Below are 60,948 nucleotides of genomic sequence, written 5' to 3'. Positions count from 1 at the left end.
TGAAACTTTTAGGAGGAATGTATGGTGCCTAAGGATATGGAACAGTAACCCACACGACAGCAGACTACTAAAGATAAGACTTGGGCCTGAGTTTAGAGACGCTGGCCTGGGCTTCAGGACGCTGAGCTTCCCCAGCGAAGCCCAAGGAGCCACGAATGGAATCTGGACTGGTATTTATTTGTATGTAGGGGTTGGAAGCAGGCAGATACTCTAAGCAGTGCTCTCCAGTACATTTACCCTTGGCCCTGTGCAGCCGTTTAAGTTTACATTCATTAAAATAACTCAGTTGCCCAGCCACCTGGTCATGTTCCCAGCACTAATGACTAACTGTGGTTAGTGGGTGCTGTAAGGAACAGACAAGCATTTTCACTGCCCAAGATTTATTTTTTAAATTGGACAGTGTAGCAAAAATGGAGACAATTCACTTGAGAGAAGACCAGATGAAGTTTAGGGAGGAGAGTGTTTCAGGGCTGAATGTTGAAACTTGTCAGGAAGGCAAGTTCTGAAGACTGACCCTGCATAAGGAAGAAACAGACCAACCACTGAGGTACCTGCACCATTTTGTGGAGGATTTATACTCTGGGTTAATGTGGAGTGAACACAGCGTCTCAATAGACAAGAATGTGACTGCTGAGATAACAAGCTGGCCTCTCTTTTCCTCTCAATTTGAGACAGTCTCTTGCCTCAACCTGCCAAGTCCTGGGATGACACGAATGTACTACTAAGTCTGACCTACATGGAGAATTTTTTTTAAAGCCATGAAACTTGTTCATGGACAGAGGTCTGTGAACCTGGCAGACTCCCGAGTCTGTGCACTACCCCCTCGTTTTAGCCATGCATCCAAATCTTTCCACCCATGAGCCTTGGGTGACCTCTGGCACCCAGAGCCTTGTACCTTAACTGTCTCTCAGCTGCTCACAGTCTCCCAGTCAGTCCAGCTCTCCAGTGGCTCAGCTGGAGCGCTTAGTCACATGGAGTCACCGACTCCTCCTGGTCAGTCCGGACGTGCTCCTTTCTCCATCTCTACAGGGACTCATTCATTTAAAAGGTTAAAACTTGATTATACAGTATTCTAGATAACAAAATATGAAGTATGGTGATACACTCGTTCAGCCTAACCAAAATTTGGACATGTATGCAAAACACCTAGGAAACCCATTTAAATCTCATTTTCCTCATTTGTGTATTTACTTATTTATGGTATTGGTGCTTTATGCTACAGCACGTGTCATGGTAAGGGGACAACTTGAGGGGACAGTCTCTCCATCATGTAGATTCCTGTGACTGAAGTGTTGTCAGGTTTGGCTACAAGCCCTCCCAATCTGCTAAGCCCATCTGGCTGGTCCTCAATTTCCTCCTTAACTGTTAAACCCTTAGCATCTTGAAGACTTACAGTGAATTTCTGTATTAGTATCACTTCTGGTTGCTGTGATACAATACCCTGACAAAGAGCAACTTATAGGAGAAATGTTATTTCAGTCCTTTCTAGGAGGGAACCCAGGGACACAGGGATGCCAGTCATATCGGACTTCAGATCGCATTGAATCCATACACAGAATTGAATTCTTGCATGTTTATAGCTCAGCCTATTGTCTCTGCTCTTCTATGGTCCAGGAGCCAAGTAACTGAAGGACACAGTGCTGCCCGCAGTGGGCTATGTCTTTCCACATCAATTAACTTTATAAAGACAGTCCCTCATAGACACAGGTCAGCCTGATCAAGACAATCCCTCACAAAGACTGTCTTCTCAGGCAATTCTAGATTGTGTTAAACTGACAATTAAAACTAACCCTACGCCGGGCGGTGGTGGCACACACCTGTAATCCCAGCACTCTGGGAGGCAGAGGCAGGCGGATTTCTGAGTTCGAGGCCAGTCTGGTCTACAGAGTGAGTTCCAGGACAGCCAGGGCTACACAGAGAAACCCTGTCTCAAAAAAACCAAAACAAAAAAATAAACAACCCCCCCCCCCCAAAACCCTAACCCTAACAGTTATTTAATTCCATATTCACAACCTAGTATGTTTTAAAACATCCTTCTGTAACTAATTTCTTCACTCCAAATTTTCAAAAGCAAAGTTCTACATATTTTGAACCAACTTATTAGTGTAGATGAAGAAAATTCAGAGCCCAAACACCCAACTGCCTGGACAGTACCTACATCTCAGTTTGATATGGTAAGACTAATCGGTGACCATGATTCCATATAAAGTGTCTTGCTACTCAGTGAGGTAGCTTGATTTCCTTTCCTTGGAGTTGTAGCTGATGTTATTACCAACGTTGTCCTAGTCTACTGGGGAATAGGGTGATCTGGTTTTGTTTCTTGGCCAGGAATAGCTTGTGAAAATCTTGAGAGAAAACAAGAAACTGGGCCAAGTCATGGGGACAAGGGAAAACAGATCTTACTGTTGTTTTGATTTATTCAAATTTGATACTTTTAATAACTGTGCCAAAACATATTAATCCACTGTGAATTATACTGTATTAGTTACTACATGTATTTATCTAAATACTGGCTTTAGCTTTGCATATGCTTTGAGTGTATCTGCATTAGTTAAGAAAATAGTAGTTTTTCAAGAGAGCCTTTTGCTTTTGGTCATCTTAAGATAGGCTTTAACAGTGACTCAACTATGATTGGAGAAGTCTACTGAATCTCACCTTAGTGCTGAGTGATACTTTTGCTGATACGCATTCTTTAAGAGCTTTGCCTCAAAATAGCTAGTTTGAGTTATCTAGGTTTTGGCCCAAATTGATTGTTCCTAGGTTTTGGCCCAAATTGATTGTTCTTGCTTGCATGCCACAAGAGAAAGAGAACATGTGTAACTGTATTAAAAATGATCAGGAAATAGCTGGTGGAGGTGGCCCACACCTTGAATTCCAGCACTCCGGAGGCAGAGGCAAGTGGGTTTCTGTGAGTTCCAGGCTAGCCTGGTCTACAAAGCCAGTTTCAGGACAGTCAAGGCTACACATGAAACCTTGTCTTGAAAAACAAAAGAAAAATACAACCGACCAGAAAAAGTCCAAAAAATCTTCTCAAGCTGAGATGTATTAGTGCATACAACGTTAAATGTTTCGACTTATACAAAACATAAGTACAATAATTGGGATGTTTATTCTTGCTTGAGTTGGATTTTTAATAAAAGTATCAGTGTTTTCTACTCTTAAATTCAACTTTTTAAAAGCAAAATTATCTAGAACAGGCAATTTTGTTTGTTGTTGTTTGCAGAACAGTTTTTTTCTCCTGAATGACTGCAAGGCATTAAGGATGTCAAAGGAAGGAGTGTTAACCAAAACCACTAAGTAAAAAAAAAAATTGTACCTAAATGCTCCCAAGGCGAAGGATACTTGAGATTTACTGTCTTAACAAATGTTGGCATTGTTGACTGACTTATTTAGGTTTAGAAGCAGGGAGTTTGTGTGTGCAGCAAACTAATTTTAAAGGGTGACTGTATCTCATTGAATAAAACATAACCAAGCCTGCTTTGATATCGCTGGCCAGAATTGAAACTCTTTCCTTAAGAAGGGACTTGAGATAGCTTTTTGCTGTAAGTGCCTGCCTCCAGGGTCCCTAAAAGTGGATGGCTGGTGACCAAGAGCTAAGATCGGGGAGATGGGAAGGTGATGGATCCGACTTGTTACCAAGAGCTGAATGTGTGTGAAAAAGTCCTCCTCCAGCCTCGGAGGGGGTGTCTCCCCCAATACCAGCTCCCTCCCCCAGGGCTCATGGGGCGGGTCCGGTTTGCTCAGTAGCAGCAGCAGCCCTGGGGCTGAGCGGTGGTGGCCTCCTGGCAGCGCTGGCAAGAGGCAGCTCCGAGAGCCCGGGCCCTGGGGAGATCCAGTCCAGGCGGCTGCCAGGATGGAGGAAACGTCGAGTGGAGCCGGAGCCACCGGGGACGGACTTCCTCCCCAGCTCAGCTCCCCGACAGCTTGGCGAGGCCTGCACCAAGGGCCAACGAGTGGAAGAGGCTTGCGCCTCGGGCCTGGCAGCCGCAGCCGAAGAACGAGGCTGGCACAGCGGGGTAACGCGCGAGCCGGGGCCGTTCTCAGGAACCTACGGCGCCACGGCCGCTCATTGTCTCTCCCCTTCAACCCGGGGGCAAACAGGAAGCCCGCTGCCTGCCGAGCGACGGACAGGCGTCCGGACCAATGAACACCGCTGACGGAGAGCCTAGCGGCAAATGAGCGCCGGGAAGAGGGGCGGAACTTCCGGGCGGGCTGTCACCCTCTTCCCCCCTTTTGGGCTGGAGGCTCCACCTTTTGTGTTTCCCGCACAGTCAATCAAAATAGGAAAAAAAAAAATCCCCGGACCGCTCCGGCCGTGTCCGCCGCCGCTTCCCGCATCCTCTCCCGCCGCCGCCGCCTTCGCTTCTCACCATGTGTAAGGCGGCGGGGAGCCCCGCCTGAGGTGTCCTAAACACACTATGACCGGTACGTAAAGCCGAGAGAGAGCAACCCTTGCTGCCTCCGCCGCTGCCACTGCCGCCCACAGCCAGCCCGGGGCCGCCACCGCCGGCTCCCGGCCCCGAGTGTGCGACCGAGTGTCTGTGGAGGCAGAAAGCCGCACTCCCCTCCGCCTCCCTTCCCTCCCCGCCAGCCAGCGTCCAGCCCTCCAGCCCCAGCGCCGAGTGCCCGCCGGGCTCGGGGCGGGCGGCCCAGTCCGCCGGGAGCGCATCCCCCTGTGTGCGGGCGCGGGCGGCGGGCGGGCGTGTGTGAGTGACTGACGGTGCGAGAGGAGCGAGCGCTGCGGAGGGAAAGGGGAGGAGAGGAGAGGAGAGGAGAGGGGGCAGGGGCAGCGCGGGGAGGAGGAGGAGGGAACGAGGAGGAGGAGGGTTACAGCCGCGGCGGGCGGGGGCAGCGGGAGGGGAGGAGGGAGCGCGCCGCCGCGGCCGCAACCGGGGGGAGGGGAAGGGCCGGGGCCGGCTGGCGCTAATGTGGCCGCGGCCCGCGGGCCCCCTCCCTCCCCGCACCCGCCTTCCTCCCCGCCCCACCCCCCCCGCGCTGTGCCTGCAGCTCCTGAAAAGCCCGTGAAACAAGAGGAAATGGCTGCCTTGGACGTGGACAGCGGCGGCGGCGGCGGCCACGGCGAGTATCTGCAGCAACAGCAGCAGCAGCACGGAAACGGCGCGGCGGCGGCGGCGGCCCAGGTGAGGAGCGGCTGAGCGCGGCCCGGCTCCCCGCGCGCCGCTTTCTCCTCCCCTTCGCCCTCCCTCCTTCCCTTCCTCCCTCCCTCCCGCGCGCGCTCGCCCGCCCCTCCCCCGCCCCGGGAGCTGCCCGCCCGAGGCGCCAACGCTCCGACCCCGCCCGCGCGCCCCCGCCCGCCGCCTTTTTTTTTTTTTTTTCCTCCCCGTGCGTGTGTGAGTGTGCAATTGTGCGCGCCCTCCGGGGTGGGATCCGGGCGGAGGGAAAGGCCCGGCGCGCAGCCGTCCGTCGCGGGCCGCCGAGCGGGCCGAGCGCAGGGAGAGGCGCCGCAGACCCGGAGGAGGAGGAGGAGAGCGCGGGCCCGGCCGGCGGGCCCAGGCGCGGAGCGAGCCGTACTTCCTGTGCGAGCGGGCCCGGCCCTAACCGCCACCCCCTCCCTGTCTCCCTCTCTGAACCCGCCCATCGCGGGTAGGACACTCAGCCGTCACCGCTCGCTCTGCTGGCCGCTACCTGCAGCAAGATAGGGCCGCCATCGCCGGGCGACGACGACGAGGAGGCGGCCGCCGCCGCCGCCGGGGTCCCTGCCGCCGCCGCTGGAGCGGTAAGTCCCGCGCGCGCGGCCCGCCCCTGCCGAGGCCCCGCGCCCGCCATCCCGGGCCTGCGGCGCCCGCCTGCCCGTCAGCCCGCCCGCCAGCCCAAGGCCTCCCGCCGCTGCCGCGCGGCCGCCACGCGCGGCCCGTCCGGCCCCGCCGCGCTTTCTGCTCGCTCGGGTCCTAGGTGGGAGCCCGGGCCGGCCCGCGCTTTTTGGAGATTGTCACTGCGGCACCGCGCGCAAAATCCCTCACAAAATGAAGTCTGAGACGGTGGAGGTGGGGGGTGGGCACAGCACTCCAAAATGGATGTTTTAAGTAATTCGTATCAGGACTTGAAAACTCCTTCGCTCTTTGCACTACATTTGCAAGCACAGCCTATCGGCCATAGATAGTATCACCTACTGAGGCAATGGCTCTAGTTTCTAGAGTTTTTGAATCTGGAGCAAGTTTCCAGATCTTGGGTATTTTAGGTAGAAGATCATTTCAGGAACGTGTTCTTATACGCAGGGACCAGGAACATTTTTATTACTGTTTGTTTTTTTGTTTTTTTAACCTAATCATTCAGAATTGTTGGCTTTTTTGGAGACTACATCAACTTTGCACTAGTTTTTTTCTGAGTAGCGTTAAGTGAAACAGGCTATTGAAATTTAGAAGTTAGTAATAACTTCTAGTTTTGTAGACTATCAGTCTTAAAAAGTAGATGAAAGTCATATTGTTTACATGCTTGTTATTACACTCCATACTTAGAGTTGAAATTGGTTGGCACAATTTCATTTTTATTAAAACTAGTCTGTGTTGGGATTCTTTTGTAAATTTGAGAACATCTAGAATGTGGAGAGGAGCTGAAGAGCTATGTGAAGACTCAATGTAAAATTAGGTGCTGTAGGCAATGTGAATTTTACAACTGTGTGGACCATTGCTGCTTTCTTAGCTTACTGTGAAAAGGTGTGTTCACCTGTTAAGATAGTTAAAAATCATTTCTCAAGACTTAAGTTTTTAAGAGGTTTATAGCAATCAATTTATGTAATGGCAGTTTGTCTCTGTACAAAAGTTAGCTGTTAGTATACTAGATATTCAACGTTAATTGTTACACTATTATTAGTAAATTGATAATTTTAGTCTGAAATTATAATATGGGCAATGTCTTGTATTTTTTGAGCAGATTAAAATATCAAAAGCTGTTTGGGAAAACTTATATTTAAACAAACATGAGTAGATCAGTAAGCTTTTAAAGTAATATTTTTTAGCCTAGTCCCAAAGTACCTAAGTTTATTGTTTACTGCCTCAGAAGTAACATTGAAAAATGATCTTTAAATACAGTAAAATTTTTCATGTAACTATCAAAGTTTGGGAATGTGCTCACATGGGAGGAGAGTGACACAAGGAGCTTAAGGATGGAGCATATGCCTACACTCATTTGGATGACTACACTGACTCCAACGATGTGCTTGTGTAAGGTTCTGATGCCTCCAGATTCTCTGACCTACCACATCATTACTAAGAGCACCATTTCCTGCCAGATGAACACAGACACTCTGAACTTATTAGTAAAAGTAATAACATGAAAAGACAGTTTGCTAGAGAAGCCCCTAAACTTGGAATTTTTTTGATGAGTGTTGGTGCTCGATAAATCTGAGTTCTTCCAAATTTCTGACTTTGAGCAAAGTTGAAATAAAATGAACTGAAAGTTAAATAAGGTAAAAAAACATGAGAGCTGTCTTTTTTTGTCTGAACATTAATGAGAAATTGACTTCTAGTTTAAAATATAAGTTTGGGAAAACTTCTATTTGTAGTTTAAAAGTGATTTAAAGCTTTTTTCAGAATGTTTAAAAATGAGCTCAGATGAATTCATTGGAATATTTTCAATATTTAAAACTATGCTAAAATATATTTTAAGTACTCATTACTGGAGATCACTGGAGGACCTTAGTGTCTTGAGTAGTAGTGGAATGTTACAATGCTAGTTACACCCTTTCCCAGTTTGCCCAATGCTGTGGTCATTGTGGAGCAGTTTTCAAATCTGTGTATCACTAATATAAGTAGCTACAGATTTTGAGTTTTGCCAATTTTCCCATTAATTTCATTTTCTGATCTAGGTTCTAGTTTGGGATATCTAATGTCTAAAGTCAAGTGCAGATGTTCAACCTAATGGCAATTTAGCTTGGTATTTCAAGATAAGTACCTTGAGAAGTTAGTGTTCATTGGAGACTTGCTTTACCATTTGAGTTTGGAATTTGTTAAAAAGAGGATCCTGGCCAAGAGTGTGCAGAGCTAAAGATTAGACAGCAGTTTCATCTGTAATGACCTGTAATATGGGCATCCAGAGATGATACAGCAAAGTTCCTTTGTATTTTATTATTAATAATTAGGAAATGAGATCTCTTCATATATTGTCCAAATTACAGGCATGACCTTGTGGATAATTTGTTTATTTGTGCTTTTGTGAAATAAATTATACAGACAAGTTTTGTAAGAAAAAGTAAAAGTGGTTTAATTTATAAATTCAATATTTATTAGTTTTGCAGATAAATGTTGGCACATTAGAAAAGTGAATACAGATTTCATTTCCAGAGTAGGGAGCTTTACCATGCCGATCTCACAGACCTACGGTGTAGCTTAGTGACAGTGCCTAGTCTTTGCAAGGCCTTGCCTTCCATTTCACCCCACAGACTGAGTTGGGGTCGGGAAGACCTTACAGTGGTGCCCTTGAAGTCTGAGTTGTAATTGACATTTTACTTAAGTATCTGCTCAAGAATATTATGCTTGACTCCACCTTAGTTTCACACTTGTTCTGGTTTTCAGATATATTCTTCTGGCTTTTATAAAGTCATTAATGGGGCTAAGAAGTTAATCATTCTTTCAAAATGCACTGAGAATTTCTTTTCCCTTTCCACTGGTACAGTCTAAGAAGACAGATCATGTTCTTTTCCTTCAATCTCTATCTATCATTTTTATGCCTAGTTGCATTGGAGAATACCCTTGTCATGAATTCTATAGCAACATCATTGGGTGCCCCCTCCCCCAAGGCCTCTGAAGCTTTTGGTCCTTTTCACCTTGTCAGGTGTATACATTGAGGAAGAATGAACAGCACCTCCTCACAGGTTGAACAACGGCACTTTGATGTTAGATGATGTTTTCCTTTTTAGTTTTCTAATAATATTATAGTGACTGAGACTTAGTTTTATTTGGAAACTTGCATAGGGTTATCAGGCACCTAAGCCAGTCAAAGGTGTTACTGGGTTGTATTAGTGTTTCCCTTTGTTTCTGTAGTATTTCCAGTTACTGCCTTTGGGATGACTTTCTAATTTATCACTCTCCATTTGGTATTTAGTGTATTTGATCTTTTCCTTGGTGTGTTGATGGAACTTCTTTTATGAAGGAAAGGGCTTCAAACTAGAGGCTTTGTAGTGTTTGGACTATCTGGAACTTGCTCATTGAGGAATTATATTCGTAGGTTAAAAATTGCTTTACAGTTCCTTAGGTGCTAATATCTAAAAAGTCAGTTTTACTGATGATTTCTTTCATTCTCTATATATTTTCTTTTCTTTTTGGGTTTTTTGGATTTGGCTTTTTCGAGACAGGGTTTCTCTGTATATTCCTGGCTGTCCTGGAACTTACTCTGTAGACCAGGCTGGCCTCGAACTTAGAAATCTGCCTGCCTCTGCCTCCCAGAGTGCTGGGATTACAGGGGTGCGCCATCAAAGCCCGGTTTATATTTTCTGTAAATTGTTTTTGGAAACTAGTATACATTTATTCATAAAGTATATTGCTGTTTGTTCCAGGTATCTAATGGGTGTTTTAAAAACCTGATATCATAGTTTTAGTAATTAATGATAACTTGGAATTACATGTTTTGCGTATAGGTGTACATCTGTATGCATATATATATGTGTGTGTGTATATAGTTTACTTTCCTTTTTCCCTTTTTTTTCAGAGAGGGACTTTATTTATATATTTACATGTATGCATGTATCTCCTAGGTTGGTCAAATTTGAGGTCTACCAAATATTTGATTTTTTTTTTTCCAAGACAGGGTTTCTCTGTGTAGCCCTGGCTGTCCTGGAACTCACTCTATAGACCAGGCTGGCCTCGAACTCAGAAATCCCACCTGCCTCTGCCTCCCAAGTGCTGAGATTAAAGGTGTGCGCTACCACTGCCCGGCCTACCAAATATTTGAAATTAGAGGTATAAACAGTTGTCTATGGCCTTAAATATACTTTTTTAAAAATATGCTTTTTATTTGAGGATATTCACAAAAGCTTTAATATATTATTTTGCCTCAGATATGCAGATTTCCCCTTCATTTAACTGCTTATATACTATGGGAAGTTGGTACCGTAACTTACTTAGCTCTGAAGGGGTGACTTGAACAGTATTTATGCAGACTTGTACTTGAGTACCTGTGTAGAGAGTCAAGGAATTTGTTGACTAGAAAGCTATTCACTCATGGTTAGTATCTACTTTATTATTACTTTAGTAAACATTTTGTCTATATATCTTTAGGTATCATACACTTGTCATTTTTAAAAGAAAATGGACAAAAATACAGTTCTGTAAAATTAGCTTATGTATGACAAAGTACTATATTCCTCTAAATAACCCAAGAATGCCTGTGAACTTAGTGCATGCTAAAAATGTGACTGTTGAGTCTCAATTGAACAGTAACTTATGATGAATGGGTTTTGTTCATTTTTATGCAGATTTTTAATACAAAATAGACTAAATATCAATTTACTTAAAATGCCAAAAGACTGAAATAAAACAAATTGTTTGGAAAGATTACTTCTGGTTATGATTTCAGTTCTAAATTAGAATTGAACCAAAAGTTCTTGAGAACCAGGGCGGTAGTGGCGCACACCTTTAATCCCAGGCCAGCCTGGTCTACAGAGTAAGTTCCAGGACAGCCAGGGCTATAGAGAAACCCTGTCTTGAAAAAAACTGGGGAAAAAAAAAGGAAAAAAAAATTAAGTTTTGAAGTGTATTTGAGTTCAGGCCCGGAGATTTGCAGTGGGTTCAGTTTCTTCATCTTTATTTTCTTCTGTAGTTATTTCAGTCTCCTTCATTGAGCCTTTCGTTTATCTTTATAAATAAATACAAATGTGATTGCACCAATCACTTGCTTATAAACCTTGTATAATTTTCATTTACTGCCTACGGAATAAGTCTGAACAATTTAGCATGGTCTGCAAAGCTATTTACAAGTTGATAGAAGTGTCCCCATTGCTTTTGTCTGAATATAAGCCTGTTCTGGATCCCTGGACTCTTTAAGTTTGTTAGTATCTTTTTGTCTTGTGGATTTTATCATCTCTATACCTTTATTAATGCCTTTAATTGACCAAAGTGAAAGATTACATTCCAATATGACTTCAGAGTTAATGTGGACAGTCCTCACCCCCCTCCTCTGTTCACACACTGAGCTGTATGTGGCTAGTGTGTATCCCTTTCACATTGTGTGCATATGTTTGTCTTATGTTTGCTGCATAGAAATGTGACCCTTTGTGGACAAAGATTTTTATTGTTTTGCTTGTACATGCTTATATCATCTTCACAAATGTGCTCAAATGTTTGCACTAAGTCAGAAATGAGCTGTGGTGTGGTTCATTCTTTGAAATATATACTTTTCACCTGCATGAAGATTGAGTAGTGAATTTCTTAGTGTTACACACATTCTCAAAGGAGATCTGTGACCATTTAAAAAAAACAGATAAGTACTGTTGTAAAAAAACTTTCCACAGAAGTTAGTGTAAGTTGTAAACTATACTGACATGCCCCAAATAGTACTTCATAAGAAATGGATATACTGTTTTGGATCATACAAAGATTCCTTGATGCTCAGTCACTTATCATCTTTGACATTGCTGGACGAGCTGTGTTTGTATTTTTCATTGTCAAGTGACATACAGAGTTATTGAAACTTACAATCTGGAATAAAGTGAGGTCGTAATGGCTTTATTTTGATGGTAAATAATATATGATCTTTCTAGTGTCTTTATTTTATAATTGGTTTTAGTATCTCCCCCCCCCCCCAAGACAGGGTTTCTCTATGTAGCCCTGGCTACCCTGGAACTCACCCTGTAGACCAGGCTGGCCTCAAACTCAGAAATCTACCTGCCTCTGACTCCCAAGTGCTGGGACCAAAGGCGGGTGCCAACACTGCCTGGCTGGTCTTAGTATCCTTTACTCCTGGTCATCAGAGAGGGGGCAGCATAACAGTAGTTGAGGGCTTAGTATTACGTACTGTCTGCTGTTTGGTAACTATGTGGCTTGTCTCTTACTTCTTTCTCATCTATGAAGTGTAGATGTTAATAATAGTGCCCATCACAGGATTGCTTTAAAAGTGTGTTACTGTGATATTTGGCATATAAAAAAAAAAGCCCAAATGTCAGATATTGCTATTTTTATTCCCTTAAAAGAATCTATTTGTTGACCTTGTCATGTAGGTTTTTTTTTTTTTGCATCCTATTTGCCTACATTGGCATTTTTCTAATGTTGAATCTAAACTATGGGGGTGACAGTTCAGAATTTTGTGGGTTATAGGATGTAAAACTGCACTTACAGCACTTTCAGAGTAATAGGTATAGTCACATTCTTTATTCCCCAGTATTTACTTAGTAGTAAAACTTCATAGACTTAGCTATTTTACTGTGTAGTCCTAGGGAGGGCAATCATTGTTTCTCATTAAATTTTGTTTTTTCTTTGAGACAAAGCCTTACTTGATAGCCCAGGCTGGCCTTAGATTCCACAGGATCTTCTGTTTCAGCTTCCCCTGTGCTGGGATTATAGATAGGAGGAGCCTTAACATCACCCTCCCCACCCCAATTGTTCCTAAAGAAAAAGTATGTTGTTCAGTGGTTTACACATCATGAAATTGTAGTGTGTTTATTACTATGACATAGTAATAACATAGATTTTCTCTCCTAATTCAGATGGCATGGTAACAGAAATCATGCTATTTGTGTCTCTCTCTTCCCCAAATAGTACATGATGTCATTTTTTTTTTTTTTAAGTCTTGTTATGTAGCCCAGGCTTGCCTTAATAGCCCAGGCTAGTCTAAACTTGAGGCAGTCACCTACTTCTGCCTCCATAGTGTTGGCATTACAGATGTGTTCTGTCTGATATGGGGCTTTTAAAATTTTGTTTGGGGTTTTTGTTTTGTTTTTCCAGACAGGCTTTCTCTCTGTAGCCCTGACTGTCCTGGAACTCAGAAATCCGCCTGCCTCCACCTCCCAAGTACTGGGATTAAAGGTGTGCACACCACTGCCCGGAGTTTGTTTTTTGAGACAGGGTTTCTCTGTGTAACCCTGGCTGTCCTGAAACTTGCTTTGTAGGTTAGACTGACCTTGAAATTAGAGATCCACTTGCTTCTGCTTTCAAAGTGTCAGGGATTAAAGGCATCTTATTTAAATATTTTTAGTGAGTTGCATAGTCTTTGTACTCTGTCCTGTTTATAATCTTGCTTATGCCCCTTTTATACAACTTAAAGATTATAGATGAGTGATTAAAAGACCACTTGCTAGGCAATTGTAGTGTGCACCTATACAGTCCTGGTTTATTTAACAGCTTTTACTGAGATTGAAGAATCATGTGGATATCTGAGTTCCAAGACAAATTTGGACAACAAACATAGTGAGACCTTGCCTACCTCTACCAAAATGTGTGCAATATAATCTAGAATATTCTGAGTAATACATATAGCCATTTAAGTAGGATATATTATGTTTTTAGTAATTTACATCAAGAAGTGAAAATGACTATGGTATGTGTAGTACTGCTTTTGTGTTATGATTCTTGTGCTGTTAAGATGGCTTTTATTTTCACATAGTTGAATTTATACCAGGTGAGGTTGACAAAAAGATCACATTTTTGTTTTCTTCATCCAGACAGGTGATTTGGCTTCTGCCCAGTTAGGAGGAGCACCAAACCGATGGGAGGTTTTGTCAGCTACACCTACAACTATAAAAGATGAAGCCGGTAATCTAGTACAGATCCCAGGTGCTGCTGCTTCAAGTGGGCAGTATGTCCTTCCCCTTCAGAATTTGCAGAATCAACAAATATTTTCAGTTGCACCAGGATCAGATTCATCAAATGGTACAGTGTCCAATGTTCAGTATCAAGTAATACCACAGATTCAGTCAACAGACGCTCAGCAGGTTCAGATTGGCTTCACAGGCTCCTCAGATAATGGGGGAATAAATCAAGAAAGCAGCCAAATTCAGATCATCCCTGGCTCTAATCAGACCTTACTTGCCTCTGGAACACCTCCTGCTAATATCCAGAACCTCATACCACAGACTGGTCAGGTCCAGGTCCAGGGAGTTGCAATCGGTGGCTCATCATTTCCTGGCCAAACTCAAGTAGTTGCTAATGTGCCTCTTGGTCTGCCAGGAAATATTACCTTTGTACCAATCAATAGTGTCGATCTAGATTCTTTGGGACTCTCGGGAAGTTCTCAGACAATGACTGCAGGCATTAATGCCGATGGACATTTGATAAACACAGGACAAGCTATGGATAGTTCAGACAATTCAGAAAGGACTGGTGAGCGGGTTTCTCCTGATGTTAATGAAACTAATGCTGATACAGACTTATTTGTGCCAACATCCTCTTCATCACAGTTGCCTGTTACAATAGATAGTACAGGTATATTACAGCAAAACACAAATAGCTTGACTACTACTAGTGGGCAAGTCCATTCTTCAGATCTTCAGGGAAATTATATCCAGTCGCCTGTTTCTGAAGAGGCACAGGCTCAGAATATTCAGGTTTCTACAGCACAGCCTGTTGTACAACACCTACAACTTCAAGATTCTCAGCAGCCAACCAGTCAAGCCCAAATTGTGCAAGGTATTACACCACAGACAATCCATGGCGTGCAAGCCAGTGGTCAAAATATATCACAACAGGCTTTGCAAAACCTTCAGTTGCAGCTGAATCCTGGAACGTTTTTAATCCAGGCACAGACAGTGACCCCTTCTGGACAGATAACCTGGCAGACATTTCAAGTACAAGGGGTCCAGAACTTACAGAATTTGCAAATACAGAATACCGCTGCCCAGCAAATTACTTTGACGCCTGTTCAAACACTCACGCTTGGTCAAGTTGCAGCAGGTGGAGCCTTGACTTCAACTCCAGTTAGTCTAAGCACTGGTCAGTTGCCAAATCTACAGACAGTTACAGTAAATTCTATAGATTCTACTGGTATACAGCTACATCCAGGAGAGAATGCCGACAGTCCTGCAGGTGAGTCTTAATGATATGTCATTAAAGGTGCAATGATAATAAACAGGAAAACTTTGCTTTAGTTGTCTATCAGCATCTGACATTCATATAAATCCTTGTATTTATATAGAGGAGGCATCATAGTATCTTCTAAATTGTTCTTTTTGAAACTTTGAAGTGAAAGATTTTCTATTGTACTGGTAATATTTTTCTTTTCTACCATAGATATTTGTTTCAACATCTGATTGGTACTATCAGGCATCATAATTTGTTTTCTTTAATTTAGCAGAAGAATGTCTATTGCTATGCCTTGCTATGGGATAAGTTTGATTTCTGTTTTATGGGGTGGGAATGAGAGGGTAGTCCAAGGCTGACCTGGAACTTGTTATGTAACCAAACTGGCTCTGGACTCAGATATGCCTACTTCTGTCTCCTCTGTGCTGTGATTCAAGGTTTGTGCCACCATGCCTGGCTGAATTAGATGTAATGTATATTGTATTCGGGTAGAGTATCAGGTTGGCATAATAAAACATGGTGCTGGGGCTTGAGAGTACTTAACTGTCTCAGCCACTAGGGATGTGATTTTGATTTAGCTATTGTTCTGGTAGATTCCATTTCTTCATTGTATGAAATGTAGATGTTAGACAAGATAACTGTTAACTAGAAACTATGTGCATCTAACATTCTTTGGTTTTTGTGATAGTGGCCATTAAATTTGGTTGGTAGAAATAGCTATTGATAAGTATGTATTATAAATGTTTCAAGTCTATTCATTGAATGTTTTGCAAGCATGATTAATAAGCTTAAAAAGGTAGCATTGTTACTGTATTAATGTTATTTGTCTGATAACAATGTTTTTCCTAGTTCCTTTTATAACTTTTAATTCTCTTCATATTTGGATTTCTGTGGAGATTATACTGTTTAAACTTTCCAGTCTGCTTCTAAAGTCTTGAATTGGGGCACAGAATTGAAGTGATTGAAGTAACATCACTTTTAATGTTAATTAAAATAATTCCCTTTCCCCAGTCTCTCTTCCTTTGTGTTCTTATGGATTTTGTTATATATACCTAGAAAGATGAGTTTGTCAGATTTGCATTTAGAAATTATATCTGGGGATTCTGAAACTAAGAATAAGATCTCCCCCCCCCCCTTGACACAGGGTTTCCTTGTTGCCCCAGCTAGCCTCAAACTCAGAGCTCTGCATCCCTCTGCTTCCTGAGTGCTGGGATTAAAGATGTTCACCACTACTAACTGATTTAGAATATAACTTTTCAAAATTTGATTTGTAGATGTCTAGAGAGCCTGAGGATCTTTTCAGAAATCTTTTTCCTAATACTAAAAAGTTTTTTTTTTCGTGTGTTCACATTGACTGGGTTAAATTTTAAGCTCAGACTGGAGACATCTTAACTCAGTGGTAAGAGCACTTGCTGCTCTACATGAGCACTGGTTCTGATCCCAGCTTGCTGGGTGACTTACAAATACCTGTAACTCCAGGTCATATCATGTAAGCACCTGCGTACTCGTGAGTACATGTACACAGAGACACAGGTACACATGTTAAAGAGAGAAAATCCCTTTAAACTGTATAAATGTTTGTTGTGTTCTTAATGACTGTACCCTTTTTTTTTAAGATTTATTATATAATAAATAAGTAAATCTAAGTAAGTACACTCCAGAAGAGGGCATTAGCTCTCATTACGGATGGTTGTAAGCTACTGTGTGGTTGCTGGGATTTGAACTCAGGACCTTCAGAAGAGCAGTCGGTGCTCTTAACTGCTGAGCCATCTCACCCCATGGCTGTACTTTTTTTTTTAAAGACAAAAAAAGGTTTACAGTTTCACTGAAAACCTACTTGATAACTCAATAAAAATGTAATAGTTTTTGAAAGAGATTATTCTATGTGTGTTAATGCAGTCCAGTGATGTGCAAGCCATTGTGCACATGAGTTTTTTCAAAAGGTGTTGATTCTTTTTCTACCTTTGGGAACTGGGGTCAAATTCAAGTGCTTAAACATAAATGGCTTTATTGAAATATCCACATAACAAAATTTGTCCTCTAAAGTATACAGTTGAATAGTTTTTGGTGTAGTCACAGATTTGTGCTTCTAGAGCCTGCTTTTAGAGCAGTTTCATCACCCAAGCAACCTATATCTAGCTCTTGTCAGCTGCTTCTCATACCTGCCTTACCTCCTTTTTTATCTTTTAATTTGCTTTTCATTTCTTATTAGTGGTTGTATGATGTCTGTCATGCCTGTCTTTAATGTAACACATCATTTTCAAGGTTTATGTATGTTGTAGATTTATTAGTGCCTTATTTATTACTAAATATTCCATGGATGGATATATTAAAAATTGTTGGTAGACATTGGGTTACTATGAATCATGCTGTTATGAACATTTGTGTGTGTGTGTGTGTGTGTGAGAGAGTGCGTGCGTGTGTGCGCACACGCGCATCCTGTGCACAGGTGTACATGTGTGTATGTGAGTGTGCACACAAATACTGGTTTATGTTTTAGGTACAAGTGTTCAGTTTTTATGCATCTTCATTAGTGTTTACTATGGACGACTTTTTTCGTTGTGACATCTTAGTTGGGTGAAAATGATGATTTGGCATGTTTAGGTATTTTTACCACATGTGCAGTTGTGCACTGTGCGTGACTAGGCACAGCAGACACTGCTCTTAACCATTTTGCTTTTTCCTTCATCCTCAAAACTCATTTTTTTTTTTTTTGGTTTGTTTGTTTTTGTTTTTTCTTTTTTGGATTTGGTTTTTTCGAGACAGGGTTTCTCTGTGTAGCTCTGGCTGTCCTGGAACTCTCTCTGTAGACCAGGCTGGCCTCGAACTCAGAAATCTGCCTGCCTCTGCCTCCCAGAGTGCTGGGATTACAGGCGTGTGCCACCACCTCCTGGCTTTCAAAACTTGTTTTTAAGATTTCATTTATGAAGTGACACCTTTTTTGCAAAAAAAGAAAAAAACAAAAACGGTGAGCTAGTCACATCTGCCTGGCAAATAATATGTCAGTGGTAAAATTGAGGATTTCCAGGAGAAATTGTAACTTTTCTATAGCTCAGATTTACTGTATAAGGCTGCATTTTTTTCTGGTTAATGGTTAATAATGATAAAGATTAAAGGAAAAAATGAGATGTACAACACTGGGAGTGTCTAGGAAAGTTGAACCAGTGGGTTTTTGTTTTTGTTTTTGTTTTTCGAGACAGGGTTTCTCTGTGTAGCCCTGGCTGTCCTGGAACTCACTCTGTAGACCAGGCTGACCTTGAACTCAGAAATCCTCCTGCCTCTGCCTCCTAAGTGCTGGGATTACAGGCGTGCGCCACCACCGCCCAGCTGATCCAGCGGGTTTTAAAATGGACAGTTTAGAGTATTGCAACCAGTACAAATACAGCATGGAAGACTTAATCAATAGTCTAAGGCTCTACCCTAAAACTGTCCCTAAGAGACTGCCACGTGTCCAGTATCAAAGAATACCCACAGTTAGCTGAAGAGCTGCTGTTAGTTCTTCCTTTCCTAGCTACATATCTGTGAAGTTATCCGTATGCTTGAGCCCAAACGACATCACAAGCCGTTGAATGCAGAAATAGATCTGAGATCCTGTCTTCTCTTCCCCTAGGCATTCAAGGATTTGCAAAAATGTAAACCATGTGTTGTGTTGTATTTTGTGTTGTATAGTCCTGACTGTTACTAGATCTTGCCTTTTAGGGTAGGCTGGGCTTTAATTTGTAGCATTGATCCTTCTGCCTTAGCCTCCTAAGTGGTGGGATTACAGACATGCACCACCATACCTAGCTTGTTTTCTTCTCTATAAGACTTGGTTTGGCAGGTAGATTTTTCTGTAATGTCCAGTTGTGTTAATGTGATGTGTTCATTTGTTTAGCTGTTTATTTACTTGATGCTGGGGATTAAGTCTGGACCCTGATACATGCTAAGGCAGGCACTTGTTGGCATTTATTTTTCAATTTTTTAAAAGCATTTTATTTTTTAAGATTTTTTTTTTTGGTGCGCGCGCGCGCGTGTGTGTGTGTGTGTGTGTGTGTGTGTGTGTGTGTGTGTGTACACGTACACACATTGGTGTTCTGCCTGCATGTATGTCTGTGAGGATGTCAGGAAGCCTGGAACTGGAATTACAGACAGTTGTAAGCTGTTATGTGGTGCTGGGAATTGAACCTGGGTCTTAACCTCTGAGCCATTGTTCTAATCCTTTTTTCAGTTTTATGTGCCCCCACCACCCTGAGTGTTTGTTGGGGGTAGGGAGGGACAGACATCATGGAAATTCTAATATGAACAAAGCATTTTTTGTGAACTGCAGTCCTATTTAAGAAGTTAAAAGAGGCGGGCAGTGGTGGCGCACGCCTTCAATCCCAACACTTGGGAGGCAGAGGCAGGTGGATTTCTGAGTTTGAGGCCAGCCTGGTCTACAGTGAGTTCCAGGACAGCCAGGGAAACAGAGAGAAACCCTGTCTCGAAAAAGAAGTTAAAAGAATCCTGGACTGTGGGTTTTGTTCAGTGGTTAGCATACAACAGGCTTTGGATTTAATCTTTTTATGTGTAAGAACTACTTGTGACAGACATCTGAAGGCACAAGCTGATATATTTAAAAATTCTAAAGTATAATCCACATACAAAAGTTGTCTTTTAACGCATACATACAATTCAGTAGTTCTCAGTGTAGTCCCATATCAGTCTTTCTTTAGCCTCTCATGCACTGGGGTTATAGATATGAGCTGCCATGCAGAACACATATCTTGGATTTGTGTTGAAAATGCTTAAAAACTATTTCCTTGTTTAACATTTTAGTTTTGGTAGGTAAAAATTCAATGTCAGTTTTCTAAAATATTGGAGAAACCCCCAAACCAGTGCTCTGTAATTGTCCAAAACCCCTCAACAACTAACAAAAACTTTAACTAAACCTTTATTCCAGCCTTTTTTTTTTTTTAAAGTATTATCTTATCCTGTGAGTTTGCTGTACCATTACAGATGGTTGTGAGCTACCATGTGGTTGCTGGGAATTGAACTCAGAACCTCTGGAAGAACAACCATTGCTCTGAACTGCTGAGCTGTCTCTCCAGCTCCTATTCCAGCCTTTTTAAAGCAGTGAACTTGACTGAACTTGTTGGTGTTTCATTGCCCCTCTTCCTCTGACTCTTGCTTGGTGCAGAGTAAGCACAAGGTATCGAGAGAGAGGGACTTTTGGCTAAGCCAGTGGGTAAGAGAACTGAGGAAGAGTGGGGTAAGAGGAAAACTATAACTGTTGGAACTTGATTAAATTGGGATTTTATTTTGGTGTTCAAGTTAATGGCTTCAGTAAACTTATATTTCAGAATCTGCTATTCAGGCTCGCCTAGAAATATTGAGTGACTTTACTAAACATAAATGCGATGAGATGAAACAATTCAAGTCTAGTTGGAAAATATGTCTTAATTTCAATACAAAAATCACAATTTAAATAAATAGCTTAATAATTTTTGTGCACATAGGTGCATTTGTCTCTGTGCCTGAGACCAGAAGGGTTTCAGGTCCCCTGGAACTGGGTTTACAGAAAGTTTTGAGACACCATCTGGATGCTGGGAAATGACTCCTGGTCCTTTGCAAGAGCAGCGAATGCTAACTGCTGAATCATCTCTCCAGCCCTGATATATATATACACACACATACACATACACACATACACACATACACACACACACACATACATACATACATACATACATATTTTTTAAAAGTGAAACTCAAGCTGGGCGGTGGTGGCACACACCTGTAATCCCAGCACTCTGGGAGGCAGAGGCAGGCAGATTTCTGAGTTCAAGGCCAGCCTGGTCTGGTCTACAGAGTGAGTTCCAGGACAGCCAGGGCTATACAGAGAAACCCTGTCTCGAAAAAACTAAAATCCAAAAAACAAACAAAAAAAAGAGGTCAAACTCAAGCCAATGACTCCAACAGCAGTTTTAGAAATCAAGAATTCTAATACAACACATCCTAATAATACATACTTAGGAAGTAGTGGTGGTAATTACAGACCAAGGAGTTGTTTGTTAGGAAGGTCACTGAAACAGAAGATAGATGGTAGTTAGTTGGAGGTGGACTTAGCAAAGATGTTTAAGTAGACAAGCAGGATAAGTGTGGGATATAGGCATGGATTTGGATGCTGTAGTGAGATAATCATAGTGTGACTGGGGAGGGATATAGATAGATGTCTTCCATTACAGATAAGTTGATGAGAAACAATTTGGCCAAAAAAAAAAAAAAGAGAGAGAGAGAGAGAGAGAGAAAGTGTACATGTTTTTTAATGGATACTAGATGGGTAGAAGGGCAGATATCACAAGTTTGAGAAGAGTGTGTAAGATGGTTGCTTGAAGAAATTAGAATGTGAAATGAGTAGGCTTAGTTTTGGATACTTTTGAATAATAGCGTATTTTTCCAGTTATTTATAGTTGCTGAGGTGCAGGCATAATGTTAGTTTCTATTCTTCAGTAGAAACTTTATCCAGTACTTTTGATTGTGTGCTGTAAACTGTGCCTCCTCTGTTCTCATTTGTTAGTCTGGCTCTTAAGTCTACTATGACGTTGGAAAGCACTGTATCGTCCACACCTGGGTTTTTCCTCTTTCCAGTACTTAATTCTTTAGACTTACTACTTTTTCTTTGGTCAATTTTGTTTTTGTCTTAGAATTTGTATATATGTTGACCAGATTGGCCTTGAACTCCTAGAGATGTTCCTGCTCCTGCCTCCTGAGTGGAGTATTAAAAGTATTTACCACTATCTCTGGCTAACATACCCATATTTTAATAGGATTTTCACATAAAACACAAGTTTACAAATTTACAAAAGCAGTTTAAACTATCTTTCTCCAATTCTTTTTCATTTCTCTTTAGAACTGAATAGTATAAATGTGTATATATTGATACTGATCAGTTTTCATTAACTATTCGTTTGTAAATTCACATATTAAGTGAGGTTACATAATCTCAGTAAACCACTTGTTCTTTCTCATTTGGAACCTAGCCAATGATGTATGTATACGTCTGCGCACACACACACACACACACACACACACACATGTGTAAAACAAATGTACCTGTGGATACATATGACATGAAAATAGAACAAGAAAAGCTCCTAGGTAATGAGGAAGGAGTGAATCCATGTTATTGACATGAGTTTTGAAAGAAGATATGAAACTAATTGTTTTTCAGATTCTAATTCTCCCGTGGAGTTTTTGTTCTTGGTTCTGATAAGTGGATAAAATGTTGAGTACTGAAAGTGTAAAACTTAATGTGAAATTTCACAGATTTTATTTTTAATGTCATTAATTTTATATAAATTCATTGAATTGTATATAGATTTTGGGCCTAGTTAATTTTGGTGTGTGATATTTTTATTTATACTTTTTAAATAATAAAGTTTATAAAATAATGGAATCTCAGAAGCAGTTGGATGGTAGTGGTATATGCCTTTAATACCAACACTTGGGAGACAGAGGCAGGTGGTTCTCTGAGCTTGAGGACAGCCAGGGCTACATAGAAACCCTCTCTTGGGGTTTGCGGGGGACAGGAAACAATCAGCAACAGCAAAAGGAATAAAATGAAAAGTGACCCCCCCCATCACCATCCCCAACAGGATTTCTCTGTACCTTTGGCTGTCCTGGATCTCACTCACTCTGTAGACAAGCGTGGCCTAGAATCTGCCATGTGTGCCTACCAAGTGCTGGGATTAAAGGCATGCACAACCACTGCCCTGCTGTATTTTAAAGCAAAATCTTTCCCTTCCTAGTATTTGACCTTGTTACCTGTTTTTATGCCCATAGGCTCCCTAGTATAAGGGTAAACTTACAGTCATTACCATGCCCATATGTTCTCTTGACAGGTCTGGACATATCCTTTTTCTGAATTACAACATTTTAATGCTATGTGTCTTGATATTATAAGCATAGCTGTTTCATTATCAGTGGTAGTCTTTTTATTTTTTAAAGATATTTTTATGTGTATATGAGTATTTTACTCACATGTCTGATTGCACCATGTGCATTCTTGGTGCCTGAAGAGGTCAAAAGAAGGCCTTGGGTCCCCTGGATATGGAATGACAAATGGTTGTAAGCCACCACATGGGTGCTGAGAACCAAATCTCAGTCCTCTAGAAGAACAGTGATCTTAATTAACTACTGAGCCGGGTTTTCAGCCTTATCTCACCTCATTCGTGAGTAAAAATTTTGGGCTATTCAAAAGTTGTTAAAAGATTAGATTTTAATTCTATTGGGAGAAATCCATAATGCTCAGTCAGGGTGATGAATCCTGTTCCTAGTAATATCTGGGCAGTGTGTGGCTATGAACATAAAAGTGGGAGAATTATTTTATCTATCTATCTATCTATCTATCTATCTATCTATCTATCTGTCTGTCTGTCTGTCTGTCTGTCTGTCTGTCTGTCTGTCTGTCTCTATCTATCTATCTATCTATCTATCTATCTATCTATCTATCTATCTATCTATCTATTTGGTTTTTCAAGACGGGTTTCTCTGTGTAGTTCTGGCTGTCCTGGAACTCACTGTAGACCAGGCTGGCCTCGAACTCAGAAATCCGCCTGCCTCTGTCTCCCAAGTGCTGGGATTAAAGGTGTGTGCCACTACTGCTGGGCAAGTGGGAGAATTTTATCACCTGTGAAAATCTTGCAGAAGAATTGTGCCACTAGACTCTCTACTGGTTTGTCTCTTGAGTTTTGAATAAAGTAGTAGTTGAGTTTTGGGTAGAGGTAGATGGACATTCATAATAGACTAAAGTGTTGGCTCTTTTATCTGAAGGAGAAAGCTTTTTATAAAAACTTAGGAGTCTTACATTTTGGTAGTTCTTATTTGAATAAATACAGAGAAAAGGCTTAAAATTTGAGAGGAAAGTAGATAGGTTTGTATTTTAAAGAATGGTCAAATAAATAGTTCTTTTTTCATCATTGGGTAATCTGTAAGAGGACTTAGTACATGTTCATATTCTCTAGTTTGCTGGTTTGTTGAGCCAGTTTTACAGTATAAAGCTGTACTCAATAAAGTTGTGTAACTGGCAAACTATTATACTAAGTTACTAAATCATGATACAAATAAAGAATTTTCTAGTTATCAGGGAGAAGGGAGAACTTTATGAGGAAGTCTATATTCTCAGGTAGAGAGATACTATGGCACGATGCTTCCTAGTGAGCGAAAGGATAGAGCAGCCTGTTAGGAGACAGGGCTCTTATTTCCTACATTTTTGGTTATGAACCTAACCTATAAAGGCTGAGCCATCTCTCCAGCCTGGGCTTTTTATTTCTTCATGTGTTTTTGCTTTGGATGGTTGGTTGGTGTTTTTGAGATAAGGTCTTCTTGTATAGCCCAGATTGCCCTTAAACTATGAGGCAGCCTGCCTCTGCCTTCTGAATGCTAATAATATTACAGGTATGCCCAGCCCTGGAGACAGTTTAATATCTCAGCATTTCTTCTGTTCTCCATTCTAACCACCAAATGGTGTATAAGGTATAATATGCAAATTAAGTTTCTGTGAGAAATATGGTACAAGAAAGCACTGTATGACCCTGGGTTAATTTTGAGGAACTTCATCGGGAATTGTTACTTTGAGTGGCCATATGGGCTGTTCTACTAGTAACTTGTATTTATTAGCCAGGTGGTGGCACACACCTTTAATCCCAGCACTCAGAAGGCAGAAAAGCAGGCAGATCTCTGGATTCAATGCCAGTCTGGTTTACAGAGTGAGTTCCAGGATAGCCAGGGCTACAGAGAAACCTGTTGGGGTAGGGGGTATGTTGTTATTTTCTGTGTGTGCACGGATTCCAAGCCATGACTATGATGGTCAGGCCAATTGTGGAAATCAGTTCTTTATATCTTGTGGATTGCAGGGATAGAACTTGGGTGGCTAGGCATGGACTGCACGACCATAGTCCCACTGAGCCATCTCTCAGTAAAACTGGATAGGTGTCGAACACTGAATTTTAGTGGTAAGAGATTTATCTTGGGGTGGTGGCAGGGTTTTACTATAGCCCTGGCTGTCCTGGAACTTGCTCTATATAGACCAGTGCTGGGATTAAAGGCGTGTGATACTGCGCCTGACTTAGAAATGTATTATTTTTTAATTTAGGATTGCAGCGTTTTGAAGAGGAATAACATGAGTAATGAATGCTGGAAAACACTTCGGGAATAAATTGGAACTAGAAGAAGCTAGTACTAAAGGTAGAAGGCTGTTTCAGTTATATAGGATAAAGTGATGAAAGGAAGTAAGAATATTAGGTAAATTTATAGGATCGATGAATCCAATATTGTTGACAGTTTAAAGAGAATCTTAATCTGGGTGTTACAAGTAATTTGTTGCCTTGAAATGACTATGGTACTAGAAATGTAGAGACTGAGCTCAGAATGTAAACCAAATTAAATACAAGTTATATACTTAAAGTCAGGAGAGAAGATAATTAACAAAGAAGATCGGGGGTGGGTGGGGGTGCTGGTAAGACAGCTCAGTGGTTTAGAGTGCTTAGTGCTTTGCAGAGGACTAGAGTTCAGTTCTCAGCACCCATATCATGTAGCTTACAATTGCCTGTAACTCCAGTTGCAGTGAATCCAACAACCTCTGGTCTTGTCTTGTACCCGCACACAGGTAGTCACATAAAGTTAACACAGATGAACACACAAAATTTTTATAAAATCTTACAAGAATTAAAAGATGTTTAAGCAAGTTTCTGTTTAAGACAGGTTCTGTGTAGTGTGTCTGTCTCTTGGAACTCACTATGTACCCCAGGCTGGCCTCACACTCAGAAGAGATGCACATTCCTCTGCCCTCCCAAGTGTAGAGGTTAAAGGCATGTGACACCATGTCTGGGTATTATTTAGGACAATTTTGAGGGTAGACTGGGACCCTTAAGTTAACTATCAGTACGTGCAAGCTAAGTAGTAAGGTTTCTCTTGCCCAGGTATCTGGCAATGAGAAGTTTGGTTTAGAATAGTGGTGGAGAGTTTTGGTTTGGATTGGTTGGTGTATTAGTTTTCTACTATTGTGATAAAACGCTGTGACCAAGGCAACATATAGAAGTAAGGCTTTGCTTGGGTTTCCAGTTCATTATAGTAGGCTAAGGATGACAGCATTTAGGCATGGCCACTGGAGCAGCTGAGAGCCCACCTGGAAAGCAGAGGATTGGGAATTCTGACAGTCTTTGAAACCTTACTGTCAGTGACTTCCAAGGCCACCCTTCTTAGTCTCTAAACAGTGCTACCACACTTGGGGAGCATCTTATACAAACCACCACAATTGAAATTTGATTTTATCTTTTTTCAGCAGTTGCCTATTATCATCTTTGTGTGTGCACACGCGCTTTAGAATTTATTTTATCTTAGTTTTGTAAGTTGCAACACTCAAAAGTCTGGAAACAAAAATGCTTTAGCAGTAAAGACCATTTACAGCTTTTCCAGAGGACCTGAGTGTAGTTCTAGCACTCAGATGGCAACAGAACTGTCTGTAGCTCTAGTTCCAGAGAAACTAGTTCCACACACCCTTTACTGCCTGTGCATGTACCAGGCATAAATGCCTATGTACAGATGCATGTATACATATATGTGCGAGCACTCATGCACAAGCATGCACACACACACACACACAGTGTATGCATACATACAAGCAAAACATTCACACATAAAATAAACCTTTAAACTTTAAGTTTATAAGGAGAAATTAGTGGTTGCTTAGAGTGAACATGTCTGAACCAGCACAGTTCTATGTATTAATGTCTTACTGTGTTTTTTATTGCTTACTACTTATAAGTTTTTAATTCTTAGTATTTCTTGTACTTAAGCCATTACCACGAATCCTCAAATATCCCAAAATTCCTTTGTAATTGCTCATCTGTAAATGTAGCACAGAGCAAGCATTTATTCTAGGAAGGGAGAGTTAGCCTCACCTGTGAGACCAGGCTTTTTAACGCCCTTGAAAATCTGATAACTGATCTTTATATTTTGGGTGAATAGACAGTTGGATTTTTTTGTATGAAATGCAAGCCTTTGTGAAAATTGTTAAAAACTGTCTTTAGTGCTTATCAATACTACTCCATCTATTTTGTTTCCCTTTGGGACAGGGTTTTGTTGTGTAGTCCAGACTGGCCTTGAGATATTGGATGTCTTCCTTCCTGCCTTTAGGTGTATATTAATGCTTGGCTAATTCTCTTTTCCTTTTGAGGAATGGATGTAACTTTTCATCTAAATTTCAGAGTCTTGGTAAGAGAAGTTGTGAAGAGAATTTGAAGTTTTGTTTGAATAGTCTTTGAACTGTGCTAATAATTTACTTGTAGCTTTTCCAAATCTTCATAAACTTTGTTAAAGGGGGAATATTGTTACCTGGTAAGGAATTTTTCTTTGTCTTATTGTTTCCTGTAGTTGATTGTAGAATCAGTTGTTCATATAGTATAGATTGTAACCTCGCCTTCTATTTTTTCCTTTTCTCCTTCCTTCTACTCCCCTCTTCTACCCTTCTGTACCTCTCTCCCTTCTTTTCCTCTTAACTTGGGGCTAAATCTTGCTAATCAAACCTTGTACCACTGAAATGCAGGTGTATGTGTTGGGGGGGTTGGGGGAGGAAAAGTTGGGGTAAAATTCTTTGAAAACAGTAATCTTCAAATTATGATTTTAAAAAAATAAAGCTGGGTGGTGGTGCATGCCTTTTATCCCAGCATATCCCAGGCAGAGGCTGTGAGATCTCTGTAAGTTCGAGGCGAGTCTAGTTCTGCAGTGTAAGTTCCTGGACAACCAGGGTGTCACAGAAAAACCCTGTCTTGGAAACAGTCAATCAGATAAACAAACTTGAAAAAAAAATCCCTAAAGAGTGTAGTAGTCAGGGCTGCGATCTACTCTTGAGTACAGTTTTGAAGTATGCCTTGGTTATTGAAGTGTACCATTGTCTGTACCATCATGATTGATTTGTGAGGAAAGCTTGAAATACAGCATTAGTTGTTAACATGATGTATATGAATTAAAAATATGTCTTTATTTAAGCCACTGTAATTTTAGGGATTATAGATCTCTGTTGATTTTAAGTGCTTGAAATAAGTGTAGACTAAAATATGAAAAAAATACAAATTGAATTTTGAAGATACAGTATTGAATATAAAAATCTCAGGTTTGAGCCGGGCAGTGGTGGCACATGCCTTTAATCCCAGCACTTGAGAGGCAGGCAGATTTCTGAGTCTGAGGCCAGCCTGGTCTACAGAGTGGGTTCCAGGACAGCCAGGGCTACAAAGAGAAACCCTGTCTCAAAAAACCAAAAGAGTTTGATGTAGCCTGGGCTACCCTTGAACTCTGTAGGTGAGGGTGCCTTAAGTCCTTGTCTTGTTCTATCTTCAAAGTGCTGTGATTACAGGCATGAACTACCCTGACTGGCTCAAATTAGTGATTTTTATATTGATCATGGGTTAAGTGGAATAGTATCAAATTGTACTGCTTTTTACCTTCTTGACAAATGGGAATTATATGTGTGACTTTCATTATGTGTCTGTTGTGTCAAATTTTAGTTATAGTCTGTTTTAATTAAAGATTGATAGAAGGAATGTATCAGAAAACCTTAACTGTACCATTGGCTCAATGCAAACAACTGTTAAAGGCTAATAATGTGCAAGGTAAAACTTAGCTGCAAAAACTTAGGTGTCAAGGATTTGTCTTTGCTTTAGGGAATGAGCTTGGGAAACACATTTTAGCTACCATCGGCTCCAGCAAACTTAGGAGAAAGAGGTGAACTAGAAAAGAATTGACCAGATTTTTGAATAGGGATGAGATTCCTACCTCCCATCTGAGTACTGAGTTTAAAGGTGTGTGATTAGAAACAGCAATGTTACTAAGAGATGAAGTGGGAAAAACATCTTAGGAAGTAATTGAGTCAGTCCTTTGGAGAGGATCCACTCAATGTGACCATCAATCACTCACTCTCATTGTTACAAAAGGAAAAATTAAAGTGACTCAGCAGTTTGCCTTTCAGTTTGGTTAGGAGGAAAGGGGACACTATTGATTGCCAGGTCTGGGGAAGTTATGTAGGGAGAACAGAGAAACCTGGTAAACCTAAGGCAAAGCACAGGGTTTGGGAAAGCTGTGGTTTTTGACAGTGTTATTTGGAACTCTCAAGTAAATGAGACCTTGTAACTTTTACAGTTGTGTAAGAAACCACAGACCTGGACATAAGTCTGAAAAAGATGTAATTTCAAGATCTAGCCCGGCTCTTCTGTATGGAAGGGTGTGTGTGTGGTTATATGTGAGAAGAGGATGTTGAATTGAGTTTGGCCTGCAGAGGGACTTGGGACTAAAATTCTTTTTAGTCTACTTTCTTTCTCTGTTTATTTTAGGCACATAATAGGATTGCCCTTTCCTGTAGTCATTGACAATTAGATGTGGCAGCATTCTTTTTATGACTAGTAAAATGAGAGTGAAAGACTAGGGTATAATTTGCCATATACTCTATGTCATCCTTGGTAAGGGAATCTTAGAAACATTCTCATGGGAAGCCTTGGTTCCTAACGGACTATTAGGGAACAGATCTTTATTAGCTTGAATTGATGGTGTATAAAATTAATGAGAAATAAAGATTTTGTTGTGTTAAACCATCAGGATATTAGTATTGTTTGTTATAGAACCTTACTAGCCCTGACTTGGTGTGATAGAATATAATTGGGAGATGCTGGAGAGATGTCTCAGGGTTAAAGCACTTGATCTTGAGGAGAGAACAAGGGTTGAGTTGTCAGCACCCACCCACGTGGTTGCTCACAGCTGTCTGTAACACCATCTTGGGCATTACATTCATATGGTGCACAGACATGTATACAGGCAAACACACACACACACACACACACACACACACATATATATATATATTAAAAATAAATAAATCTAAGAATACCCAGCAACAACAAAACTAGAATCTGGAGATTTCTACTGTTCTAAGTCCTATATAACTTTCTAAGACCTAAGTTACTTTTAATAAAGTAGGGTTATATCCTGAGCTTCCTAATATAGAAGGTAGATAATGTTTAATTGATTTTGGATCATCTCTGTGCAAACTATATTACCTAAAGTTTCCTAAATAATTCATGCCCTGAGACTTTTGAATTTTAAAACTACTTTAAAATGATAGTATAATCCCCCCCCCCCCCCCCCCCCCCCCCGCCGCGCGCGCGCGCGCGCACACACACACACACGGCTTCTCTGTATAGCCCTGACTGTCCTGGAACTCACTCTGTAGACCGGGCTGGCCTCGTACTCAGAAATCCACCTGCCTCTGCCTCCCAGAGTGCTGGGATTATAGGTGTGTGCCACCACTGCCCGGTTTATAATTCAGACTAACTGAAAAGAATCCTAAATTACTTTAGTTTCAGAAAATGGGATTATATACTGTGTCATTACCATTGTATTTTAAATTATAAGAATAATATGCAATGCCTAGAGAACACTACTATAATCTGGGTGATTTGAGACCAGATTTCAGCCCAGCCTGGCCTTAGATTTGCAGTCTTCCTCTTAAGTGCTGGAATTACAGTAGGAATATATGCCTGGCTAAAAACCTGTTACTTTTAAGGATATTTTAATAGCTTATTACAAACCATTAAATTTGAAAAAGTTCTTACAATGCAATTAAAATAGTTTAATAATAAAACTTTCTTTTTTCGAGGCAGAGTCTTAAACTTGGAATCCTCTTGCCCCAGCCTTCTGAGTGCTGGGTTTGCAGTTGTGTAAGGAGTACAGGTGTGCACCAGCATGCCCAGTGCTCCATTTTTGTCTTCTTGGTGAGTAGCAGAAACAAATGGCTAAGAGTCTGGAGGAAGATAGATAGCTACTAGATAGAAGCTGCAGAAAATTTGATCATAGTTTGAGAAATGAACTTTTATAAAACATTGTACCGTTTAGAGCTGTTTTAATATAAACTATTCATTCATTTATTTATTTATTTAGGTTTTTTTGGATTTGGTTTTTTTTTTTTTTTTTTTTGAGACAGGATTTCTCTTTATAGCCCTAGCTGTCCTGGAGCTCACTTTGTAGACCAGGCTGGCCTCGAACTCAGAAATCCACCTGCCTCTGCCTCCCAGAGTGCTGGGATTACAGGCATGCGCCATCACCACCTGGCTTAAACTATTCATTCTTAATGATGGATGTGGCTTTAAAGAGAATGTTTCCAGATACACCAGAAAAGGGCGTTAGATCTTATTACAGATGGTTGTGAGCCACCATGTGGTTGCTGGGGTTTGAACTCAGGACCTTTGGGAGAACAGTCAGTGAGAGCCAGTGAGAGCCAGCTCTACAGCCCTTTTAAAAAAATATTTATATTAATAATATTTAATATTATTTATTTAATATTTATTATGTATAAGTACACTGTCACTGTCTTCAGACACGCCCAGTGACAGTGTACTTATACATAATAAATAAATATTAAAAAAAGAGAGAATGTTTATCCTCAACTACTTACACTACGAAAGCAGTTTATTTCTGTTATGATGACTAGTGAGTGTTTGAGGAAATGGGAAGAAAGCAAGGTAAATTAGGATCCCATTTTTTGTGGTGGATAGCCCTGGTCTTGTATTTTAATGCTAATTCCACTCCTGGGAGGGGCTCCAGGCAAGGAGTTAATCACTTATACTGGTGCCTTGTGAGCCTTCTCCCCTCTGAGAGAGGATTGACCGGAGGAGGAGGTGGAAGGAGAATGGAGAGAAACAGGTGGCCTGGAGAAACCGCAGGTTCTATAGGATCTCAGAGATGGGAACAGAGTAGTGTAGTGGGAGATCTGCCCAATCCAGGTGTGCAGCTGGGATTTCAATTAATTGAGTTGTGATTTCTTTAACTGGGCCTCCAACTGGGTTGGAGATTTACCAAAACACCATTTCTGTTATAATTTAGAATCAAGATCAACTTTATCTTTTTTTAAAAGATTTATTTATTTTATTTATATGAGTACACTGTAGCTGTGTTCAGACACACAGGAAGAGGGCATCAGAGCTCATTACAGATGGCTGTGAGCCACCATGCAGTTGCTGGGAATTGAACTCAGGACCTCTGAAAGAACAGTCAATGCTCTTAACTGCTGAGCCATCTCTCCAGCCCTCAACTTTATATCTTATATCTTAAGTTTGAATACTTAACCTTATATTCCTAATCACTTTCAGATCATTAGTTTCTAAAATTGAATCTATTCTTAATCTATTTTTGGTACTGTTAGGGTTTGAATGGTGTGGGTTATGGTAGTTTCAAATAAATTACTTGGCTTTTTGGATAGCAATTATAAATTTTTGAGACTTTTTAAGTCTAGGAAGAACATCAAAACTTTGGATTAATTTAAAAAATATTTTTTAAAATCTGGAGGAAAGGGAAAAACTAGTTAGTGTAACTTAGGCGGAAAAGGTGTAGAACCTTAGGAAAGAATATGCAGTTTAAAATATTGCTGCACATGATTCTAAACTTCTTTAGACATTGATATTTATCTGTGAGATTTCTAAAACAAGTCCTCTGTAAGTGGAAGACATTTCTAGTTTTTGCTTCAGTTGTAGTTAAAAAAAATAACATTAACGATATTATCCTAATTTTTTAAAAGATTTTATTTTGTGTGCAGGCACAGGCAAGTACACATGCACCATAATGCTCTGAGTGGAATTAGAGCAACAGCTTTGGAGAGTTGGAACTCCTACCATGCAGGTTTTAGGGATTTGGGCTTGGATTTTTTTGTAGCTTCCATCCAGCCTTATCCATTAAGCCATTATGTTAGTCCTTGACTGTTTATTGTATAACAAAGCTCCTAAACTTTGTGATACTGCAAAACCAAATTCTGTACGTGTTCAGTACCAATTTCTTGTCACTCTTGTCCTTGGACTGTGGCAGTATTCTTTGTACTTTGTGCTTCAATGATTTTGGCTACTTTTTAGATGCTTGATGGAATTTGTGTTTTGTTATTTGCTTATTTCAACTATTGTAATGTTTTGAGTTATTTCTACTTTCTAGTGTGAAGCAGGATTTAATTGAGACTACATACTATTGTAGTATGGAATATGTTGTTATATAATAAAATTCACCTGGCGGTGGTGACGCATACCTGTAATCCCAGCACTCTGGGAGGCAGAGGTGGGTGGATTTCTGAGTTCGAGGCCAGCCTGGTCTACAGAGTGAGTTCCAGGACAGCCAGGACCACAGAGAGAAACCCTGTCTCGAAAAACCAAAAAAAAAAAAAAAAAAAAAAAAACAAAAAAAAAACCCAAAAAAATCCCAGGTTTTAAAGTCATTTTATCAAACTGCAGTTAATATATATTATACATATGGTAAGCTAATAATGCTTTGATGGATGGAATTAATGTGCTAAGGGGGTGTGTGTGTATGTACGCACACACTCATGCACTCATACATACTTGGGTGCGACATATGATATGGCTGGTGTGCTTGTGGGTCAGTGAGGACAGAGTTCAAAGTTGACTGTTTTACTCAGTTGCTTTCCACCTTCCTCCCCGTCCCATTCCCCTTCCCTCCTGTCTCCTCCCCTCTTCTCCCCTCTGAGGCAGTATCTAACTATGTAATCCTGGCTGGCCTTAAACTCGCAGTGCTCTGCCTGTCTGTGGTTTTAAAATGAGGAGATTAAAGGCGTAGATTACCCTGTCTTGCCTGCACCTTATTTTTTTTTTTTTAAGATTTATTTATTTATTATATGTAAGTACACTGTAGCTGTCCTCAGATACACCAGAAGAGGGCGTCAGATCTCATTACGGATGGTTGTGAGCCACCATGTGGTTGCTGGGATTTGAACTCAGGACCTTTGGAAGAGCAGTTGGTGCTCTTACCCGCTGAGCCACCTCTCCAGCCCCAACCCTGCACCTTATTTTTGAGCTACTGTTTCTTAAAGAACCTGGAATTCACTGATCACACAAGAACAACTTCCCACTCCCACCCCTGATGCATTAGGATTCTGGGCATATACCACTGAACATGGCCCTTTACATGGGGGCTAAGGATATGAACTGAGTCTTTGTGAAGATTGTACCCAACAAGCCACCTCTCAGTCCCAGAAACTAATTTTTATTAAGGCCTCTGTCTATATATATATTTTCTATATATCTCCTTTGTCCATTTTAGCTCTAACTTAAGCTAGCTTTTTTTTTTTCCCCTTTCCCTTCCCTTCCCCTTTGTGGTTATAGCTGTCTTGGAACTCTGTAGTACAGGCTGGCCTCAAACAGAGACCCACCTTCATCTGCCTCCCAAGTGCTGGAATTAAAGGTGTGCATCATCATGCTCGGCAGCTGGGCAACATCTTTATGGTATCCAAAAGAAAATATTGATATAAAGGTAGTTGGAGGCATGTAGTGAGGTATATTAAGTGCTTATGGTATGAAAGTATTAATGTATTAACTACCACTGTCTAATAGATTAGAACACTATTCTTTACCAGGTTAAATAAGATGAACCACTATTAGTTTATTAATTTACTGTATTAATATCAGGTCACATGATCTCTTTCTCATATATGTGGTAAGGTGACAAAGTGGGATTTTATAATAGGATATTTAGAAAGCCTGTTATTTATAGGTATATGCCATGTTCGTGTTTTGTGTTTAGATAGGTTGAATTGTTCCAAAGTTGATAGGAATAATTCTGTTCCAGAATAGTCTGTATGTGTATAGAGAAGTTATGGTGGTAATCCAAAAAAACTCTGGTTAGAAAAAAAAAAACAATATTTAATAAGGGATTTATTTTAGTTGAGACAAAGTAGATAGTTATAAAAGAGTAGTGATCTAAATCTAAGGAGCTAGGGCTTGGGGGAAGATTGCTTACTTATAAAATTGAGCTAATGTAGCATATATATCTTTTGTAATATTTGGAAGTACCAAAGAGTCAGGCATTATGGCTCATGCCTTTAAACCAGCACTTGGAAGACTGAGACAGGAGGGAGTCCACAGGTTCAAGGCCAGCTTGGACTACATGCTGATTTTTAGGCCAGCCTGGGCTTCTGAGTGTGACCTTCTCTTATAAACAAAACAAAAAAGTACATAAATCTATCTTGGACTCTTTTTATTAGACTAGGGAAGTTAAGTTTCTAGAAACCCATATCTATAATATAAAACTATCCCCTTAAAAGAAAAATTGGGGAAAAGTTTTTTTTTTTTTTTTTTGATAGCTCTGGAATGTCCATAAGAACCTAAAGTTAGGGAAAACTAAATAAACAATGGATGAGAGTTTGTAGGTCATATCCTATAATTCTGAGTGTTTTTTAATAGCAGGTGAGAATGATTAAAGGGAGGGTGTAAATAAAACTTTAAAAATAAATGAAGTATTAAGTTTTTTTTTTTGTAATACCTATAATAGAAATTCAGATGTGTCTTGCATTAGTGCGTAATTGATATTGGAAATTAGATTTATCTTTGTAATCATATTGTATGCCTCTATATATGTGTCTTCTGCATGTCTCATTACATTTCTATTTTCCTCTTTGACATTTCAGCTCTTGTGTAGGAACTTTTCAAACATGCATTTTCTCTTACACTTAACAAGCTTGTTTTATAGTTAGGTCTTCAAAACAACCACAGTCATAGGACAAATACAGTGTCTTGTGATGTTTCATACCAGAGGGAAACAAACATTTTGAGGAAGATAATAGCTCTTACTTTGTTAAGTTCTTGATTGTGTTATGAAATAACCTTGAATTTCTGTCTATTTTTTTTTTTTATTTTAACTTTGTTTTTCTTTTAAATAAGCACATTTACTTTTTAAACTGCTGATGCATGTTGTACAGGTATGCTACTCTTGTGGTGTGCTACTTGGTATAAAAGCTAGTTTATAGTATTTTGGGTAATTTTACATGTTAAATGTACTATTGCAGACTAGCCTGGGGATTGCTCTGACATATATTTATGTGTGTCTTTACCCATGGAGGGGAGAGAGATGTCAACTTCCAGGTAGTTGTGAACTATCTGATGTGGGTGCTGGGAATTGAGCTCAGGTCCTCTGCAAGAACAGTATGAGCTATGGAATTGTTTTTCCAGCCTGGCATTTTCTAACTCATTGTGTTAGTCAGTTTCTAGTCCTGTATAGTACATACATAGCACAGTCAAATTTGAAAAGGTTTGTTTGTTTACAATTTAATAGAGGCTTCAGTCTGCAAGCAGTTATCTTTGCCTTCTTGGGTGATAGCGCATAATTCTGAGGTGTGTCTGGTGATTTAAACTTGCCTGTCTTAGGGGTGCCACTGTTTCCTTCAATCAAGTATTGCACACAGTGGCCTAAAGGTTATGTTTTTGAGCCCAGGCTAGCCTTGAACTCCCATTTCTCTTAAGCGCTGGGGTTACAGGAGTTTATGATATCCATGCTTGGCTGGCCCTTCTATTACTGATTTTGTAGTGTCTCAGTTTTTATCTACATTGCATTCCATATGTCTTAATATCAACTGTGTATGCTAATGGCAGTCAAACTTAGGTTGGTAAGCCAGTATTGTACCTTAACTCTGGAGCTCTTTGCTATTTGCTGATCATTGTCTTCAGTTGGTATCTTAAAACTTTTACCCCTCTCTTACAACTTGATACTTACAGTTAATGGCAGTTCTTTATCTTTTCAGTTACTAAGGTCAAACCCTTGAGTGTTGTTAACCTGTTTGTTCTTGTAACTTGTTATCAGACCTATTCCCAGCTATCTTTGGCCTTACCTTCAAAATATTTCTTGACTGACTCATCCTGCAACCTCCTTATCAATACCCTAATTTCTGATCCGTCCATCCATCCACCCATCCACCATCCATCCATCCATCCATCCATCCATCCATCCATCCATCCATCCATCCATTGCTTCCTCCTTCCTTCCCTCCTTCCCTCCCTCCCTCCCTCCTTTCTTTTGTTCTTTCTTGACCTGATCTCACTGTGTAGAAATTGTCTTGAAATTCACTATATGGCCCAGGCAGGCTTTAAACTTGGTATCTTTCTGCAACAACCTCTTTAGTTTTAGGACTGAAACACTGCCATCTTTTGCTGTAGTTTGTTTTTAAAGACTGTGTAGGACTCATTACATAGACCAGGCTGGCCTGAATTCACAGAGATCTGCCCGCTTTTGCTTCATAGTGCTGGGCTTAAGTCTATGTCACTCTATCTGGTAATTTACTGTAGTAATTTATAATAACTTCCTAATATAATTACTGTTCCTGTGCTTGTCTGCCACTGTTTTCTAGCAGACTTTATTAAGTATCCAGGACAAACCTGAGTTTATTTTAATAAAATTCTATTCAAATATTGCCACTACTTTCAGTATTTCTTAGAAAAACATGTAAAGTTCTTAAACTAGCCTTCATGATAATGCATCATATCATATGGTTCTCATTTGCCTACTCCGTTTTTTACCTCTTTGATCTATATACCGTTCTCTGCATCGATTATACTCTTGACATACAGACTATCTTCCCCCCCCCCCCCTTGAGCTCATCAAACATATCTAGCTTGTTTTTCTTTGTGCTTTGGCCACACCTGCTTTGTTGCCATCTTCAGGTTAGATGCTACCACATTGGCAGAAATGTCTCTGTCCACTGTTAAAAATAGTAATTACTCCCTACTCTTCACTTCTATTTCTCCTTAGCCTTTCTTTCTCTATATTGTAATTGCTACCAAGTGCTGCCTGCTTACTTGTCCTCTCCAAATTAAAAGGTAAACCTGATAAATACATGAATGTAACTCTTGTTAACAATTTTCTCCTTAGAACCTAGAAGAGTGACTTAACATGTTTCAACTATTTATGTATTTGTTGAATAAATAAAATTACATTCTAAACTTCAAATTATTAACTTAAGTTTTTGAAGATAGCCTAAATTTCTGGATTTCACTTCATATAGATGGGGGAAAGAACTAGAGATGCAAACATAATAAAAGAAATTGAAGTATAACATTCAGGAAATATATAAATCATGTACATTTACTTGATATTTTAAAAGATAAAACACATTAAACACAGATCAAGAAATTAGTTACTCCTGCAACACAAATCTTCCTATATCTAGATATTATCCATTTTGGAAGTATCTTCTGTTTGAGTGACATATTTGTTATGTTGGGTGACTTCTATACTGACAAATTATTACCAGCCAATCACACATTCTATACGAGGTCTCTTGGTGGTGTACATTCTGTGAGTTTAGATATAGAACATACATTAACTCATTGTAATAATATATTTACCCCCCGCCCTGAGTCCTTCCTTGAATTTTGGAACTTAATCCAGGAGAAACTAGAAAATTAATGTGTTACCTTACTCAGTAAAGAGATGTCATTGTATTTTTGTTTCGGAACAAAATTTTGGCAGGTTGAATACAGGGTGACTTAAGAGAGAGAGATGAAAGAGAGGGCCTAGCATGTACTACAAGACTTTGCTCAAGTTGATAGTTTGAGTAATTATTAATGACAAGGGGATACAAGGGGGTTTGTTTTGGATGGACAATATGTGTTGAGTTTTTAACTTGGCTAAGGTGTTTGTATAGTAAGAAAGAAAACTAAATTGTTAGCATCTGTTTTGTGACATATTCTTTAAGCATGTTTTGAAGGTTCAGAAAGAACCCTCTCACAGGGGCGACATCTTAGATATCCTGTATATCATATTTACATTGTGATTCATAACAACAAAAATACATTTATGAAGTAGCTACAAAAATTTGTTGGGGGGGGTCACCACAGCATGAGGAACTATATATTAAAGGATTGCAGCCTTAGAAAAGTTGAGACTCACTGCTCTAAAATATCTTCATTCTTTCTGTCAGGTTGTTTTCCATGTTTACCTTTGTGTGTTTGTTATCTAGATGGTTTTTAAGTTTTAGTAGTTCCTATTTAGATATATTATCTTTCTGTCATTTGTTTGTTGAGAGACAGTGTTTTATGTATAGTCCTTGCTGACCTGCAGGTGTGTAGGCCAGGCTGGCCTCAAAGTGAAGCAGTCCTTCTCTCTCTGGCTCCTAAGTCTTGGGACATAGCACTTGGTTTATTGTATTTCTTATTTTCTTCTAAAAAGTCCATACTGATGTTGAACTCACAACATTCCTGTCTCTGTATATTTTTAAGATATATCCTTATAATGTATTCCCTCTGCTCTTTTTCCCACTTCTGAGAATGTAACAAGTGATGTTGAGTAAATACAGAAGATTGAGACTTAAATGACAGCAGTTTTTAAAAACATCTGATAAAATTCTCATATATCTATATATATGTATATATCTATAAGCTGTCTTTATTCAGTGTGTTAGAGCTAATACTGTACAACTGCAGACTTTGCAAGATGTCTCCCTTGTGACAGTTGGACATTATAATGAAAGGCAGAGGCTATGATCTATAATATCTGGAAAGATTTTTTTATGTTTGATTCTCTATTAAAAATATAGAAGGAAGAAATTGACTATCCTTTACTTTTTTTCAGCCACCAGATGAAACTCATACTGCATGTAGGCTTACACTAGGTGATTTCAATAGATGCCTGCAGTAGTGAGTGGTTCTTCTGTCTTTCATCTAACAGAGGGAAAAGTTGATTGCCCTGTCATCTAAACCTTTTAAGTACTCTCTTGATTATTATCTCTTCCTGGCATTTTGACCTTCCCACCTGCCCCACTTACACACACACATACCCCAACTTTCTCATAAGCAGTGAAGCATAGTCGTCTTTACTGTCTCTGAGAACAGAGCATTTCTTGTTTTTAAACTTTCAAGCTTCTGCTCCATGTTTCTCAAACACATTTAAGTTGTTTATACTTGCTTTTTTCTTTTAAAAGTATTATTTACTTATTTTATTTGTGTGTGTAGGAAGATGGCTGCAGATACACACAGAGACCAGAGGTTTCTGGTCACAAGCACCGTTGTAAGCTGCCTGATGTGGGTGCTAGGAACCAAACTCAGGTCTTCTGCAAGAGTAACATGTGTTCTTAAACCAATGAGACATCTCTCTAGTCTCTTTTTTTATATTGTTGTGATAAGAGGGTCCCCGCCCCCACCCCCAGGCCAGGTTGGTTTCAGAGATTTGAGAGTACATATGTATAACAACATGCACCAAATTATACTTGTTATTAATGCCCTATTGCTCACTATTTTACTTATAGTTATGTGTATGTGTTGGTCGTTGGAGAGAGATGGCTCAGTGGTTAAAAGCATGTGCTGCTTTTGCAGAGGACCGAAGTTAGATCCTCAGTAAGGTGGCTTATAGCTAGCTGCCTCCAGGGTTCTAAAGTCTTTGACATCCACAGGTACCTTCATTTACATGTACTTACACAGATCCACATAATTAAGAATAAAAATGAATTTAAAAGGTAGAATAAATAATTATGTGTTAGTATTTATGTGTGGGTATGTGCACATGAGTACAGGCACCCTTGGAGGCCAGAAGAGGCTATTGGATCCTCTGTTACTGGAACTCTAAAGAATTTGGAACACCAAATAGGTGCAAGGAACCAAACATGGTTCCTTCCCAAAAGCAGCACAATCCCTTACCCACTGAGATGGTTCTCCAACCCTTCAGTAATTTTTATGTCATTTATTGACACTAATATCCTCCCTGCCCAGGCCAGAATTCTTCCCTTTTCTCAGGGTTGGTTTTATGTTTTGTTTTTTCTTTGTGTAGCCTTGACTGTCCTGGAACTCAGGTTGGCCTCCAACTCAGAGATTCGCCTGCCTCTGCCTTCTGAGTGCTGGATTTAAAGATATGCACCCACTCCACCCACCCTCCTCTAGACTCTTTATGTGATTGGGTTTGCCCTACTGTTTTAAATACAAAAAGAATAGTTATAAGGTACATTTTATGTTCCCTGGTGCTGGTGCAGTCTACCACCGAGCCACACCCTATCCTTGCACATTGTTTTCAAGGTTATTTTTGTTTAAAGCATTAGTGATTATTATCTAAAATAAGGTTTTTAGGTTTACATACATGTATTTCAGGAATTAGGGATCTTTTTTGTGTACATTTTTTGTGTTATTCTATTTTTATTCTTTAGAAGATTTTTTTATGTGATACTTTTACCAATATTATCTTTTAAAACCACGTTTAGAGGTTGCAGAAAATGTAGTAGCCATAGATTCACTTAGAAAGTGATACATTGGGCTGGGTGGTGGAGGTGATTGATGCATGCCTTTAATAATCCCAGCCCTTAGGATGCAAAGGCAGCTGGATCTCTGAGTTCAAGGCCAGCCAAGTTACAGAGTAATTTACAGGACAATCAGAACCACATAGAGAAATCCCGTCTTAGGGGGAAAAAAGAGAAAAAGAAAGACGATGCATTATTGATATATAAGGATCTTTATAACACACCTTCTAGCTATATTCATTTTGCTTTCCAGTCTGGTTTATAATAAAGCACAAACTGCCTCATCCTTCTATATAGCAATGTTGTAGCCATTTTAAGTACTTCATTAATCCTTGACTTTAAAGCTTGAGTTTGTGTGTTAAACTGTAAAAATGAATGCAGGTGTATCTTCTGTATGTTTGCCCTCCCCCCCCCCCCCCCACCGCATGAGTGAGTGAGTGTGTGTGTGTGTGTGTGTGTGTGTGTGTGTGTGTGTGTGTGTAGGCTGGCGATTGACCTTGAGTGTCTGCCTCAATTATATACCTTACTTTTTGAGGTAGACTCTTTTTCAGAATCGGAAGTGTGTATCCTTCCTGATGCTGGCCTTACCCTCATGACCCATGTGTACTGGAGTGCTCAACTTTTATGTGGGTATTAGGGATCTGAACTCTCATACTTTTGAGGCAGGTTACTATACTGACTGAGGTATGTCCCTAGCCCCGTGAATGCATTCCTTTACATTCATATGGTACCTATAAAGAGAGTGGTTACAAGTTGTAAGATATTAAAGACACAAGTTTCAGACTAAATTGATCATTAAACTTTGTGATTAATCGATTGGGCCTGCTGTTGCAGCCTCAATCAAGTTTTACCTACTTGGTGTGCTGATGCAGGAGGGAACAAGTTCAGGACCAGCTTGGGAATCTTAATCATAACAAGTCTCAATAAAAAATTTAAATGGAAAAAACAAAAGGACCGTGAGGTCCCAGGATTATCCCCCTAGTACCTCAGTTGACTAATTGAACAACTGTATTTGAAGTTTCACATTTCTTATTGGATAGTTTTTAAAAAGTAAGCTCTATTGCCTACCATATTCCCTCTTCTGCTGAAGTTATTGTTAAAAACAAAATATTGTTTTGAAAGAAAAATGAATATGCTTTACAAATAGTTGATTTTTTTTAACGTAATACTCTAACTTAAAGTTTGAAACTAATGTTTGTCTCTTTAAAGCAGTAGGCTACATCTCATGTATGTGTGCCGATCCCCTTTTATCTTCAGATATTAGGATCAAGGAGGAAGAACCTGATCCTGAAGAGTGGCAGCTCAGTGGTGACTCCACCCTGAATACCAATGACCTGACACACTTACGAGTGCAGGTGGTAGATGAAGAAGGGGACCAGCAGCATCAAGAAGGAAAAAGACTTCGGAGGGTAGCTTGCACCTGTCCGAACTGTAAAGAAGGTGGTGGGAGGTATGCACACATCAAAGACATGTTGTTGTTTTCAGGAGTGCTATTATCACCCCAATTTTTAAAATATTGCATGCCATGTCACTTAATTATGATAAATTATTCATTACATGATCATTTTGGGTGTGTGTCTGTATGAGTAGCTGAAGTTAGACAAAAATGACAAATTCTATATATAAATGCCTTTTAAATTAAATTTGTTTAGTGTTAAAAGAATATAACAGATGCAATTTTATAGGCCCCATTTTATTAGCCTGTTTGCTGACCAGCAATAAGTTTGGCCTAAATACAGAGAAAAAAAATTATAGCTTGAAGATGCCATATAAATGTAAGAAATTCACAAATAGTTGATAAGTGTTATTACTTCTATTTTCAACAGAAAATGAGGATGAAAGGCATTAATAATGGGGATTTGTTTTGAGAGTAGCCCAGTAGTATTTTACCTTTTTTTTTTTTTTAAAGATACACACACACACACACACACACACACACACACACACACAAACACTGTGATAGGAATGAGCTCAGAATGTCAGAATGGTTGGTGATTACTTTAAATGTAGCTACCGTAAACTTATTAAGAGATGGACTTACAGAAAATACTAAAGCCATCCTAATAAGAAACAATGCAAATGATTGGTACAATGTTACTGAAAATGGGATAAAAAGGATTTATTAGTCAAATGTTAGCAAAAAGAAAACGGATAGCAATGTTGGTATTAAGCAAGATGTGATTAAATTGGAAAGTAATAAACAGCCAAGATTATGTCATAATGACAACAATGGCATTTCTGTTTAGTTTCAGTAGTTTTAGTATCTGTTTGTCCAGTTGTGAATATATGAAGCAAAGACTGAATCACAAAGTTGTGTTTACCAAATCTCCAGTCATTATTGTGAAAGGCTACAATACCTTTCTCCTATGTACTACTTTAAGTATGCAAAATGTGCTGAACAGTATTACTGTATACGAATGCTTATGGTTATAAGATTATCTTTCAGCTCTCTGGTTGATCGTATTGATTGATTTGTACTTCGATCAGTTTGTTTGCAACAATAACTAGGACAGATATTTCTCAATGAGGCCCGAAAACCACAAAAAGGGGAGGGTACTGATAGCTGCTAACATTTGAAAACTTACTTTGTTCTTACAAGTGGCACATATGTATCACATATATAGGTGAATTACTTAGACACACCTGTGCAGTCAGTAAGATATAGAATTGCCACTAGTTTGAGACTAGCCTGAGCTATAGTTTAAGACCATGCCTCAAGAGTGGGAAGGGAATACAACATTATACAACTAGATTTTGTACCCATTTATACCCTCCCAAATCTTAGCTTTACATTTTGTTGCTAACTCAGAGGATCTGCTTCTGAACTTGACCTTCAGATATTTATACTGGATGCTGACTTCTGGAGAAGCAGTAACTTTTCTGAAATTTACTCTCTTTTAGAGGCACTTTCAAGATACATTATTCATCAAATATAATTGGGGGTCAATGCTTGGCCTTGCTTTACTTTTTAAAATTAAACATTTTTAATTTTAATTAATTTGCTAAACTAACATATCCCCCAAATTCAGAGAATAGCACAAAAAAAGCCCCACAAATAATATACTTCCTTAAGGTTTAACTACCATAATATTTTTGTGCAGTGTTACATATATTTTAAAGTAGAATCATCTTACTCTCATTGTTTATGTGTCTTGTAAATTTATGTGGCTTTATTTCTAAGTCTGATCTGTGTCATTATTTACTCTATGTATAATATATTGTATGTGGATAAATAATAATTTAACTTTCTCCTTTGGGGTTTGTCACAATCCTCACATATATATCCTCACACATCTGCCTGATTGTCTCATTAGTGTATGTTGACAGAAATAGAATTGTTGGGTCAAAAGGAATTGTCTGCTAAATAGCTGTCCTGCTTTCTCCATAACACTAGCAATGTCTTAGTAACCATTTCTTACTTTTTACTTTAAAAAAAAAAAAGCAGCTTTTAAAGTTTGATAGGCAAGAATAGCTTTTTTTATTTTATTTTACTTTAGTGTGTGTTTTATTGCTTGGTGAGGTTGAACGTTTCCAGTACTTTTTTTTTTTTTAACTTTATTTTGTGAATTGTCTGTCTTGTGGAACTGTTAATTTATGTGAACTTTCATACATACAAGTGTATTTCTCAGTTTTTCCTACGTTGCTCTGTCTACAGGATGTATTACACGAACGAGTAAAGGAGCTCACAAGTAGCAAACATTCTTAAACAACAGAACAAGCTAGCCTTTTAGAGGCTGAAAATTTTACCTATGCCACAAATTGTAGAAAGTAAATCTTAGTGTTTTTTGGTTTTTTGTTTTTGTTTTTATCTTCATTGTTTTAGTGGTGTACTAAATCTAAGTGATAAAACACATCAAGGTTCTTAGGATAGTAGTTAAGAGTTGATTTGAGCAGAATTCAGTAAGTATTAATGCATTAGGCCTACTTGTATAGAGTATTTAATTATTAGAAGAAGCCTTAACATAGTCTAATAACATTCTGCAACTCAAATTTTTGGTTTTTAAGATTTTAACCCTTTTTTCCCTTAACCATTTTCTCAATGTATACTAGTATTTTTTAGAAAACTCATTTCATTCATCTTTAGAAAATTGTCTTGTTTACTTTTTTCAACCAGCTATAAAAGAAAATATTTCAGGATCTGGAGAAATGTCTCAGTAATTAAGAGCATTGACTCTTTGCTGAGGACCCACGTGTGTTCTCAGCACCCATTTGGCAGTGTACAAACATCTGTAAATGGAACCCCAGGGAGTCCAATACCTTTTTCTGGCCTCAGTGGTCACTGCATGCTTGTAGTGTACAGACTACATGCAAGAAAAGAACTCATACATAGAAGATAAAATAATAGGTTTAAATAAAAAAATTGAAATTGTTCAGTTAGCCAGTCTTTATATAGCAGAACCAGTCTTTAGAGTCTAGTTGAAGAAACAATTGTAATAATGAAAAAATGATCTAAAGGCATTATTGTTAACATGGGTTTTGCATGAATTAAGCATCAATCCATTAAATTATTTTGCAAAGTTTTATTTGTCAGCATTTTTCAGCTTGTGTTTCTGCCACCGTAAGCAAAACGGGCGGGAGTTCTTAAAACTTTCCGTAACTCTGTCCAGAATTTGGATTCTGTGTTGTCATTGAATTATTAGAGCACAAATTTAGGCAGTTAGAAACAGAAATTTAAAATTGTTAATTACAGGGGGTTATATAATGGGCATTAATGCGTTCAGGATAGAAACGCGATTACACTTGAAGGCCTCTTTCCCTTCCTTCATAGGATAGGTTGTGAAAACATATGGTCTATCTAGGTCTTCCTTGGTTCATATTTCCTTAAGTAATAACTTGGACTTCAGCAAGCTAAGCATTTACCTTAAATTGTGGTACAGTAGTATACAACTTGATTTTTGTTTTTTTTCTTAGATGCATGTCCCATTTTTAATGACTGTTCTTCATTTGGCTTACAATTCAATAGAAAAAAAAAGTTCCCCACTGTTTTCTCAGTCCTTCATGAACCCATGCTTGCTGCTGTTCATTTGTCAGTGTTGTATTTTGTTGGTGCTCACAGGCTAAATTACGCTAAGTTTGTGGATTTCTCTCTTGAGTTTATAAAATCACACTTATTTCACCCACGCGGTAGCCCTAGCGGGGGGATGTGAAGTCATGAGTGAACTGAGTTGGGTCTCCTGTGAAATTGCTATGGTGAACGCAATATTTATACCAATAAAGGCATTGTTCTTTCTCTTAGGTCTACTTAAGAGTAAAGCAAAATTTAAAAAGCTAACCAATGGAAAGATTTGAGCATTGAAAATAAGCCAGAAAAAAACTGTTTTTTCTCAACTCAGCTCTTTAAAGAGACTTAGAAATTGGGGGTGGACTGGAGCAGGAACTAGAATGTATTAGATTATGACATCCATGCCCTTGAGACAACAGCATGATTCCTCCTTGTCTTTACTTATGCTATTCCTCTGCCTGGAATGCCTTCCCTCCTTTCTATCTAAATCCTACCCACCTCCTCCACGAAGCCTTCTCTAACTACTGGAGCCCACATTGATGTCTCCCTGTTCAGAACACCTATGGCACCTAACAGCCAGCACTGCACCGTTAGCACTGTTTGTCCTATGGCAATTTCACATGCTACTGAGTGTGAGTACATTAAAATATAAATGTGGGGGAATATGCATTTTCCAGTGAAGTTTGAAAAACGATAGGTATATTGTGTTCAGGAGGATTTAGTAGCTGTGGAAGGTTTGCAGGCTACACTAGAGTTGAGGGAGGAGGGGAGTTGGGGGAGGGCTTAAAGGTATTTTTTTTCCTTTTTGTTTAAATCTTAGAGAAACACTGTAAAGTTTGTACAGTGTAGTTTTGATAATTATGTCCAAAAAGTCATTTTTTTCAAAAGGATAATTTACTAACAATCCAGTTTTGGTTTTCAAGAAATGTTTTTGTAGTGTTTAATGCTATTGAAATGCAGTTTCTGGATTCAAAAAAGTTTCTTTTTAAACTAAGATTAAGATGTCTCTGTTCACTCGTCTAAGAACGTCTCCCAAACTGTCCTTTGTATCAAATACTTAAGTGTAATGTAAAATTTTGCACTGTGGAGAAAATGATATTTTGTGAATAATTTTGGGTGTCTGCATGGTTTCTGGGGGCAATATTTTAACAGTAAAGATAATTTTGATTTGTATTTGTTGTGTGGGGTACTAGAAAAGTTAACTTAGGTTTAGCTAATTTTTAAAAATGTGCATCTGCAAATCAGTGTATGTCAGGGTATGACCGTTCTGTTCTTAAATAATGTTAATTTAAAATCCTGCTTAAGCTGTCTATCTACCTTCCAATTGTACCTGTGATGAGTTTTTGTACATTATTTTTTGGATAATAAATTATAAAACTTATATCTGACATAATAACTTCGAATAAAACTAGTTTCCTGTACTATTAATTGAATTGGTTCTGTGCATAGTATTTGCGAACGATTCTGATGGGATAGTTAATAGCTTTATTGTGCATTCTTTGTGTATGAAGTATCCTTTTAGTTATATTACTATTGAATATATCAGACAACAATCAGTTCTGAAATAAAAATACATTAAATTTGTATGCTTAAAAACCATTAATTTTCACTTATAGACTTATAATGGTTTTGGTTACTGATATGTTGGTGATATTTCCTGTTTGAAATTCAAGAAGCTATAGCACAAATGGTTTTGAATGCTTTGATATAAATGTATATTATTCTGTGTGTTTTTTTAGAGGTACCAATCTTGGGAAAAAGAAACAACACATTTGTCATATACCAGGATGTGGTAAAGTCTATGGAAAAACCTCACATCTGAGAGCACATCTGCGTTGGCATTCTGGGGAGCGCCCTTTTATTTGTAACTGGATGTTCTGTGGTAAAAGATTTACACGGAGTGATGAGTTACAGAGGCACAGAAGAACACATACAGGTTACTAATACTGTTATGCTTTCTACTCTCTCCTTCTTCCTTTCTTGTTAGGGATGAACTCACGTATACACTAAGAACACTGAGTTGCATTCCTAGTCTCTAACAGTTTCAGCAGACAAAATGAAGTGTAGGCTGTAGAGCATACTAGTTTGTCAGCATACCTTACTTGATCAGATCTTTAAAATGGGATTAATTATATCAAAAATTCACTCTTGGTAACTAAATTTTAAAGAACAAACCAGTATTTATTTTCTTGTGAAATAGTTTTTTTTATGGATTTGGGCTAGCTTTCATTGACTGTTGAATGTCTTAAAGCATATTTGTCTTGTCAGTTGACAGATTTTACATTATTTGCTGTTTCTTACTATTCTAGCAAATAGAATCTTTTTTATTCTGCTAAATTCTCACATTTCATCTTTTCTGTTGAAAACATACTATATGTGAATAAAAGGTATTTCATTGAAACTCACATTTTTCTTTTTTACAGTGTCATGGTGATTGTATGAGTTTGACTAACTCAAAACTGCAGTCTAACATAATACAATGTAGTTTCTTCTGCTAATATTAAATGATCAAAGTGTCCATCAGTCTATATGTAGTGCTGAAGAATTAATTGACACTGTGAGAACATGCTTTATGCTTCACAACTGCTCGTTGCCTTTAAACATCATACCTTGAAGATGACCTTGAAGTATGAGGCAATGCATGCACATTAGGTTCTGCTTGTTGTAGTTCTGTTTCTTGTATAATGATAGATGATGAGGTTAACTGGTGTCTTTGAAACTAACAAAAAGAGTAGTATACCAGTAGCAAGATTTTCGGTTACATTTGTACTAAATATACTCAGGAGAGAAAGTTCTAGTAATACTGAGTGATTGGAGTATAGACCGTAAAATGGCCCCCAACAGAATTTTCCCCAATGGTAATTCCTCGGTAGGTTGTGAAAAAAAATAATGTATATGGAGACGAAAAGTCTGATCAAATAAGTGTGGGTTATTTTATCACCCAATTGGGTATAAAGAGAGAACTTGACCCTCTAAGATAGCGCCTTTTAAAGCTTTGATAACGTGCTCAATAAACACAGCGAGTGGCTCAGGGGTAGGGGTATAATTAATGTGTTAGCATTTCCTGATGGTATGTAGTGGTAGTGTGTGGTGGGACATTTCTTCTGATTTGGTATTTCAAAGAGACTTTAGGAAATAACTTTGTAGAAAAATGATGGTACATTGCTGGAAGTGAGAACTTTGTCCTAGCAATGACATGGGGAAGATAAGCATTTTTATATGATCCTTATTTGTTAAGTAGAACTAAATCCGTATGAATTAGGAAAAAATTGGACAGTTCAGTTACCTGCAAGTCACCCTTTCACATAAGCAATCTGAAGAGAAAAGAAAATGCTTATTAGACTTACTGTCGTATAGCTTGGAGTGAGTCTGCAAGGTTGGCTGTTTGCCTTTTCTTCTATGAATACTCTTGCCTAGTGGGTCTTGAACATAATTGAAGTTCAGTGTTTTGTGTCTTTGAGGATTTACTTAAGCTGGAAAATAAGCTAGGGTTAACATGTGTTAACATGGATATTTTAATAAGCAATAGACTTTTGCTGTTATTTTGCGCTTGATGCTCAACTGAAATAGGTTAGCTAGGTATCTCCATTATTCTTGAATTTAATCTCATTGAATACTCTGTCTTTGCTTTAATATACAGCTATCTGATTTGTATTTGAATTCATAATTATAGAAGGTTTAATATGATATGACATTAATGTCTTTTAAAAGATACAGTTTAGATTTTAAGTGCACAGGTAGTGATTTTAGCAAGTATTTAACAGGTTTCTGTTGAGATTCTTAGCATGGAGTATTAAAATCTTTGAATATTAAACTGTCCATCATATGTTTTCATCAAACCATAAAAATGGCAAATATTTTGAGTTATTTCTACAAGGGAATTCCTACAGGGGCAGGTCATGAAACCAGTACAGTTTTAACCTTTTATCTTAGGATAGGTAACATTAATCTGTAAAAGTGGAATTTTAAAACTAAGCAGTTTAATTGCTTTCTTTTACAGGTGAGAAGAAATTTGTTTGTCCAGAATGTTCAAAACGCTTTATGAGAAGTGACCACCTTGCCAAACACATTAAAACACATCAAAATAAAAAAGTCATTCATTCTAGCAGTACAGTGCTAGCGTCTGTGGAAGCTGGGAGAGATGATACCTTGATTACTGCAGGAGGAACAACACTTATCCTTGCAAATATTCAACAGGGGTCTGTGTCAGGGATAGGAACTGTTAATACTTCTGCCACCAGCAATCAAGACATCCTTACCAACACTGAAATACCTTTACAGCTTGTCACAGTTTCTGGAAATGAGACAATGGAGTAAATATTACACAAATACTTATTCATTGTGGTTATTTTTATACAGTAGTGAGAAGAATATTGTTCCTAAGTTCTTAGATATCTTTTTATTGATGTGCAAAAATTTTTGGATTGACAGTAACTTGGTTATACATGACACTGAAATGCCTTACTTTGTATGATATTCCATAGTATATTAAAAATGGTAAAATTTGCATGGGTTTTGTAGGTACTTTTGGAATCTAGAAGAAATGAAATTTTACCAAGTTATATAAAGAGAAAATTGAATTTAACAATGCGAATGGTAGTCTAACCAAATGCATCAATCCTGTGTGGTTTAGTGTAAAAATGAGAAACTGTTGGTATTTATCTATTGTAAGATAAAAAAGTTGGTGGGTGAAAGAAATCATGTTATAAATTTTTGTAATTTTCTTGATGACTGGAATTTTTATTATGCATAACTGACAAATCAAGTTTCCAAGCAAATGTTACATAGTGTAGGCTTTACTTAGCTTATCAATTTGTCATTTTGAAGCTAATTATTTTAATTAGGTTAACTGTACAATATTTTAAGCATTACTCTTGTAAGATTTTGAAAACTACATTTTAACATGGACCTTTAGGGATAGTCACCTTTTAAATCCTGTTGAAAAGCCATGTTTAAGATTTAATTTGCCAAAATAATGTCTTGTTAATATTCTTTCAATAATGAAGTTGGGCAATATAACCGATGTTTTTAAAAAGTTTAAAATGTGTAGGTTGAAGCATTTGGGTGGTAAAATGTTCTGGTGAATACCCCTTTTCCTGAAGTTTGGAGGACCAAAAATTAATAATAAGGTGTATTGCGTCTTAGCAGAGATTTTTTTTTTTTTTAAATCTAATCTTGTTTCCAAAAAATATGTCTGCCAGGGCCTTAAAAGCCATCGTTGTAAATTACCAATAAAGTATAACATATGCAAACATAACAAAATCACTTCCACAGTGACGATACTCCAACCATATGGATATTAGTCATAGGAACTAGAAGCTTTATGATATTTTTTTAAGTTTTTTTAATCTAGGTAGTCTGCACTTAAATATCAACCATTTTCCTTTTTTTTTTTTTTGCTTCTTCCCTTAAAATTTATATGTATCCAATACATTTAATTGAGAAATGTATGTTTTTTATTATGCTGTATTTTCTTTTTATTTTTTAATTATTGTTTATATTTTCAATTAAAAATGTACAAAATAAAATTACATTGCTGGTCTTGTAAGAGCTCTACAATTTTCCTACATGTACCTATAACTACAGCAGTTCATCTATTTCAGGAAGTTGGATTCTGTTCATTTGTTATCTTTAAGACCACCTCAGATTTAAAGGCTACCTTATTGTACGTTTAAAGTGTATTATAACAGTGTGGTAGTTAATAAAACACTATTTTTTTTTTCTTTTGAGTTTGTTGTAGTCCGATGCATCTAAAATACTGCAATGGTATGGATAAGAAAGTCTGGCTTATTTTTCTTTACTTTAGACTTTTATTTTTAGATTCTTGATTTCAGATGCTGGGATTGTAAATAAATATATTTACTTAAAAAGAGGTGTATAGAGGTGCTGGCAATTAATTTTTCACTTAAAAATAAATTTATTAAATATAACTTGAAACTTGAAAAATATAGCTTGAAAAAGTCTAATTTCTTAGCTTACATTTATTTGTATCAGTTTTATCAACACTGTTTTACACACTACTCTTTGTTTCTCTTTTCAAAGCACTGCAAAGTATTTTGATTTATGAGAGTTATGAATTTACATAAGTACTTCTGAAAATGATAATATAGACAAGCTGTGGTAATCATGGCAAGTGGAAGCTATTCAGAAGGTTGTTTTGAGTATGTGTTGAATATGTGTGAGTCTTAAATGGTAATAAGGGGGAGTAGGAACGGGGAAAGGCAGTAGAATATTTCTTTCCATGTGCACATAGTGTGAGTGAGATTTCCATGTCTGTTATTCAGGCCCAACTTGACACTCAGTTGTAACTTAATAGTGCATGGGTCAACTCTAGGTGCACACACAGTAATTGTGGGCAGTTTTTCTAAGTGAGGTTTAAATTTAGACCGTGAAAAGGGAACTATTTAAAATTGTTTTCCATTTAGATTTTATAAGTAGAGGTTGCTTACTTGAACCAAATACTGAGTCAGAAGGTAGATTGTGTGAGGTGGTAATGGGGTGGTATAGGCAGGTTAACTTTAGGAGTGGTTGACTCCTCTCTCCCCCCCGCCCCTCTTTGGGCAAGGTTTCTTGCTAGGACTTGGGGGCTCCCCAGTTAGGTTAGGCTGGCCAGCCAGCTAACCTCAGGAATCCTCCCCTCATGGATGGGGGAGGAGTCCTGTTCACTCTGTGGTGCAGGACCACCACATCTCACTTTTTATGTGGGCTTGGAGACTCAGACTTGAGTCCTCATGCTAATGTGGTAAGCTAAGCACGCAGCTGACTTATTCCCAGTGCCAAGATGTTTTCAGGTAATTGAAAATAGGCAGTTTCAAAACATTTTGATAAAAAAAAATTCCCAAGAATATTTTATAGACTAGATGATTGAATTGATGGTCTCGAAAAGTGTATTTGTGGACTTGGGAGAGCTTTTGCTTAACAGGTGAAAATATTTGACTTAAGTACTTCTGTCTATATTGTTTGAGTGTTGGATCTGGGGTTCACAAATTAGGCTGGCTGACCTAACCTAGTTTTGGAAAAAGTATTTGAAGAATTGTTCTTAAGCCAAGTTCTTAGTTGTAAAATGTGTATTAGTGGACAGGACTGTCTTTCATTGTACATCCTTCAATAGTTTTGTCAGTTTTTACAAATGGCTAGAATTTACATTTTATGTATATACAAGTGCAATTAATCTGCTGAGCTGCATGTCCAGTGTGCCTTAAAGACACCACTCTGCTCCTTAAAAGGAGGCATGCATACTACAAAACCAACGGCCTTACAACTTTGACCTTCAAAATAGTGAAAGTACTTTAATATATTTAAAACAACATGTTAAATAGGTTGGAATGTGTAGCACATTTTATAGAAAATAGTTCTTGGGACCAGCAAGATGACCCAGTATGTAAAGGTGCATGCTACCACAAGCATGGCAACCCGAGTGCAGTCCTGGGCCTGGAACCCAGGTACAGGTGGCGGGAGAGAACCAACCTCACAGTATCAGCGCCTGACTTTCACACGCATGCAGTGACAATCATTGCATGCGCATAAAACACCTGATCATGTACATGTGCACTAATAAGTAGAAAAATTAGTTCTTAACCAGTGTTTTCCATCACGAAATCCCAGAACTCGGTTTTATATTTTGAGACAGTCTTAGCCCAGGGTACCCTTGAAGTTGTCATAGCTGAAGATGACATGTTTTTCCTGCCTCTGCCTCCCAAGTTCTGGGATTACATATCAGTTCCACCATACTGGTTTGCATTAGAACGCATTTCAGGACAGAAAATATTCATGTATCAGTGCTCTATGGCTACAGTATACGTCAGGACAACATTGTGTTGGTCTCTTACACATAGGTTCTATGAGGTCAAACTCATGGGTTATGTGAAAAGTACTCTAGACTCAGTCATTTCAGGACCTGGAAAGAAAACTCTTATTTTATGTGTATGGGTAATTTACCTGCATATACATATATGTGCCACATTATATATAAAAATTTATGCATGAGTGCCCTTGCAAACTCTTTAATATTTGCCTGTAAAGATTGTATATTTTTGTAAGGCTCCCAAAATAGCCACCTTTAAAAAAAAAGTATTATAAAGTCCCAATAATGTTTTGTGGGAAAAATAAGGGCAGTAGGCATGCCCCTCAGATTCTAATTGTAGTTTAGACCCTAGAATTTAGATTTCCAAAGTTTTTGTTTCATTATAATGTAATTAATATTTGAATTAGAATCTTGAAATTTAGGTTTTAAAAGTTGACATACAATATACTAAAGTTTAAATTTTATGAGGTTGGTAAGTATTTTCAATGTACATGGACTAACTAATGTGCCCTGCTATGAGTAAGCCTTATGTGACCCCAGGAACCAGTTAGCTGACCCTCTGGCAACAGACTTGGTATTAGTGGCTGATCTTCAGTGTTGAGGTTAAGAGATTGTTGGTCTCTTGTCTTGCTTATCGTTACACAACCCGATGCTTACATGTGCATTACTTGCATGTGCAAAGTGCTGTGAGAAAAATTTATGATTTCTACTCTGGGTGATCATGGGCCTTCTTCCCAGAAGAAGTCTTCAAGTTCAGAATTTTCAAACACTGCATTTAAGCTGAGGACTCAACCTTGGGAAAGGAGCATAGGCTTGGATGATGGGATTGGAAGAACAGTCAAGGAGACTCTACAGAAGGTGGGGGGCACCACAGGCAACCTATTAACTGGACACTTGGTAAAAAGACTGGTGGTTGAGGGTGTGGGAAGAGAATAGAGACGACAGAAGATTCTTAGTCTCAAAGGTTAGGAGCTGATTGGTGAATTTTAATATCAGAGAAAGCTTATATGTATTTTAAAATGTTCCAGGCTGGTTGTAATATGGCTTTAACCCAAGCACCTAGGAGACAGAGGCTTGAAGATCTGAGTTCAAGGCCAACCAGGGCTGGACAATGTGATCCTGTTTCAAAACAATTTTCATATTTTGTGACACTTCTAATCAAACTGAGAGCCTTGCGTGTACTATGCAAGTACGTGTCCATCAGGTCACATCTCCAGCCGCTAAAAGTATTAAAGCTGGGCAATCTTTGATAATTTTATTTTTGTTTTATGTATTAGCTTTTATTATGAATAATTTATTGGGCAATTTTGATTTTTAAAAAAAAATGTCTTGGGATAAAGAGGTGTTAAGAGTACTGGCCGTTCTTGCAGATTACCTTGGTTTGACTCCCAGCATCCACAGCCGCTCACAACCATCTGCATTTGCAGTTTCAGAGGTTCTGGCCCCAGTTAAGGCCTCAGTGCACTGTCCAATATGGTACACACAAGCAAAACTGGATTACACTGGAATGGGTGGACTTAGCTTAGGTGAGTAGTTAGGGAATTGTGGACCCCACGTTTTCTGACACACGGTTCCAGTATCCTTGTCTTCATAAAACTGGTAGGAGCAATGACATCTCTTCATCTGACATTTGAGCACATGTTATATGCTTAGCACTTAGAATAAAACGATCATTTCATGATTTCTATTCTAAGTGTTCTGGGTAGAGGCTAATGATAGGACTACAATTACCCATCTGATTTTAACAAAATCCTATGTGGTTTCTCTAGTTTCATGTGCTTGTTTTGTTATAATAGTACAGTCCCTTTATTTAAAGTTAGGAAAAGGCTAGTTTTGTTTCCCTCCTTGAACATGATCCTTTAAGAGTTCTAGCATGACCCTGCTAAGTGTCCACAGATGTGGCATCTGTAATGTCACCCCCAAGCAGGGAGCGCCTAAGTGCAGCCCTGAGACTGCTTGCTTGGCACAGTGCATATGGACACCTAGTAAACTTTAATGACATTCACAGAAGGAACAGAGGGCTTTCCTTGTTTACACTCTGGTGTTGAACTTGAGGGTTACTTAATGGCCAAACTCAGGAAGAAACAATACTAAAAGATTTGCTTTGGGGCTTTGTTACTGTCCAAAATCTGAATCTACTCTCATTGGGAATCAGTGTGTCAACCCTGAAAGGTAAACTAGGAATTCTGAAGCTGCAGCGTGGTCCCAAACCATTTTAATCAGCGGGGGAAGAGGAAAAGGGACCTCCCTTTGGAGATACTGGAGATGCAATGTAGAAAGGTCAGTGGGTATAAATGCCACCCAAACCAAAGATGCACGTCACATGGGGTCTGTGTGGTGGTTCCTTTTCTGAAGGGTTTTTGAGACATTTTGGGTTTTCCAGAATGAAAGTTTAGGATGCAGAAGGTGTATGGGCAGAAGGAGAGAGGGCAGGCAGAGGCTGAGGGGGAGGAGGAGAGTTAACTGCATTGGCAGGCATGGTGGAGGCAAGCGGCATAGAATGCTCTGGAGACTGGTGGTGGTTGGGCTTGAGCCTCAACTCCTGGCATTGCATCTCTTGACAACCCAGATGTGAAGAATTTTGCCTGCTGCTTGCAGGAAGTCTTAAGATGACTCCAAGCTGGCCTTTTGGTTTCCCATCCACTGTAGTCATTCTTTTGTTCTTGAAGCTTTTTCCCAGCAACTCTGAGAGCTATTAGCAAAGCAGCCTGCAAGTTTAAATTCTTCTGATTAACCCCAAAGGCTAGGCAGAGAGTAAGTAGCAGGACCACAGCTTCCCTAAGGTTGAGGCACCTCTTCCCACCCACCCCATTCCCACAGCTGCAGAGGGGGCCCTGTCATGCCAATCACTGAACTCTTAGAGTCAGCAGTAGCAGGTGGCTAACTCCTTTGTTTTTTAGCAACTCTCTCCTGCCTTAGTCTCCTATTGACCTACCAGGAGGCAGCTGAGTGAGAGGTTTGGCTTGTGGTATTCTCACCCATGTCTCAGCTTCATGACCAGCTTTTGAAAGAATTACCAACACACTCCACTTCTACCATTTTACTATACCTTCTAGTTTCTGCTCTGTATTCCATTAGAAATGCTATTGAAGTCAACAGTGGCCTAACTAGATCACGAAACTACAAACTACTTAAACCTTTGAATCCTGTTATGTGGGGTGTCCCGATCAGATGGCTTTTCTCCCCATGGGAGTGACCTATTTCCAGCTAAGATGCTTTCCTGAAGTTTCTACATCTTCCAGAACAGCACTACCAACCAATGACTACACATTCAAAACATGAGTCTACCGGGGCAGTGGTGGCACATGCCTTTAATCCCAGCACTCAGAAGACAGGCAAGTGGATCTCTATGAGTTTGAGGCTAGCCTGGTTTACCAAGAGAGTTCCAGGATAGCTAAGACTACATAAAGAAACCTCCTGGGGCCAGGGGGGAGAATAAAACATGGCATGTAGAAGAATTTAATATTCAAATTATAATTATCTTACTACTTTTTGTTTATCTACTCACCAATTGATGGACATTTGAGTTGTTTCCATCCTTTTGCCATTGTGAGTGTGGCTGCTATGTATATTTATATATTTACTATGTCTTAAACATTTATATATTTATAAAAGTATTTATTTGAATTCCTGTTTTGACGTCTTGGGAATACATTTAGGAGTAGAATTGCTGCATCTATTCTGCTCTTGGATGACCCTCCCCCCCCCCCAAAAAAAAAGCAGGGTTTCTCTGTGTAGCTCTTGCTGTCCTGGAACTCGCTCTGTAGACCAGGTTGGCCTTGAATTTAGAGATCCATCTGCCTCTGCCTCCCAAGTGCTTGGATTAAAGGTGCCCTGCCCCTGTCTGTGCTCTTGATTTTAAATGAGAAACACGGTTTCTCTGGATTCTTAGATGTATGGTGAGCTTATGCCTGGCACTAGCTGGGCCTGGATTGTGTTTTTTTGTTTTTGTTTTTGTCTTTTTTTCTGAGACAGGGTTTCTCTGTGTAGCCCTGGCTGTCCTGGAACTCACTCTGTAGACCAGGCTGGCCTTGAACTCAGAAATCGCCTGCCTCTGCCTCTTGAGTTCTGGGATTACAGGTGTGCGCCCCCACTGCCCGCCTCTGGATTGTGTTATTTTGACCTGTTTCTCTTACCATGAAGAGACAGGGATCCCCAGCCAGTAACATGTCCTTTGGCAAGACGTGCTGTGCTTCACAGAGCAGAGGAGGGTTAGCGAGTGGATCTGATGTCAGTTCCCATTGGAGGCAGCACCAGGAATAGATAATGGTCTCCAGGCTGAGCTCAAAGCAAAGAACTTCTGTGGGTCTGCCAGGGCAGCTCCTTCGGCTTGCTCCGCTGGACCAGGAGCTGTGATGCCCACCATGTCTCTAGCTTTTGGCTTGCACGAAGGCAGTGAAGGACTCTCACATGTATTCAGTCACCACAGTTACCTTCCTTTGGTGAGCCTGAACTCAAGGGGGAAAAAAACAATAAACCTTCTCTTGACAATTACACTGATGGTGTCACTTAAATGCAAGTTACAGTGGTTCATTTTTTTCCAAGACCAAGATTATACTCTTGGGTTAGTTGGAAAGTCTCAAGTAAAATTTGAAGCTTATAAATTCTGAGTAGAATAAATGGTAATAATGAAGACTCAGATTTCCCCAGCACGCTATGCTTGTCCTAGGGCATTTTGTGGTGCTGTAGCCATAGCAGATTCACATTTTGTTTGAACAGTAATTTGTCTCTTTATGTTAATGGAAGGTCTCTTTTCTTTAGTACTTGAATGTTAATTCAATTTTTATCAAAGGGGATGAAATATCAAAATTTCCCAGCCGTGTTGTAGACTCATCTCCACCTCTGTGAGGGTCACATTGCGGGTGGTTAGGAGGAGTTTGGACAGATCTGAGGTCCTCTCTGAGGTCCTGTCTGGGGTCCTCTCTGGGGTCCTCTCTGGGGTCCTCTCTGAGGTCCTCTCTGGCTCTGCAGTCCTGCTTCCATGCTGACATTTGTAACAAGAGAAGGTTACAGTGTGGAAAAGTCCCTACCCTCTTTTTCTTTTCTTTGTGAAACCCATAATAGTTTCCATTGCCCCTTTTAATTACATTTTCTCTATGGTTTGGTAAGTGACCACATTGCCTGCTGCCTAAATTATTTTCCATCTACTAAATTGCTATGTCCCTGACAATTTCCCCAAATCTCCTCCTCCATGTTTTTAGGCAAGCTGTCTTTCACAATACTCTTTATGATGACTTAATTGCAACGTCAGTGTCTATATGTTTTTGGTTACAAATCCATGCTGACTGGTTTTGTTGTTGCTTTAATTTACATTGGTGTTCTACTTCCATGTATGTCTCTGTGAGGGTGTCAGAACTCCCGGAACTGGAATTACAGACTGTTGTGAGCTGCCATGTGGGTGCTGGGGTTTGAACCCTGGTCCTTTGGAAGAGCAGCCAGTGCTCTTAACTGCTGAGCCATCTCTCCAGCCACCCCCTCTTTTAGTTCTCCAGCATTAAAAGAGATTATAAACACGGTAAATACTAAACAGAACACTGAGGAGGAAATACCGAGCTAGCGAAGTTTCTCTGAAGGAACCCACTGCCTTTAGGGTCTGGTGATGCCTCTACATGCTTCTGATCTATCCGTAGCGACTGGTGACTTCCCCACTTTTGAATTATTTTGTGAAACGGGTAGTTAGGAAGCTTCAGTGCTCAGTAGCTCTTTTTTATCGTATCTTGTCAAAATCAGCTAGCTCTATTTGGAAACATGCAAATGGCCTTTGCTGTTGGTCATTACTTAGCTGATGATTCGCTGCTCTGGCAGTTGCTTCTTTCCCTTGTCAAGAGAAAGGGTGACTCGTGGGTATGGGGAAGCGAGGACAGAACTTTTGGAGAAGGGAGGTGTTTAGAAAAGAGATTCAGGGTTAATGGGTGATCTCACCCAAACCTCCATATTTCTGAAAGGGCTGGCTGGGCACGTGAGGTTTTCTTACCAGGCTGGTGTTTTTTTTTTCTCTCTCTCTCTCTCTAGTTTCACTGTGGTTTTGTACCTTTTGCTATAATTTATAAGCCTGGTTTTCATTTCAAATTTTAAACATGGGATTTAGTCCCTCAACAGTCACAGTTCTCAGTAATGGGGTCCACTTACCAACCATTCTTACCTCGTGGCCCAGGAATGTGTAGGACGCAGGAAGGAAGCATATGTGAGCCCCGACGATGGACTCCGAGCTGTTGGTTGGTCTGGTGGCAGGGAGAGACCAGGCCTTCGCCCATCAGCACTGGCAAGCTGATGAAGAAGACAATGGAGAGATCGTCCCACTGAAGCTAAGGCAAAATCTGTCAAGATCTCGCCAGAGCAAATCTGCTTCCTTATTACCTGCTGTATCATTCCTTTTTGAGGGAACTTTCCTGAGAAATATCTTATGAACAAACTATGACTATGGATTATAGTGATGTAGACTGAATTAATAGCCTGAAACCACATTTACCATCAGGAGTAATAAAGACTTTACAGACTGAACTTTACAGGTTCAAACTATTCAAATTCTCTTCTCTGTCACTGTGTGTGTGTGTGAGAGAGAGAGAGAGAGAGAGAGAGAGAGAGAGTGTGTGTGTGTGTGTGTGTGTGTGTATCTTTCTGTCTATCTCTCTTCCCCTTTATCTCCCTCTCTTCTCCTCCAACTCTCTCCCATCCTCTCTCTGTAAGTCCTTTCCTCTCCCCACACCCTACAGCATCTAACATTATAGCCAACTTGGCCTAGGAGTTCTTATGAAGCCCTGACTGGGCCTCAGCTGCTGCAGTCTTCCCTAAGTACTGAAATTAGAGGAAAGCACCACCACACCAATGCCAGTTTTTTCCCCCAAATTTTGTTCACTGAACATGCATTTTTCCCTCCTTTCAGTAGAGCTTAAAGATTAAAAATGCTACGAGGATCATTTTATATAGCCCATTACATCTCACATAAAAATGACACAGATTATGAGACATACAGAATAGCATTGCATCTCCGAGTTCCTGGGAACCAGAAATTCTCTTTCAGTTCAAAAGGTGCTAAAGGCTAGAACAGGGGCTGCCAACACCTGATCAGGGTCCATAGGTGGCTTCCTGGATACGTGGGAGATGTTGCTGATGGTAAAGAGGTGATTGCTGA

General features: G+C 39.3%; 1 protein-coding gene across 2 annotated transcripts; it reads left to right on the top strand.

Moving 5' to 3' along the window:
* The first annotated feature begins 4,249 nt into the window (after positions 1-4,249).
* Sp3 (Sp3 transcription factor) lies at positions 4,250-51,741 on the top strand. 2 transcript variants are annotated; one of them, XM_052182700.1, is made up of 7 exons: positions 4,250-4,425; positions 5,008-5,141; positions 5,609-5,737; positions 13,610-14,969; positions 42,268-42,460; positions 47,752-47,948; positions 50,013-51,741. In XM_052182700.1, exons 1-7 carry the CDS (start codon positions 4,419-4,421, stop codon positions 50,327-50,329), a joined length of 2,337 nt encoding a protein of 778 aa, XP_052038660.1. In that variant the 5' UTR covers positions 4,250-4,418; the 3' UTR covers positions 50,330-51,741. The 2 variants fall into 2 exon arrangements, with proteins under 2 accessions (XP_052038660.1, XP_052038661.1); XM_052182701.1 differs by lacking the exon at positions 5,609-5,737.
* The last annotated feature ends 9,207 nt before the right edge of the window (positions 51,742-60,948 follow it).

The sequence above is a fragment of the Apodemus sylvaticus genome, chromosome 5 (genome assembly GCF_947179515.1).
Source record: "Apodemus sylvaticus chromosome 5, mApoSyl1.1, whole genome shotgun sequence".
NCBI lineage: Eukaryota > Metazoa > Chordata > Mammalia > Rodentia > Muridae > Apodemus > Apodemus sylvaticus.
Note: the sequence above shows the minus strand (reverse complement) of the source record. Positions and strands in the feature narration are given on the sequence as shown.

Coding starts and splice junctions, on each gene's coding strand:
- Sp3 (XM_052182700.1), top strand. Junction 5,738..13,609: donor CTGCCGCCGCCGCTGGAGCG/GTAAGTCCCGCG, acceptor TTCTTCATCCAG/ACAGGTGATTTGGCTTCTGC. Junction 47,949..50,012: donor GCACAGAAGAACACATACAG/GTTACTAATACT, acceptor TTTCTTTTACAG/GTGAGAAGAAATTTGTTTGT.